A 72,089-nucleotide genomic window follows, 5' to 3' on the forward strand; every position below is an offset into this window, starting at 1 on the left:
CTCTCAGTCTTCTCTTTTCCAGACTAAACAAATCCAATTTTTTCAATCTTCCCTCATAGGTCCTGTTTTCTAGACCTTTAATCATTATTGTCACTCTTCTCTGGACTTTCTCCAATTTATCCACATCTTTCCTGAAATGTGATGCCCAGAACTGGACACTACTCCAGTTGAGGCCTAATCAGCGTGGAGTAGAGCGGAAGAATTACTTCTCGTGTCTTGCTTACAACACTCTTGCTAATACATCCCAGAATGATATTTGCTGTTTTTGCAACAGTGTTGCACTGTTGACTCATATTTAGCTTCTGGTCCACTATGATCTCCAGATCCCTTTCTGCAGTACTCCTTCATAGGAAGTCATTTCCCATTTTGTATGTGTGCAACTGATTGTTCCTTCCTAAGTGGAGTACTTTGCATTTGTCCTTATTGAATTTCATCCTATTTACTTCAGATCATTTCTCCAGTTTGTCCAGATCATTTTGAATTATAATCCTATCCTCCAAAGCACTTGCAACCCCTCCCAGCTTGGTATCATCCACAAACTTTATAAGTATACTCTCTATGCCATTATCTAAATAATTGATGAAGATATTGAACAGAACTGGACCTAGAACTGATCCCTGCAGGACCCCACTTGTTATGCCCTTCCAGCATGACTGTGAACTACTGATAACTACTCTCTGGGAATGGTTTTCCAACCAGTTATGCACCCACCTTATAGTAGCTCCATCTAGGTTGTATTTCCCTAATTTGTTTATGAGAAGGTCATATGAGACAGTATCAAAAGCTTTGCTAAAATCAAGATATACCACGTCTACTGCTTCCCCCCATCCACGAGGCTTATTATCCTGTCAAAGAAAGCTATCAGGTTGGTTTGACCTGATTTGTTCTTGACAAATCCATGATGACTGTTACTTATCACTTTATTATCTTCTAGATGTTTGCAAATGGATTGCTTAATTATTTGCTCCATTATCTTTCCGGATACAGAAGTTAAACTGACTGGTCTGTAATTCCCCGGGTTGTCCTTACTTCCCTTTTTATAGATGGGCACTATATTTGCCAATGTTAATATAAATGTTAATCACTATTAGTTATTAACTCGCCTCTCATAGGTGGCACAGCAGATGTGATTAAACAGTAGCAAAATTGTTGATTTAAGGTACTTGTATGTCCCCCATCACTGTGATGTCTGAGCACCTCATAATCTTTACAGGTATTTAGCTTTATAACACCACTCCTGTGATTATTGTCATCTTATAGAGGGGGAACTGAGGCACAGAGAGAGACTAAGTGACTTGCCCAAGGGCAAATTGGAAGCATGTGGCAAAGCAGGGAATTGAAACAAGGTCTTCTAAGTCCTAGGCTAGGGCCTTAACCACTGAACTATCCTTTCTGTCTGGATGAGCATCATGCTAGTTTTCCCTGCATTTCTGGAGCAAAAACAGTTTGTCCTTATGGGCAGCAGGGAGATCAGCCTCCGGAAATATGTATAGAACTGTAATTACAGTATTTGCCCAGAAAGATCCTGTCAACTCACCATGATAAAAATGACCAGTACACGATATTAGATCAGTGTGTTCCAAAACATTCACTATTGGCCGGACTCTCGAACTATTATTTTTATTATAACAAGCACTTCGATCCAACCAAGACCCCTCTCTATTTATTTAAAAGACAAGGGCCCAGATCCACAAAGGGATTGCAAAGAGTTGCAGCACTGAGTGTTACAGCACCTACAAAGCTACAGGGACAATACTGCAACCCGGAAAGCCTGAATTAAGTGTGTAGGCTCCCTATATATTGAGGTAAACACCTAAGGATGCAATCCACAAAAGCCAGCATGCTAGGAGGTTGCTGCCTAAGCTAGTCAGTGGGAAATGCTGAGGAGAGGGGTATGTCCTAAGCCCATGGCCCCCACCCCTCTCATAGATGTGTAGAGCTTTCCCTGCAGCCCAGACTTAGGCATATATGTCTGCTACTGGTCCACAGCTGGGAACCCCTTCCCTGGAGTTAAGCAGCTTGGACTCCTAAGCAGCAGCCACCACCTTATAACTTTTAACCCAATTGTTAGGGCACTTATCTGGGACATGGGAGACCAAAGTTCTGTTCCCTTCTGTGTCCGAGGAGAGGGAGAGGATTTGATCAGGGGTCTCTCACACCTCTCAGGTACGTGCTCTAAGCCACTGAGATGTGAGATATTCTGATGTGCGGCTCCCTCATTCTCCCCTGTTGAAGCTGTTCCACTTTGGCTAAATTATTAAGGAGTCATTGGGCCAGAGAGCAGGAGACTCTGTAGGCCAGTGGTTAGAGCACCCATCTAGGAGATGGGAGACACAGTTCTCCGGCTCCCATGGCTCTTTAATTATGTGTACACAGTGAAACAGCTTCAATAGCAAAGAATGAAGAGCCCCACATCAGAATATCCCATGTCTCCTGAGAGATGTGGGCGCTCCGTGTTAAAATGAAGCTGTGAATGCTCTAACCCTTGGGATAAAAGTTAGAAGGACATCACCTCCTCCAGCCAGCTTTTGAAAGGGACTGATCCAGCAAGCAGCCTCTAAGCACACCTATGGATCAGGCCCCACACAAGAGTTAGGTAGGTGAACACCTGTCTTCCCCGGTTTGTGGATCAGTCTGGGGCTTAGACAGGAGATAGATCTCTGGACACCTACAGGCTAGGGAGGCTACAATGTACATACCAGGAACTTAGACACCTAGGGAACTTTTACTGAAAGTAAAAGCACCTACAGGGTTTGGCTATAGTTGAGGGGGGTGTTTGTGGCTTGCAGCAGAGCCTACAACTGGGACTTAGGTGCCTGAATCTGGGGGTTAGGTGCCCATGTATGTCTGTGTGATCTAGGCCAAGGGGTCAAGTTCATCTCTCATGTAACTCCAAGTAGGTATTAAGTGAGACCATGACTGTTTGCTCATGTACTGTTGATGAGTCTTGGAGATTTCCTCCCAATCCCTAGGACACTGGAGAATGACAGGCCCAAACACACAGCTTCTAGAACACAACGAGTGAGACTGATTCAGGCTGCCTTAGATTTCAATAAGAGTTTGCAAAAGGAAAAGGAGTACTTGTGGCACCTTAGAGACTAACACATTTATTTGAGCATAAGCTTTCATGAGCTACAGCTCACTTCATCAGATGCATGCAGTGGAAAATACAGTGGGGAGATTTTATATAAACAGAGAACATGAAACAATGGGTGTTACCATACACACTGTAACGAGAGTGATCAGGTAAGGTGAGCTATTACCAGCAGGAGAGCTGGTGTGGGGGAACCTTTTGTAGTGATAATCAAGGTGGGCCATTTCCAGCAGTTGACAAGAACATCTGAGGAACAGTGCGGGGGCGGGAGGGGGGAGGGAATAAACATGGGGAAATAGTTTTACTTTGTGTAATGACACATCCACTCCTAGTCTTTATTCAAGCCTAAGTTAATTGTATCCAGTTTGCAAATTAATTCCAATTTAGCAGTCTCTCGTTGAAGTCTGTTTTTGAAGATTTTTGTTGAAGAATTGCCACTTTTAGGTCTGTGATCGAGTGACCAAAGAGATTGAAGTGTTCTCCAACTGGTTTTTGAATGTTATAATTCTTGATGTCTGATTTGTGTCCATTTATTCTTTTATGTAGAGACTGTCCAGTTTGACCAATGTAAAACTTCAAAAACAGACTCCAACGAGAGATTGCTGAATTGGAATTAATTTGCAAACTGGATACAATTAACTTAGGCTTGAATAAAGACTAGGAGTGGATGTGTCATTACAAAAGTAAAACTATTTCCCCACGTTTATTCTCCCACCTCCCCCCCTGCCCCCCTACTGTTCTCGCACTTTTTTGTCAACTGCTGGAAATGGCCCACCTTGATTATCACTACAAAAGGTTCCCCCACCCCAGCTCTCCTGCTGGTAATAGCTCACCTTACCTGATCACTCTCATTACAGTGTGTATGGTAACACCCATTGTTTCATGTTCTCTGTGTATATAAAATCTCCCCACTGTACTTTCCACTGCATGCATCTGATGAATTGAGCTGTACCTCACGGAAGTTTATGCTCAAATAAATTTGTTAGTCTCTAAGGTGACACAAGTACTTCTTTTCTTTTTGCGGATACAGACTAACACAGCTGGTACTCTGAAATAAGAGTTTGCTGACTCAGGATCAAGCTCTATATGTCAGGCACAAGAAGCAGAGGGAATTTATTTTGTTTACCAGTCTATCTGATTTACTGTACCCTAAGACTTGAAGGCAGTGAATCAAGACGCCGTACCAGTCCAGACAACTGGTGTGGGTGGGTGTTTGCGTCGCAACATATTACAATGTGATGAGAGGCAGCGACAAGATGTACAATACGTTTTTAACATATGCTTCACAAACAGATGGTGAAACAAAAGCTTTTTATAAAGCAGTTAGGTTGCTTTGGTATTGAAACCAATATGAATATGGCCATGCTAATTTATTACCCCCATCACAAGAGTACTAGTGTTTTACTTAGAAGCTGGCAAACCATCCCGTGTCTCTGCATACAACTCAAATTTTCACTTTGAATTCTGAATAAACAAATCATAAATATTTCACAGGGCTATCTGGATCTGAAGTGCAAATTCAGGTTAGCCACTGCAATTAGGGAACAGTTACTTAGTTACTGAACTAACTACAAATAAACCTGGATTGTTGAGACCTTATTGACACAACAACACTAGTGTGCTTGTTTAGCATTGTGTCCCATACCTGGAAAACAAATGGATCATTATATATTGTATATACATTGAAGCCGGTGGCCTTAACAAGTTTTTCCATTGAACAGGATCTGTGCTGCCAAGGCTATTTCAAGCTTGTTTAGAGAGTTTTCAACTCAAAGAACCTATCAGAGAAAAGAAATGTTCATTTAAGAGTAATGTTGCAGTTAATAAATATTTCTTGTGTTATGATGATCATATGATGATCTGGTTGCACCCTTAATTTGTTATATGGTCTCACATAGGAAGGCACCGTCTGTGCCATAAAGAGCTAACAGTCTAACTAGCATAACCAAGAAGGAAACAATACAATCCAAATATATAACTTTGTATATATTTATTATTAATAATTATTTGTATTATGGAAGCACCCAGAAGCCCCAATTAAGGTCGGGGCCCATTGTGTTTGGCTCTGTAAAACACATGGTTGCAAACAGTCCCAAATGTAAATAGGCAAGACATACAAAGAGTAAGAGGGGAAACAGAGACAGGAAGTGATTTGCCTAAGGCCAGAAGTAGGTTAGTGGTGGAGCAGGGAAATAACCTAGGTCTCCTGGCTCCCACTGCAGGGTCCTGTCTACTAGACCATGCTATTTCCCCTACACTTGCAATGTACGTAATCTCTTTTTTGAAATGTACAAATGCACATCAGCTGTCCATGACTCCCCTCCTACTATCTATTCTTTGTTGGCCAATTTTGGTAGATATTTGAGATGATGTGGTTTTGAGGAAAGGCTTTAATGCCCACACTTTTCTTTTTAAAGGCTTTGTAGCAGCACTAATATTCTCACTAATGGTTGGAAACTGGCATACACAGCCCTGGGAATATAAGAGATGGGGCAGCTGGCAGGGCATTCTCATTGAGGGCTGCGGGACTCAGGAATTTGCTCTCTCCCTTGGCCCAAAATTAGACTTAGTAACTTTACAGACGTGCTGCAAAAGACGCCGGTTTAATTGGGTTTCTGGAGAGAGCTGAGGGTGTGCTTGCCAGACTGATGAAAAGGTAGAAAGGAGATTGTGTAGGTGTCTGGCTGGCTGGCTGACAGCCTCTTGAAATGATTATTTTAAAACCGATGGGATTTTACTGTATTATTAATGCTGCGTTAAGGCACCTAGAGCCTTCAATAGGCATCTTGCTTATGATTTAAATCTAAATAAATAATTAATTTGATATCCAGCCCTTCCTGGTACAAGGTGAGATATTATTATACCTACTGTACTTCTTAGCTCCTGATGTATTGAGGGAGGACTTGAGTTATTAGTTTTCAGGTAGCAGTTTGTATAATTTTATTAAGGCCCCAAATCCAACCCACTCAGCACAGTAATATCACCATACGTTCAAGCAACCAGTAGAATGGGAAGATGCAATATCATTTTCTCTTCTCATCCTGATTCCTCAAGATGGGTTCATGATGCCATGACGTCACGGTATGATGCTCTAAATTTATACAAGGTTTTCTATTTCTTTTGCAAGTCAAATCTGGCAAGTGTGGAATAAACCCATCAAAGAGATTGTGCCATTAATTTCAAGATGGATGGCAATGCGGCAGTATTACTGCAGGCCAGTCATGTCTGTGGGTACTGTACAGGACAAAAGCCATCTGGGCATGGAAATGGAAACATATCCCTCTGAGCAACTTTAACAACTAAAGGAAAAGCAAAATCTGTCTTGTATTGGTTTAATACTGAAGAATTCTCTATCTTCAGATCAAAACTGAAGCAAAACAAATACTCCACCTGGTTCTCTCTAGTTCCCACCACATGTTATATGCATTCTGATAGTATATGGAGGAAACATTGGTTAGTTAATTCATATATGATCATATCGTTCATGATAGCGCGGCTGAAGTCTATTCTATGAATTTATGGACAGAATAGGTAATTCTTAGCTGATGCTTGGATTAATATATTTAAATAAATTTGAATGACTGTGAGAGTGTCTTAAGTAGAGCTAGCTGACATTTTCTGAATTTCAAGTTTTAGACATTTTCATCAAAAAAATGATGTTTTTATTAAAAAATAACAACTAAAACTTTTGAGTGTAGTTATAGTCATGTCGGTTTCTGGTTATTCTCTCTCACAAAACTCTGGAGACATGCTCATATTTTTTAAAAAACAGTTGTATTTATAAGCCATTTTCATAGGCCATATATAGCACGGGGTTTGGAAACACTTCCATGTTTATAACTCTACTGGATTTCTGCATGGCTTCAGTAAGTTTTTTTTTATGCGAGTGTAAGTAAGAGTAATAAGATGTTTGACATCAGGTATAATAATTGCTCGCCTCCATTTATTTTCTTGACCATGTTAGTTTGTCACCATGAGGCCCATGCTGAAAATGGCTTTTGCAAAGTGTAAAACCAGCCATTGCTTAGAACTGCACCTCTGAGTTGGCCTGAAAGGTTGCACTATGTGGTTGACACTTAACTGTTATAACTCTCTCTTCTCTCTCATTCAATCCTATACAACTCAGAGCTGAAAACAGCAGCATGGCCAGCAACAGTAAGCTGGTAATAATGTACGAGGGAAAGTTGAACTGGTGTCACTTATGACTACCTTACTTCCAGGAAGGATGGCATCCTCACAGCTTTTCTTTCAGTTATACAAGCAATTTCTTTGCTAGTCAAGTCAGTGATCCTTATCCTCACTGTTGTCAGTATTGGTGCTTCAAATAACAAGGATCTCTGGGGTGTTGCACTTTTGTCCTGGCAATATCTTTTGCATGCAGATTTAAAAACTCACGTTTTGCATCAAAGTGAAGGATTTTTTATTCATTTTATGCAACAATGTTTGTTAGCAGTTAATATCATGCGTCAGGTTGTGCAAAGGTCAAATCAGGAACAGGAAAAACATCTGAGGGTCCCTCCTCATTATCATTCATTTGTACCATTTTAAAAATCCTTTTCTGCGCTCTTTCACAGAACCCCACATAATTTCGGCATGGGAGAGTGCTAAGTAAAGATGAATGTTTCTGAATCTGATATCATGAGGATGTATAAAATAATAGTCTTGCTCCATAGGAGAATTTCAAAGGGTTTCCACAAACAAATCTAAATAATTATTTTGGTAATTTTAAAATGTAAGTGGTGGAATTCTGACTGCACTGAAGTCAATGGCAAAACTTCCATTGACTTCACTGGGGCCAGGATTTCACCTAAAGTATTTTTTAAGTATGCAAAGTACTCATAGAACTCATAGCAAAAAAGATTATCCTGGACAACTGGAGTGATACTTGTATTTCTATAATACAGTGTAGAATGGAAACACAAATGTTTCTCAATTATAAGGGTGCTAGCGGTTGATGCTATAATATCATCCTAGGATGCACAGATGAGCACTAATAAAACCTTTGTTTCCTTTTCTTATGGTTTGTTACTGTAGATGCCCTGCTGCAAGCTATTGCACAAACAAATTGAGAACATTCTTAATATTTCCAGTTCTGAAAGCTACAGTAAGATGACACATGACAGGTAAAATTTCAGACTAGGAGTCTTGGCCAGGTGCACTATAGGATTTTTCATCTTTTGAAACATAAGGCATTGGCCACTCAGAGAGACAAAATAGTGTACTGCAGGGATCAATGCTTTGGTGGAGAGACAGTTAATATGATCTGTATTAATGTTTCAGGTAAGATAGGAAATAATTACAATTTAAAACATAGATTAAAGATTAAACTAATTTTAGTGGTTATTTCTCACAATAATGAAAACCTATAAAATTCTAGTATACAATGGTATTGTAGTCATGTTGGCCCACCTTAGGGAGACAAGGTGAGTGAGGTAATATCTTTTATTGAACCAACTTCTGTTGGGTAGAGAGACAAGCTTTTGAGCCTGCAGGGAATCCCACTTATATTATAGTAAAATGTTAAAATGGTCAGTTGTGTCTGCAACTGTACACTTATTACATATGGGGCGTACCAAAGGCAGGGATGCCAGTTGGGGACAGGGCCATCTGGTGGGAGGGGCAAAAGGGGCAGTTTTCCCCAAGCACCCCGTTTGAGAGGTCCCCCAAATGGAATGGCCATGGAGTGCCACTCAAGTCATGACAGAAGGGCTACAGGGCCAAATTGCAGTGAGTGGTATTACAACTCAGTGCCAGGCCAAACCTGAGTGGCACTGTGACGCCACACATGAGCACTCAGAGCTAGGCGTTGGGACTAGCCCCATGGGACAGGAGCCAAGTCACCACTGTGGGGTGAGTGTGGTTGTGTGTACCAGCTGAAAAATTTCTGGGGGATCCCTAAAAATGGTGCCAAGTATCGGAGGGGTAGCCATGTTAGTCTGTATCCACAAAAACAATGAGGAGTCCAGTGGCACCTTAAAGACTAACAGATTTATTTAGGCATAAGATTTCATGGATAAAAAAACCCACTTCTTCAGATGCATGGAGTGAAAATTACAGATGCAGACATAAATATACTGACACATGAAGAGAAGGGAGTTACCTCACAAGTGGAGAACCAGTGTGAACAAGGCCAATTCTGTCAGGGTGGATGTAGTCCACTCCCAATAATTGATGAGGGGTGTCAATACCCAGAGAGGGAAAATTGCTTTTGTAGTGAGCCAGCCACTCTCAGTCACTGTTCAAGCCCAAATTAATGGTGTTAAATTTGCAAATGAACTGTAGCTCTGCAGTTTCTCTTTGAAGTCTGTTTTTGAAACTGCAGAGCTACAATCTTTAAGGTCTTCATTCTAAAAATGGTGGTAACATTTGAGGCCTGACATAGAAGAAGGATAATAGATGAGAAGACAGCTAGCTATCTAGATTAAATCTATGTTATATAATGTCTTTATACTATCATAGCATCTGCAATCTAAGATTTTCAACATACTTTACAAATATCAATTAATTTAACTCCACAGCTCTGTATGTTAGGCGAGTATTTTTTCATCCCTATATTTTACTGAGCTATCTGAGGCATAGAGAGATTAACACCTCTAATTATGCTTGCCTTGACTTCTGGGTGTCTAACTCTGATTTTCAGAGTGCTGAGAACCCACAACTCGAACTTCCCCCATCCTTTGGGGAAATTTGGATTTGCTTCTGAAACTTGGGCCACAGTTGTCTGAACCAGACCCAGAAAGTGCCTGAACTTTTTGGAAAATTCAGATTCCCATCCAAACTTTGCAAACTGGGTCCATATCTGCAAAGGCTCAATCCTTTGCCCACTAAACAGTGGAAGTGGGATCAGCCTCCAAATAAGCAGTTCTGCTTCTTCACAAAACACATTTTCGAGAGGCAAGCTTATAACAATCTAATTAGCCAAAAGATAACCAAAAAAAAGAAAATGACCAGCAGCAAGTGACAAGTGACTTTAAATTAAAATGTTATTTTTTAAAAGATTTCTAGAGTTATAGCATCTGGGCTAAAAGCCAGCAACATATTGCTAAAAATTAACTTTAAAAGACTGTTCAAGTCATATTGTCAAATTAACACTGTGCACTTCACACACAAGGCACTTCTTTTGCCTATTACATTGAAGGATCAGGGTCTGACAAGAAGCTGAACTGCTTAATTAAGATGCTCTACTAATTGTTCTTCCATTCTTGGTGCAGAATGGTGCAGTTAGGAATTGCATAACCCTAATAGAGAGCAATTTGTTTCTCTGAACACATTTCCATGCTAAGAAGGAAAGTGGGGTGTGTGTGTGTAATCTGAATTAATGCCTTTTGAAGATAATGGATGTCTTTCCATTCACTTCAGAAGGCATTTGATTAGACCCTTTGCTTCTGTTCCTTTTACTCCATGTTTCTTTTGTTGCAGTTTAGTTGCAACCAATTTGTTAAAAAATCTTACTGCAAAACGTGTGCTGCTTTGATGTATTAGAATGATGTACTGATTAGATGGATGGTGGGGCAAAGGGTGATAGTAGCATGCAATGGAAGATGTAACACAAAGGGTAAAATTCATTAAAGAATTAAGCAGGCACAGCTCTATTAAATACACCCATTTTCACAATTTAATTGGACAATATCCAGAAAGGAAGGAGCCCCTGTTGGGAAACTTCTATTTAAGTAGAGCAAGGGGCACGCATGCACACACACACACACACACACAATCACAATCACAATCACAATCAACCTTCCTTACAAGTTTCTGACTGAGAAAGAAAATCAGAATATTTGTGATTCATCTATTTTGACATGTCAAGCTCTCTTGTGTAAGCTGCTAAGTTTCAAAGACTGAAGGCTGGGTCCTTGGCTTCTGTTGTAACTGCTCTGTACTGTTGGTGCTGTACAACACAGCCAGAAAATGGCTCCAAAGGGTCAGGATTCCCTTTTGTAGGGGAATTTTCTAGTGGAGTAAAAACAGTGTCATCAGCCCAATACCACCAGCTCCTCTCCTCTCCCTGCTCTGTGTAGGGATCAGATCCAGAACACACACCATTATGTCTGATCTTTGGCTGTCTCAACTGTTATAATTTAGGGCAGCTCCTAGAGGAACCAACGGCTAATAGTATTTTTTAGCTATTCCAGGGCAATGGACATCTTTTAGTATCTTTTCAGGGTATATGTTGGGAAAGGAGGTTGGGTAAACAAAAGAAAGCAGAATTTCAGGATCTATATAATTAGAAATATCTCATATCGTGAATAACTTGAAACAAAGGTACACATCACCCTCCAGGCAGGGAAGGTAGTGGAATAGCCATGTTTTTACCTATGCATAGAAGCACCACTTAGTCACTGTTTGTGACCCATGGACCTCTTGATGCAGAGGACACAGGAAGCCCCAGTGTTCTCCAAAAGAATGACATGGAAGGTCTCTAAGGAAAGCCAATGTCACACTGGTCATCATAATAATTGCCTGTACAGAAAATGTCAGGAGTTATGTGTATATACTGAAAATTATGTTCTCTAGGCCTTGTAGTTAAAGGTCGGTCACTCAAAGGTAGCACGTCTTGAGACAAACTTCCCTAGACAGGAGGTGGGAGACGCTTATTTCGCTGATAGAGCATTGTGTATCTTACAATAGAAGTCTATTAGCATACTGAGTGTCAAATACTAATGAAGAGTTTGTGGTGACTTCAGAAGGAAAGTAACTGGAAGAGATAAACAGCCAGGGGTGGAGAATCTTATTTTCAGGTGAAGATCAAAGGTCTGGTCTGGTGTTTCTAGGGGCACAGAGAGACACTGTGGCATCCTTCAGTCTGTGAAGACAAGTTGTCAGTGGGCTCGCTCTTATGAAAGGGGGAATTTCAGCGATCCAAGCTGAAGACTCTGGGAAAATGACTTGGGGTGAACTATCCTGAAGGAGCTAGCAGAATGTATTGTGAATAAAGTTCAAACTCTAGAAAGCAAGTTATGGTTTTGTTTTATATGCAACCATTTGTTTCCAATATTCTTACATATTATCATTTGACTCTCTGTCCTTTGATGATAAACTCCTCTTTGTTTTCATACACAGTAGGAACATGCCCCTGCCCATATGCTGCTAGTTTGTGGGCAGATTCCACTAGGCCTTGTTTTAGGTGTGGCCCCTTAAATGTTTCTCATACTATCACTAAGGGAAGAACGCATTGAGTAGAGGCTGCCCAATCTCAGAGGTTTGTGATCCAAGCTGTCATCGGCGCCTTTTAAAATAACATTCCCCATTTTAGCTCTGCCCATTGTCCTGATGGTGCCCAAAATGGTTATGCCCCAGATGACCCATTCCAAACAGAAAGAAAATAAACTGTTTAAACAAATTACAAATGACGGAAAGTTAACTATGTATATATGTACAGTGTCTCAGCATATTTGGATATCACCAACCTAACTTGATTTGTATTCCTACCTGAACCACTGTGAGATTTGAACTAGCTATTCTGAAGCTAGCTCAAGTAACAGTAGCAGTGAAGCTGCAGCAGTGGACAGGCGATGGCTGCTGGGGTATATGCCCCGGGCCCTGGGTGGGCAGGGCTAAGCTATGCGGCTGCCCATGCTGCTGCAGCTTCACCAATATTGTCACTAGAGCTAGCTTTGATTGAGTATGTCAAAAGTGCTGTTATCACTCCCAGTTACAGTGTGGGCATACCATAAGTCAAAAATTATTTTCATATGACCCCTTCTTATGGCCACGGACATCTGACTTTTAAAAATTCATGGGTCTGTGAAAACTGGGGACTGCAGAGACTGGGTACATCAGCCGTTCACCTATGGGCACTTCAGCTCCTAACTCCACTTAGACACATGTTCTAAAATTAACTGTACCGTTCAGCATGAATGGCAGCTTCTACTCAAGACAGGTCCAATAGTACAACTGAAAGAGTTTTGCAGCTGCACAGGAGTAAGATACACTATCACAGCTACACGGAAAAGGCACACACAGCTCCTACCTGCATTGCATTTGGCTCAAGCCCCTGCTGCCGTCACTAATTCTATAAATGTTCAACCTCCAACGTTTCACAAAGAAAAACTGCATCATGCACGTAGCATCGGCTTGTACTGGGAAAGCGCTGCTATGAGAACTCAAGGGCTATAGAACAGCATGTTACGCTATAATACTAATTATTACTACCCAGGGCTAAGAGATCAAAAGGAGAAAAGGATGTGGAGGTCAATGTGGTGGCGGGGGTGGGGGGGGGGTGGGAGAGAGGGAGACATTTTTGCTATATTTTTATTAGATACAACATTTTTCATGCATTATTAACGTGTTTTCCTGGGATAAAGGACACAAATGTAGACAGGTAAAGTCTAGGTAGCATGTTTATACTCACTTGCAGCGGTGTTTGATTTTGTCATATCAAAAAGCTTGAGAAATTGGCTCAGAGTCAAATAAGTAGTACACACAGAAGAAAAGCAGTTGGAACCACTGGATATGAGTCAGGCTGAATCAGTTAATCAGCAGGCCTGGGAAGAGGGAAATGATTTGTAGTATAAAACAGGAGACCTCAAGTCAGTGGAGCAAAGCACTATGGTATGAGTAAATGTTAAGAATTCCTGTAATTTCAAGTGTTTTGTTGTGTGAAGACTATTTTGAACATGAAATAATACCAGGAAAGGATTTCAGGGCAAGACAGAGAGAATACCATCAGAGACTAGAGTGTAATGAATATTGCATTCTCATATTGTTAGAAAATGACAGGGTAAATCAGATCCACTTGCAACAACCTATGTTTTGGAGACAAAAATGTTTATGCATTATACAAAGCCTCAAACAAAACAAGTTCAGTGAACATCCATGTGACAAACTAAAATTCTGGACTAATCAGCCAGTCTAATGAATACAACATAATATTGAGAGAGATTATTTTATGGCTAAAAGTACCCTGCAATGTGAAAGCTATACACAAACACACACACAGAGTAGCTGAAAATATTAATATAGGGCTAGTACAGTCAGTCTTACTCTTGTGTAGCAGCACTTTACTTCACAATTTGTCCTTTTATGATCAATAGGATATTCATGGAGTAAGGTACTCGCTAATGGGAGTAAGATCGGCAGAATACAATAAACATTGAAGTACTAACTTCAACTCTAGAAATAGCTGTTTCAGAAATACAGAGTTGTTCTAAAAGGCAATTATTGATGCTTCACTTAGAATGCTGTAGAAATGTGGATGGATACCTAATGGACTGATCTGTTATGATTAAGCATTCAAATCAATGTATTGAAACACTGTATCTTGAAAGCATTTGTCACATGATGTGCTTTCAAAGGACAGTGAATAATACAATGTGGTTTGCAGTAAATGCTGTGATAAGGTAATACAATCAGCATGTTAAGTTTCATATTGGTGGCAGTGTGACTCTTAATGCTACATTAATGCTTTTAGTTTACATACTATATCTCAAGATAAACTACTTGTAAGTCATAGTATTGCTAATAAGCTAGAACTGGGCAATCTTGGAATCATTCTGAATCTCCTTCAGGTCAATTTAGCCTTTAGATCAGTGCCAGGTTACTACCAGATCTGTAGTAACATATTCAACAAAGCAGCAGCCAGCTTAAAACAAATACCTTCAAGGTTAATTTGACAACTGTCAGTATCTGTTGCTTGTATGATAGGTTTGTTCTTCATCATGAACTTGAATATAACTATAAACAGTGGCCTGAAAAGAGGGGAAACAACCACAGTAAACTGTGCTACTCAGTGAAAGGAGAACCCAAACTTCTCCAATAAATGGACCAATAGAGCCAGCCAGAGCTGGTAAAAAGAAAGGTAAATCTACATGATGTAATCACTGCAACAGAAGAGTGTGATTTTTACTGGTGTTTGTAAAGTAATTCCAGGCCAGACTGCAGACAAAAGAGGAGAATAAGGGGGAGAAATTGATCACATTAGTGATGAGTGAATGAATCTGTGCCATATAGAAGTGGATCCAATCCTTTCCTCCAAATTCCAACTAAGCCTGGACTGAAACCTTCCTTAAAGTACAAACAAGTTCTCTTAAGCTCAAAAAATATATTTTATTTTCATATGCCTGAGTTATCTGGTTCAAGCATTATTTATTTAAGTGGATCCTGCAACTGCCACTCATGCTGAGTGGCATGTACATGTGTAAATTGTCCCATTAAGCTAAATGGTGTTGCTTATATGAGCAAATACTGCTCAATGTGAGTAAGGATTACAGAATCAGGTGTTCATTTATTTCAATTTTCATCAATTACAAGGCCAAAAGAGATCATCTACTGGAGGCATGTCAAACTCATTTTATATGGCAGGCCTGATTCAATACTTGGCCACATGTCATGGGCCATATTCAGTAAAAGTTATTAAAATAGAAATAAAAATAAACCTTGCTGGTTATTACTTACATATATTTTATATTTTAGTAACTGCTACTGATGCTTCCCAATACCTGGCATCACTTAGGCCATGTCTACACTACCGGCTAAATTGACTCTGCTGCGATCAATGCAGCAGTGTCGATTTAGTGGGTCTGGTGAAGACACACTAAGATGATGGGAGAACGCGCTTCTGTTGACATCTGTACTCCACCTTCCCAAGAGGTGGAAGCTATTTTGACGGGAGACACTGTCCCGTCGACATAGCTTGGTGTTGACACCACTTTAAGTTGACCTAAGTTATGTTGACTTCAGTTACGTAACGTACGTAACTTATGTAACTGAACTAGCATAGATCGTCTTACAGCACTAGTGTAGACCAGCCCTTAGCCTCAGCACAGTCATTTGCTCCTAATGTTGATGCAATGGTTCAAGCAGTCTTGACTACTGAGTTCAGGTTGAAAATGTACTTTAGATTTGTTGATATTTGTGATGGAGAATATTTATTCAAACATGTGAATGCTCCCAAACATGAAAAGAATTCTTGACTTCAATTTGGGATAATTTGATCCTAGACACTGATAAAACTTGAGAAAATCACTATCAGAAAATTTGCCCTTTGAGTGTTGCACTGCAGTTCACTAAGTTCCATTTGGAGCACTTCTGGTACATCATGCATGAGAAATGGGTGTGCTGAAAATTTCAAACTCTCCTACATGGTTCCTGAAGTCAGAAAATCGTTCTTGAAATTCCTTTCTCAGTTCAGCAATTTTGCCCACATACCTTTTTGTGACATCATCACACTGAGTCCCAACAGTGATTTCAAGTTGGGAAAATGTACCAAGTTACACTGGGAAAGTTGCTTCTCCCACAGCTGAAAATTTATTTCAAAGACACAAATGTTGCCATAGTATTCTGCACTACTTGATTGCACCCTTGCATTCTTGTGTTGAATGGGGACAGGTGTTCTTTAATATCTGCCATGAAAGGCAGGGCTTGAAGCCATTTATTGTCCCATAATTCAGAGAGATGTTTTCCTTTCTAATCTATGAAAAAATTGATCTTACTCCACAATTCAAAAAAGTGCTTCCACACAGCTCCCTGACTTAGCCACTGAACCTCAGTGTGATATGGCAGTCCACAATGAATGTCAAAAAGCTTTCCATTTATTTGACTTGTTAGGTTGGGGAATGTACTCTTCTGTTGGCAGGTATGTGCCCTTCAGTACTATTTTCCTTGCCCAGACCCATACCAGCTTCCATCAGGCATGTACCTTATACCCCGTGCCTTTTAAACATGATTATGTGGTTCTACACATGTACGAGAGGTTTTGCTGGATTGCTGAGCCAGAGTCTGGACCGGAGGGGTCTGATTTGTAGCATGCACCAGTGTGTAGTACTCTACCTTCCTTTGTGGACCTTGCTGGTATGCACAAAATGTTCCTTGTGTACAGTGATGTCATCCTGTTTCAAACAGGACAACATCAGTGTGCACTAGCAGGGTCAACATGGGAGATTTAGAGTGAAACACACTGGTGCGCTCTAAAAATTATACCCCCATAATGCGGTATTGGGAGTTGTGTAGACAAGCCTGAAGATTCACGGGCAGTGCACGGGCTGGATCCAGTTCACAGGCTGCATGTTTGTCACCCCAATCTAGTCTGATTTCCTACATAACCTAGGCCATGGGATATCCTTGAATTAATTCCTGTTTGAGCTAGAGTCCTTTAGAAAAACATCCAGTCTTGATTTAAAATTAAATTTATCAAAAAGCACCTGTTTAAAGAAAATTCATATAGCAAAACCTACATTTGATCAGGACTCTCTCAACTTAACTAAACATAAAATAAATAAATAATCCAGTCAACTCACATGTTGTGGGAAAGCATGGGAAAAATAGAGCTGGCAGAGTGCCCTGAAACTCAATATAGTTGGGCTCTATCAGAATGGAGGGTGGGAAGGGAGTTCCTAAAACAAGAAATGCCAAAATACTGTTCTTTTATGCTCTTTACCATGAAATTAGTTCAAATGAACATGACACTTGTACTTTCAGTCTTTCTTCTGTGCAAAATACCTAGTTTCTACTGCATCTACTGGGGCAACTTTTTTTCTCTGTCATGGTTCTTCCACAACATTTTTGGGGTATTTCTTTCTCCTCGATGCTCCTCAGAGTAGAGGATGAGATTCAAAACCAAAGCACTCAATTAAGGGTCATACTCTGCCCTTACACTATGTGCAACCCTATTAGAGTCAAGGCCCTAACTGATTAAAATACCTCTCTCTCTATTTTATCTTTCTCCCCATCAGACAAAGCTCTTCATCTGAGACCTTGGACAAGTCACTTCAGCTCTCTGTGTCTGTTTTTCCATCTTTAAAATGAAGATAATGATCTTTACTCTCCTTTTGTAAACTGCTTTAAGGTCTACAGATAAAAAGAATCACTCTAGATGCGTATTATTATTGCTCTCTTTATTGTCTGCTTCTCTTAAAGGTGCATTACAAAAATGTTAAACAATTTGTAATGTTGTCTTGGCCACTTTGACAATAGAAAAAGCTATGGAAGGAGCGGGGAGGAACGTACATTTTTTAGCTTGCACAACAGCAATGCTTAGCAATGCAGTGATTGCTATCCTAGATCAGACCAGTTTTCAGAATAGCAGCCTTGTTAGTCTGTATTCGCAAAAAGAAAAGGTGTACTTGTGGCACCTTAGAGACTAACCAATTTATTTGAGCATAAGCTTTCATGAGCTGCAGCTCACTTCATCGGATGCATAAAAGTGGAAAATGCAGTGAGGATGTTTTTATACACACAGATCATGAAAAAATGGGTGTTTATTACGTCAAAAGGTTTTCTCTTCCCCCACCCCACACTCCTGCTGGTAATAGCTTATCTAAAGTGATCACTCTCCTTACAATGTGTATGATAATCAAGGTGGGCCATTTCCAGCACAAATCCAGGGTTTAACAAGAACGTCTGAGGAACAGAGGGGCTGTGGGGGTAGGAAAAAACAAGGAAATAGGTTACCTTGCATAATGACTTAGCCACTCCCAGTCTCTATTCAAGCCTAAGTTAATTGTATCCAATTTGCAAATGAATTCCAATTCAGCAGTCTCTCACTGGAGTCTGGTTTTGAAGTTTTTCTGTTGTAATATCGCAACTTTCGTGTCTGTAATCGCGTGACCAGAGAGATTGAAGTGTTCTCCGACTGGTTTATGAATGTTATAATTCTTGACATCTGATTTGTGTCCATTTATTCTTTTATAAAAGTCCACCTAGTCCACTGTTCTGTTTGTAACAGTGGCAAGTAACAGATGCGTCAGAGGAAAGCGCAAAAATTCCTGTAATGGACAAATATGGAGAAGCTGAACATCAAGGAAGTTTCTTCTTTGCACAGGCAAAGAGTGGGGCATGCGGGTTGATATCCCATATCTTATTTATACTATCACATCTAAATGAGAATTTTCTCTTTAGGCAGCTTCAAATCCTGAATGCAAGTGCTCTTTCAGAATGAATCTAAAGATACACCCACATGGTAGTGTGTGTAGGCATATCTGCACTAGCTTTAAGCTGTCTAGCACAGCTAACACTAATAGCGAAAACATGGTGGCGCAGGCTTCTGTGCAGGCTAGCTACCCCAGTGCAAGTCCGCTGGGAAGCCTGCATATGTACTCATGTTGCTAGCCTGTACTGAAGTCTCTGCTGCTGTGTCTTCATTACTGTTATCTATGCTAGCTAGATAAAGAGCTAGCACAGTTGTGCCTACCTGAGCTATAATCACACCTTGACTTGCAGTGTAGCTATATCCAAGAGGCCAATAGAGCAGGGAAAAGAGGAGCCCAAGGTCTCCATTCCCAAAACATCAGGGAGTTTGAAGGAACAGGGATTGTTGTCTACAACAGACTGTTTAAATTTTAAGGTGGTTGTAAAAGGGTGACCTACCCCTTTAAGGGCCAGGAGGCCTAAGGCCAATTAGCCCTGTTCACCTACATCTGTGCAGGGTGCTGGACTGAAGAGGGGGAAAGCCCAGCGGATAAGGCCTAACAACGTTTTTTTTTTTTAATGGAAGTTGATATTCTGGCGCACAAGATAGCACCTTGAAAAAGGCAGGATGGCAGGTCATACTACTGTGTACCACCCCATATGGAGCCTGTTCCAATTCTGTTTTTTGATACCTAGGTGCAACCCCCATTGAGATAATACAGGCTAGAGCTTGCACATACTGTTTCCATTGAACTCAGTATTACCTAGCTATTTCCTACTGAACTCAAAGGGTATTGAGGGCACAATTAGGCTCCATGGGTGAAATCGTAACCCCATGGAAGTCAATAGCAAATCTCTCCATTGAGTTAAGAGGGTCCAGGACTTCATAGCATGTGTTTTCTTTTATCCTTTTAATAATATCCTAGAAGACTCTTTTATAGTATTTTATGTATTGCTGCTCAAACTATATGCTTACATTGCTACAGGAGAGAGAAACAGATTTGAGAAATAGCCTCAGTCATTGATCACACACAAGGCCCAACTTTGCTTTCTTTCTGAGATTCTCAGATCATCCATCATGAAATGACCCTTTCTCTTTAAACACTATCATTAGGAGGGACATGAATTTTCATTCCCATGTTCTGTAAGACCTTCTAGCCTCCAATTTATTATCTGTCCTGAACTCCCTTAGGGTCATCTCAAGTGATCTCTTCCCACCCATCTTTCTGAATACGGCCTCTTTGTTGTGATCAACAGCCTCCTTGCTACTTTCCATTATGCCATCCATGACTTTGCTTCCAGTGACTTCCTTGATGAATAAAATCATACTCCTCCCTACACGTAGCAGCCTACAGATCTCATGTTTTCAATGACCCTTTCAAATATTCTCAATTGACCTTTCCTTCTCTGACATCAATATATAGTACTTGCAAGTAATGGCTTTAATCAGCTGTGAAGATTTATATTCTTCTGAATACATGATACTAAACAAAAATAAACCACACTGTAGGGTATAGTTGTATTCTTTGCTTTGAAAAAAAGGACAACATTTTGATCTTAAGTTTGGGCCTTGGCCGCTGGTTAGCTGATTTTGTTTGCAACTGAACGCTGTAACTGTGGTTACACTTTTATTGTCAGCGGATGTTGTGAGAGACTTTAACCATCACGGCAGGAGCTGAATGCAGCACAGCTATTTATACAGAGATGCCAATTAAGGATGGTTCTGCTGCTTCCTCAGATTCACACTAGAACACGCTTGGTTAAAAAACATTTATAGAAATAAAATTTCCCTTGGGCAGTATTTTTCCATGGAGCTTTTGTTCTATTTGAGGCCCAGATTGTGCCACTGAGCCACAGGTCTATGTTGAGGATGGTGCTAAATCACCCTGGCCCAGGGGAAGTTCTGGAAGGCACATGGGAAGTTGTCCCATTGCTTTACCTCTTAGGAGACTGTATTGTGCATTCTCGTGCCCAGACAGCACCTCTGCATGGGGCTCATCTCCTCCTCACTTCTCCCTAACTTGGTACTGCCTGTGGCTGGCCTGCCACCTCCTCACCTCTTTTAGGGTGACTAGTGACCCAGTAGGTTCTAGCAGGAGACAGTCTCTGCACTCAAGTGAGCACAGACTAAAGTTGTAGCTAGCCTCTTGGTGAGGTGTGCAAGGAGTGGGGAGGGGAAATGTGATGGGGTATATGAATCCCACACTCGCCAAGAAAGAGTTAAAAAGCTGCTGTGGGCTCAGTCAGTCCCATCCTGCTGCGCCTGGAGTAGGTGCCAGACTTGGTGAGAGGGATTTAAAGGGGAGTGCACAGATCAGTTGGGGTTCGATTGGGAAGGAAAGCAGATCTCCAGCTCTTAGGCCTGATTTACACCTAAAACTTAGGTTGACCTGTCTACATCACTCTGGAGTATGAACAATTCACACCCCTGAGAGGCAAAGTTAAACCAACCTAGGCCCCTGTATAGACACCTCTGGCTCAACAGAAGAGTTCTTCCATCAACCTAGCTACCACCTCTCAAGGGGGGAGATTTGCTGCAGTGATGGGGGAAAAACCCTTCTGACACTGTAGGAAGTGTCTATAATACAGTGCTACACTGGCAAAGCTGCAGTGCGGCAGCTGTGCCGCTGTAGCGCTTGTAGGGTAGACTTACCCTCCTCTGTGAGAGAAGCCTGGCTGGGTGCAGGAAAGGCTTGGAGACTGTTGCCTGCCAGAGCCTCTCCGAGGGAAGGTTGGCCTGTTGTGGGACTATTGTTTGATTTGTCACCAATGACACACCTGCTGGTGCTGAGTGCGTCCGCTGCAGCCAGTGCCCTGCTGAACGAACCAATAGTTTAATAAAAGACCTTTTTGTCTCCTTACATCCAACTGGCAGTGGTTGGTTCTTAACACAGATGTGACCTGGTTCTCTGCAGTTCCTGTTGTGCTTGTATACACTGCAGGGCTAGTAACAGTTTGGTCTTTAAGAGAACTCTCCCTCACAGCCCAGTTTGATACTGCAGCTAAGGCACAATGGGTCAGACTCAGGCTGACCATTCCATTGAAGTGACTGGAGTTATGAGGGCTGAATTTGCCCCAGTGGGAGATGGACTGTAAGAGAGGTGCTTTAAATACCAGTAACTAGGAATGCACAAGTAAAGTAGTAAACATGTTGAAAAACACAGGAAAAATAACTAGGAAAGGAAGCTTTCAGTCAGATTCTCCTACTAGAAGTTTTCACCACTGGGATCAGCTCCCCCGTCACAACTTCTCAATGCATAGCTGAGTCTTGAAAATACTTGAGTCTTCAATAGATACTGAACAAAATAGGATACCTAACCAAATTTGGGAGCCCGATCTTATACCTGTTGATGGGGATGGATTGAAGAATATGCTTAAGTGCTTTCCTAAAGTAGAGTCTAAAGCTGGTGTAATTCTAATTCCAGGAGGCCTGCTAGGGGTGAAAGCTTTACTGCAGTTATGACTGTAGAAATATCAGCCCATCAGCCACGCAGCACATTGATTTTTTTTTTTTTTAGTACCAAATAAGTGAAAATAAATAAATTCCAGTCTGGAGGTCAAATGTGGGTTATTTTGTTTTTATACATTTACAACATTTTGTAAAGATCTTCAGCTACATCCAAACACAGATACCGTTATGGTCACCTAAATTGTTATAGCCCAAGGCGGTGAGTATTGCTCATCATCTTTTATTCCCCAAACAGGCCTCTTGTTCCAGCAGTTCCAGTAATTCACTCAGTAAAGAGAATTAATAAACAGTTGTGCAGACCTAATACAGTTTCTTTCCAGAATATTAAGACAGTGATGAATATACGAACAAGTCAGTCTATCACAATGACCCTGGACATCTGGGAAAGGTTTCAGCTCATCTTTTTTTAACAAAAATTATAAGACAGAGCTCTCATATTTCACTAATAGATTTTAACCCAAAATTAAAGTGCACCTTTGTGAAATGATAAAGTCTTCAGATTCTTTCATTTTTTTATGTCACTGTTACCTCTTTTCTGCAAGCCTCCTGTTTAACCCTGTGTTCCTGTCTAGTCAAAGTAAACAGGAAAGTTATTTAATCTCCTTTTTGAAGCTCTGGATTGGTCCAGCGGAACATTTCATTCCCTGTGCCCCTTGCCCTTCTGAATTGAATTCAGCTAGCTGTGTCACCCACGCAGTTCATGGGTCTTAATAAGAAACCTTTGGAAAATGGGTTACTTGAAACAAAATGCCTTCTTCGTTATATTAAAGCCATATCTCAGTTTGAGAAGTACTCAGTATTGTTTTATCGTTCTAAAGTGTAAAGGCTTTGGCTATGATTCGAATAGACATCCGGACCATTTTAGGTACAACAGTTACTCTTGGGGTGGATCTAAGTTTAAATCTTACAAACCATGAATCTTCCACTCCAATGTTGTTTCCATCTTAAGGTGTAGTTGGGAAGTATACCAGAGGTACAGACAGACCACTAAATGCCTTCAAAAATACTAAGTATATACACATACATGGACATACATTAGCCAGCAGAGCACCTTATTAATTCCTGCAGCTCTACTTGTTGTTGGTGCAGTAGTCCCACCTACAATATCTTAATAATGTTCTTGGACATGAAGAAGAATCTTATGAATTGGGATGCTCAGGTGGATGCTCTTTTGGTCATGTCTACAGTACAGCCATAAGTTGGCCTAATTACTGTGGTGGCTGATTTCTACACTGTCCTCCTTCTGTCGGTGGAGTGCGTCCTCACCAGGAGTGTTTCCACTGACTGAAGAGGGGCAGTGTGGGGGGCTGAGAGCCAGGGCTCTCAGCTCTGTGCAGCTCCCTGCTGGGAGCCCAGCTGCCTCCCTATGCTCTCGGCTCCCCATTCCTAGTCAGGAGTTGGGGGGGCAGCTGCCTGGGGTTCTTGGCTCTTTGAGTGGGAAATGGAGAGCAGGGAGCCTCCCTGCAGCAGCCCAGCTGGAAGTAGGGAGCTGGAGCAGCTGGGCTCTAGCTGCCTGGCTTTCTTGTCAATTTCAATGCTGGAGCTGTGAAATTGACAAGACAGCCAACAGCAGATGTAAGTAATGCATTGTCTCCAGGGATACTGCATCACCCTAACGACACCGACATAAGTGCTACGCATCTCACGGAGGAGGAATTATTATGTCAGTTTAGTAGGGCACTTACATTGGCAGGACAAGGTTGTATTGTGTACACTGACATAATTAGGTTGAAATAAGCTGCTTTATGTTGACCTAACTGTGTAGTGTAGACCAGGCCTTTGTCTCCAATATGAGGAATTCCTGATTAACAGAAGATTCATTTTCAGTGTCAGTTAAGCAGTGGCATTGGAACAATTTGTGTAATGGGGGTGCTGAAAGCCATTGAACCAAACTGTAAACCCTGTATATGATGGAAACCACTTCAATTCAGGGGATGTGACAGCAGCCCACTGCCCTTAGTTTCCTCACTCATGCAATTAAGCTCAATATGCCGGAAAACAAGATGAAGAACTTGGAAGGAGGTGCATTCTATCTCAGGATATTGGCTGAATGGCTGCTTGCCAGGGGAAAGATGCGAAACACATGCGGTGCTCGCTGAGCATGTGTAGCTGGTGTAAAAAAAAAAAAAAAAAAAGAAGAAGAAATTGTCTGTCAGGAACAGAACAGTGAAGCAGTTCCTATGCTTTCTGCATGTAGTACAGCTAGACCAGGGATTAAAGCAATTTGTCAAAGGAGCAGAGAAAACTAACGTGAGAGACACAGCCTGATTTCTCTTGTCCTGGTCACATAGAAACGCCAGGAGAGATTTTTGAGTCACTTTGTGTCAGCAGTGTGTCAGCTCTACATCACCTTCACATTGAGGGCAAACAGCACCTCTTCAAATCTCTCCAACGGCATGGCCAAGATCACCAAGTGGATGAAAACTATGGAATTCACTTCCCAGAGAGATTAGACTAACTATGAACCTCAGGACCTTCTGAGCAAAATCCACCTTTTAATCCAACCTTTCCTCTATAACCGAACCCCAGTCACAATCCTCTTCCCCTCCCAAAAAATCCTACAGAATGGGGGAAGAAAGAGAAACCTTCTTGTGTGTCCTTCAGTAAGGATACTAAATGAGGCAGCAAGACACTTCAGTGGTGAGTGTGTTAGAAGAACCTAGATGGAGAGTTGGATGCACAGAAGATATAAGCACCACTAAATCACCTGCAGCTGGCCATATTAATTAGAGTTAACATCCCTATTAAGTAACAGTCATCAAAGCTTAATTCATTTGATGTCATTAAATGAGCTGTTCACTGAAAATGATCCCAATTAAGTGGAATGTACAAGACCCTTACATAGTGTGTTCATAAAAGTATGCATGATACATCACCATAAGGGTAAGTACTGTATAAGGTATGATGCTTTCTATAATAAGTCAAAACTGAAGTCTGTCCAATGCATTGCTTTTTGTGCCCAGCAATTCTGTGAAGAGTGAGTTCTCATGTCCACCTTTGAGATTTTGATTATTCCCTTTGTTTTAGGACCAGCACAGTGAGTTCTGATTGTGAAATTTACTGTCCTAATAGTATGTCAAAGTCTTTATTCTTGATCATGTGCCTGTGAGTTGAAATGAAGTGTTCCTCTGCTACAATGTCTGAGCAGAGAGGATGCATGAAACCATAATAGAGAAGAAGGCTGCAGCTGTTAAAGATAGACATTTTTTAATAGGCAGGTCCAGATAACTTGTATCCAAGAGTTATTTTAAAAAGCTGTCCTAGGAGCTCTCTGGATCACTAATGTTGATTTTTCAATAAGTCTTGGAACACTGGTGACGTTCCAGAGGACTGGAAGCATTAAAATATTGACACAACATTTTCTAAGGGTAAATGGGATGACTTGGGTAATTATCAGCCTGTCATCCTGATATCTATCCTGGGCAAAATAACAGAATAGCTAATAAAGAACTACAGGAGAGTAATATAATGCCAGTCACCATGGGTTATGGAAAATAGAACTTGTCAAACAAAAAATTATCTTTTTTCCCCTTGATATTACAAGTTTTTATTGGTAAAAGAAACAGTGTTGATGTAATATACTTAGACTTCTGTGAGAAGTTTGACTTACTACTGCATAACATTTTCATTAAGAAACTAGAATGATAAAAAAAATCAACGTCTTGACATGAAATGGATTAAAAACTGACTGATAGGTCTGAAAATGTAATTTTGTATGGGAGTGGTTCCAGTGTGATCATGCTGGGACTGGTTCTACACTTATTTAATATTTTTAGCAATGACCTGAAGGAAAACATACTCATTACTGATAAAGTTTACAGATCAGACAAAGATAGAGGGAGTGATAAATAAGGAAACGGACAGGTCCCTCATACAGGGTGATTTGGATTGCTTGGTAAGCTAGGTGTAAGCAAACAGCATGTGTTTTCATATGGGCCAAATGAAAATTTAGGATTCAAGAGGGTAGGTCATACTTACAGGATGGGGGATTCTATCCTGGGAAGCAACAACTCTGAAAAGGACTTAGGGGTCATGGTGGATAATCGTTTGAACATGAGCTCCCAGTGTAACACCATAGCCAAAAGGGCTAATGCAGTCCTTAGATGTATAAACATGGGACTCTCGAGTAGAAGTGAGGAGATATTCTCTCTGCATTTGTCTCTGGTGTGACTGCTAGTGGAATGTCCAGTTCTGGTGTCAAGAGTTGTGCTTTTCAAGAAGGCTCCTGATAAATTGCACAGGGTTCAGAGAAGAGCCACGGGAATTAAAGGATTAGAAAACATGCCTTATAGTGATAGACTCAAACAGCTCAAAATATTTAGTTTAACAAAGATAAGGTTAAGGGGTGATTTTATCACAGGTTATAAGTATCTGTTTCAGAAACAGAAATTCGGTAATAATGGATCTTTAAGGTATAACATGATCCAATGGCCGGAAGTTGAAGCTGGATAAATTCAGACTAGAAATAAAGCACAATTTTTTAACAGTGGGAATAAATAACCAACCACTGGAATATTTTACTAATGGTTGTGGTGGATTCTCTGTCACAGGAAATGTTTAAATCAAGACTGGATATTTTTCTAACATACGCTCTAGATCAAATAGGAATTAATTCAGGGAAGTCCCATGGGCCATATAATACAAGAGGCCGGACTAGATGATCACAGCAGCCCCTTCTGGCCTAATCTATGAATTAAACCAGTGGACTGGGACTTCCTCTTTCACAGTCTTACTGTGTGATCTTGGGCAAATCACACACACTATCTCTTTGCCTCTGTCCCTAATCTATAAAACAAGAATACCTGCCTCCTGCCCTTTGTCTGTGTTTGTTTAGACTGTAAGTTCTTTGAGGCGGGGTCTGCGTGTGTGTATGTGTGTGTGTGTACAGGTTTATAGTACCTAGCATAATGGGCCTTTAATCTTGATTGGGGTCTTTCAATGCTACCATTCTACATTAATAATAATAATTCTAGCTACATTTTATAGATATTTTGAGATGTCTTTGCTATTTGCTTTACCTTAAAGTGTTTCAAAATTGGATATATGTAAGATATTGTTTTTATAGCTACTGTAGTATCCAGAAAACTGGATCACTTGCAAAGTTTAGTACAATAAGTTATGTACAATTTAACGTTATTAATCCCTTTTCACATGTATATAACATAAGAATGTCCATATTTGGTCAGACCAATGTTCCATCTAGCCCAGCATCTTGTATTCCGGCAGTGGCCAGTGCCAAATACTTCAGAGGGAATGAACACAACAGTGCAATTATCAAGTGATCTATCCCCTGTCATCCAGTCGCAGATTCTGGCAGTCAGAATTTATGGACACCCAGAGCATGGGGTTGCATTCCTGACCATCTTGACTAATAGCCATTGTTGGACCTAACCTCCATGAACTTATCTAATTCTTTTTTGAACTCATTTATACTTTTGGAGTTCACAACATACCCTGGCAATGAGTTCCACAGGTTGACAGTGTGTTGTATGAAGAAGTACTTTATGTTTGTATTCAGTCTGCTGCCTATTAATTGCATTGGGTGAATCCTAATTCTTGTATTATGTGAAGGGGTAAATAACACTTCTCTATTCACTTTCTCCACATCATTCATTATTGTATAGACCTCTCTCATATCCCCCCCCCCCCCAGTCATCTCTTTTCTAAGCAGGACAGTCCCAGTCTTTTTAATCTCTCCTCATATGGAAACTGTTCCATTATCTCCGAACAGACAAGAAATGTAATTTATAAGTAGAAGAAAGGCCAGTTAAACTCTTAAAACCTTATTAATTTCAGATCTCTTACTATGGCAGAATTATTTATATTATGATCACCAACTTTAAAATTGGCCCTGTGTCATGGGACAACCATGAGAAATTCCAAACTGGGTTTACTTTAAACAATGGATGTCACTGTTCCATAACACACCTGAAACAGCATTTATCTGGCAGTATAAAACAAAAAATGTATTTTAAAGAAAGCAGCTTAAGAATCAAAGTCACAAGTAGTTCACTCTCTCTCTCTACAGAGAATGACAATGAAATGTTTTAAGAAGAGGGCTTAGAACATTTGAGCACATCTGGCAGGTAGTTGCTTATGGCTTGTTTAAAAGAGCCTCTGTACCATAGTACACAAGATGAAGAGAAGGCTTGAGTAAAACTCAAGCAATTTAATATAAAGTTACATTATTTTAATTGTATTAAAGATTCACACATTTCACAGATGATTGTAGTGCTGAGGAAAAGAGACAATACAAATACATTAAACTAGGTTCTATTAGTAACGGCACAAATATTTAAATAGGATGAGCCTGAATATTGTGCTCTTAGTAACAGTTTCTAATTCCAAGTTGTTCAAAACATTTCATTCCATTCAGCCTCACTTCCCAGCTGTTTATGAACACTTCAGATGCTTCCCGTTCTCATACTGCAACCAGGTTCTGGTGAGTTTCCTCCTTTGCTCTGTCAGACTAAGAAATTTGGCAGCCTCCCTTCCTAAATCCATCCTTAAGCTCATAAGTGCCTCAATTTTCAGAGCTGCTGAGCACAAGAAACTCCCATTTAGTCAATGATTTTAAGTTGACAAGAAGTCTCTTAGTGAAAGTGATTGGGCCAGATCCACAGCTGGTGTTAAACAGTGTAGCTCCATTGAAGTCAATGAAGCTGAGCCAATTTAATCAGTGAGGATCTGGCCCATTTTCTGTATTTGCCTTTAAAAATGTGACTTATAGCAAACATGGGCACAGTCATTATATATTAACTCCTTTTCAGGCATTTAAGCAGACTTTGATCCTGGATCTTGAGTACACTTTGCACCATCCATCAGTTCAAAGCACCTTCAACCTGGTGGATCAAACCCCTGAGGGTTTCCTTTTGTATAGGAGGAGCCTCAGGTGATATAGAGCCATCCAAGCAGCTCCTAACACCCTCCTCTTTGCCCTCCCCCACTCAGGTCTAGTGGTCCCTTAGGACTGTTGGTAGTTGGTGCAGCTGCTCTCACTTGTGTATGGGGACTGACCCCACACAATAGCCTCAATATTAGGGGAGCATGAAAGGCACCTTTGCACCACTCTTTGCTCTTCTGGGCTGAGTATTACCAAGTTGCAGCCAAGGATTTGGCCCTTAGTGCTTCTTGTCTCATCTATGTCTGCTATACCAGCAGAGATGATAGTATCCTATTCATTGGATTCATGCTACAAGACCTTTAAGAATGGGACCCACTACTGTACAGTTCTGTATCTAAATACCCTTTTGTGAAGTTTTCCATTATGTTTGAGTCTGAAATAGCTTGTTGCAGGTTAGTGGTTTATTGCTGTTGCTTAGGAGATGAGACTTCCTTGAGCTTACGGATGATACATAAAAGAAAAGAGTGTGAAGACAAATAACGTGAAATGGTTGCACTGGCCATTGTTTTTATTTATCATTAGAGCACCTTTGTTAGCACAGTGCCCCATAGCATCATGCTGTGGCATTGGGTTTGTACTGACTCTGTGCAAGGAAGCTGCCTATTGAATCACCAACATCACATTTTCCCTGGAGACCTTCTTACAAGTGCTGATCCAGCCAGAACATGCAGAGCGGAGATAAACGAACACAATTGTTCTATAGCTCAAAGTGGTTTCATGAAATACTGAGAAGTCATAAACAACTCTTATGTAAATGATTTCTTAGAAAATGGGAAGCCTTTGGCTATGTTAGATTCCTATAGGACTGATCTGGGCTGGTAATTCTATACCATGCTGTTGGCACAGAATTTAGAAAAACAGAAAAAAATTAACTCTAGGTATAGTGGGTGGTGTACACATCAGATATTTGTATATACCCAAGGGTAAAGATGATAGTTCCATTCATTTTACACATGGCCACATTTTGATTCAGTGTGATATCTAATAAAATCGTCATAATACTGACCTCTTGAAATGCTAAACGTGAAAAGCCAAGTATTACTATCCCCATTTTACATCAAGCAAACTAAGGCATAAAGAGTTTTAAGAACTTGCTCAAGGTCATAGCCAGACCCAAGAATAGAACCTAGATCTCCTGATGCAGTTCGCTACTAGCTAAAACACTGTAATCTTGGAAATACTTAAGTAGGTTTTAAATGTTTAGCTGATGGTCAGACATACTCCCAGAGAACAGAAAGATATCATTTGCATTTGAAAAAAACCTCCCTCCTCCTATGTTATGTCAGGTTAAACCATAAAGTAATCTCACTCTGGGTTCTTTGAATGGAAAAAGAATCTGCTCTGACGTAGCCAGGTAACCAGCTGCAGTGAGATGCAATTTGTTGCTAGTAAGTCACACAATGTCTTGAGAAGCCCATGTTCTCTCCTTCTAGAGACATTTCAGAACCCTTGGGTATATCTCTACTTCTGAGTCGTCACTGCTAAGGTGACTTATACTGTGAATCGCATTCTGTTGCTTGTTAGTGATATGGGGCAGGTGCCTTTCATGGACTCATGTATGGAAGTGAAAATAGCTTTGAAGGTGGATTTTAGAAGTGTTGCATTGCTCATTTGCAAGAATGGTGAGAACTCAAACAATATTTTGTAGAAAGAAGATTAGAAAAATAATTTAATTTCCCCTCTTCCTCTCCATGTAGGAGCCACCTAAGAGACTTGTGGTGTCTTAGTGGTGGCCTAGATTCTACAGGGAGTCTCTCCGAAATAAAATAAATTATTTTATATAAGTTATATTGCTATTTCCTTTTCTGCCTGGGACAGCAGCATGTGTTTCCTTTAGAGAAATCAGAATAGTATCAGAGAACTTGATGGTGCCTCTGTTGCACTGTCATTAGAAATGAGAAAACCTATTCAAATGTTGACGTTATTTTTGATTCTCCTTTTTAAATATTTTTAATTTTGTTCCAAAAGCACATGGTAACTGGCCTAGGCAGAAGCACACTGTAGGGCTTTTCAGTCAGCAAGTCAACCTATTATACTTAGGGCTTGTCTACACAACAAAATGAAGTCGACTTTATCTAATTGGACCTCGAGCCTCTGAATTAATTAAGTCGATTGTGTGTGGTGACACCATGCTCATTGGCTTGATGGAGTGCGTCCTCACTAGTAGTGCCTGCATTGATGCACAAAGCCGTGCATCATGGGTAGCTATCCCAAAGTGCAACTTGCTGCATTGTGTTTTGGGAAGTTTGTGCAATGCCTCATGGGACCAAAGCATTGCAGGGGATAATGGGAACATTGCACTGGGCATCCCATGACACTGTTCTCCCTCCCTCATATCAACGGCAAACAACCCAGTGGTTTTCATGCCTTAAAACCGCCACACGTATGCCATAACCCCAGAAGCATGGAGCCTGCTCAGTTGTGCACTCTTGCTGTGAGCATCCCAAACACCTTGCACCTTCTCCTGCAGTATTTCCAGAGCCAAAGTAGGGTCTGCCGCATGGAATATAGTGATGTCCTGCAAGCAGCCCTCCTGCAAGTCATTGAAAAGAACAATTCATAGTTGCTGGACCATTTCTGGTCCCATGAAACAAGCAGTGACTGGTGCGACCGCATTGTTTTGCGGGTATGGGATGATGAGCAGTGGCTGCAGAACTTTCGAATGCAGAAGGCTACTTTACAGAAACTTTGTGCAGAGCTTTTCCCTGCCCTTCAGTTCAGCAACACAAAAATAAGAGCTTCTCTGACAGTGGAAAAGTGAGTGGTAATCACTATTTGGAAATTTGCAATGCCAGTTACCGGTCACTGGGAATTCATTTGGAGTAGGTAAATCAACCATGGGAGCTACTGTGCTCCAAGTGTGCAGGGCCATTAATCGACTTCTGCTACAAAGCTGAGTGAGTCTGGGAAATGTGCAGGACATAGTGGATGGTTTTGCTGGGATGGGGTTCCCTAATTGCGGTGGGGCGATAGATAGAACACATATTCCCATCTTGGCAACAGACCACCTTGCCAAAAGTACATAAACTGAAAGGGATACTTTTTAGTGGTGTTGCAAGTGCTGGTGGATCATGGGGCATTTCACCGACATCAACGTAGGATGGTCTGGAAAGGTTCATGACATGCACATCTTTAGGAACTTGGGTCTGTTCAAAAAGCTGCAATCAGGGACTTTCTTTCCAGACCACAAAATGAACATTGATGATGTTGAGATGCCAATCATTATTGTGGAAGACTCAGCCTACCCCTTGCTCCCATGGCGCATGAAGCCATACACTGGCCATCTGCACAGCAGTAAGGAACGGTTCGATTTTAGGCTCAGCAAGTGCAGAATGGTGGTTGAATGTGCCTTTAAAAGGGTGCTGGAGAAGTTTACTAACAAGGTTGGACCTTAGTGAAAAGAACATCACCATGGTTATAGCTGTCTGCTGTGTGCTCCATAATATCTGTGGGGAAAAAAGGTGGAAAATTTTCCACAGGGGTGGACAGTTGAGGCAGATCCCATGCAGCCATTTTTGAGCTGCCAGACACCAGGGCAATAAGAAGAGCACAGGAAGAGGCACTGTGTATCTGCGAGGCTTTGAAAAGCCATTTCAATAATGAGTCTGTGAGCTGCTTGTCTGCATTATGCTTTCCCAAACCTTCACCTGGCTTGTATCACTGTCCCTGTAAAGCTAACCCCCCACCCCAGCCCACTGCTTCTACTCAATAAAGAACATTTATTTCTCAAATCCATTTATTTTATTTAAAAAACATAAGTAAAGAGGGAGAACAGAAAAAAAAAGTTAGCCTTGGGGAAAAGGGGTTGTAAACTTGGAAGGGGATAAACATTTTCAACTGTGTAACATAACACTGCATTCTTGACCATCAAAGGTCTGTGAATGGGTGCCTTCTGTTCCTTGTACCCTCCCCCTGAGTTAAGTGAAAGGGATAATGGACTTTTCTCCCACGCTTCATGGAATGCTTTGGGGGGAGGGTTATTCTGCGCCCAGCAATGCTGGCTGGCTGTCCACCAGGGTCTGCAGAGGGACTCTACCCTCCTGCTTCTGTTCCTGCAGTTCAGCCAGACACCTCAACGTGTCTACTTGGTTTCTCACAATCTGAAGCATCTCATCCTGAGCCGCATGCTCATGCTCATGGGAAGCTTTTCTGCTCTCCATGTCCATGTCTAACTTCTCAGACAGTGAAATCCACCATGCTCTCAGTTTTGTGTCAGCTATCCCGGAGCCATTCATTATCTTGGTGAACATGTCCTCTCCCATTCTCTTTCTCCTCCTTCTAATCAGCAAAGGTCTCCTTTCAGATGTTGATGACATGCTGAAGGACACATTTCCAGCTGTCAGTCATGGGGAAAAAAGAAAGGAACCATTGCAAATGCATAAAATGTTTCCAAAGCAAGGCCGTTTTCATAAAAAAACCCCTCTTATTACACTAGGTGCAAACCATAACATAATCAGAATCTGTAACCGTCCACTGTGCCGTTTTGCTGCTCCAGCCATGATGAGTAGACACACCTCACACCCCCGCCCCTCCTCGAGTCATGGGTGACTGCACTTTTAATGAAGTTTATGGCAGGCTCATGTTGGTAGCTAGTCGAACAATCACCCTTGCCCACAATCACGGGAAGCCATTTACGAATGGGGCGTGGGGAACATTTTCACTCCCAAATTGCAGAATCTCAAATTTGTGGCCCCAGTCCTCTATCAGCCACTTGAATGACTTGCCGACCCATGCCGAGCACAGTAAAGGCACATTAGTGGCTGTACGCTTTGGCGAGCCAGAATGTGTGTGTGGGGAGGTGTCTATATTCTCTTTTTCTTGTAAGAACACTTTTAATGAGAACTTCCCCCATTTCCCCTAGGCGACCCTATGTAATATTAGTCTCCGGAGGGTAACAGGCGGCAAGGGAGCAAATGCTGCAAGCATCTGGGTTTAGACCTGGTCCTTATGCTACTATGGTGTGTACTGCAATGATGACAGCAGAATTAATTCAGGAGTTGTGTGGGAAAGGGTCCTACCATGGTGGAAGAAATAAGACTGCCCTGCCCACAAACCTTCTGCAAAGGATTGCAGAGTACCTCCGTGAAAGTTTCCTAGAGATATCCATGGAGGATTCCCGGGCTATCCCAGTCCACATAAATAGTCTTTACCAGGGGCCACCCTCTGCGTAGCTGGAGCGACCTCTTGTAAGCAGAGAACAACAGCTCCTCACTTTTTCTTCACAGTAAACATGCAATACCACCGAATGTGTGTGCCTGCTGAAGTTTAACTGGACTTTGATTGTAACTGTATAATCACCAGAGTTTCCTTCCTCGGCATCACGGTTGGCCACTGTGATGTCCTGTGACCCACAGGGCTCCACGGTTAAAAATATTTCCTTGCTCTCAGGGAGAATGGATCCACTGCTCACTCGTCTCCCATTCTCCTCCTCCTTCTCTTCCTCATTCACCATACCATCCTTCTTGTTGTCCCTAGACTCACACACCTGAAAGGTGTCCACGTTGCTTGTGGGGGTACTGTTAGGGTCACCCCCGAGAATCGCATGCAGCTCATTGTAGAACCGGCATGTGTGGGGTTCAGCACCAGAACAACTGTTTGCCTCCCTTGCCTTCTGGTATGCTTGGCGAAGTTTTTATTTTCACACAGCACTGCTGTGTGTCCCTCGTGTAGCCCTTTTCCCCCATTCTACAAGCAATCTTTGCATAGATGTCAGCGTTTCTTCTGCTGGATTGAAGCTTTGCGTACACAGACTCGTCTCCCCACACAGCGATGAGATCCACCACCTCCTGTGCAGATGAGGCTGGAGGCCATTTGGGGCTTGTAGTCTCCATGATCACCGGTGCTCAAGCTGGCATGCTCCCAATGCTGATCAAACAGGAAATGGGAATTCAGACATTTCTGGGGCTTCAGCAGGGGAGAGGCTGTTTCCTGTGTACCTGGCTGCAGTGTAGCAGAATTGAGAATGATCTCGAGAGCAGTCACAGATGAGCATTGTGGGACACCATCTGGAGGCCAATTAAGTTGAATTAAGTGGTTTGGGACTATTTAGAAAAACTGGATGTGCACAAGTCCATGGGGCCAGATGCATTGCATCCGAGAATGCTAAAGGAATTGGCGGATGTGATTGCAGAGCCATTGGCTATTATCTTTGAAAACTCATGGCGATCGGGGGAAGTCCTGGAAGACTGGAAAAAGGCTAATGTAGTGCCAATCTTTAAAAAAGGGAAGAAGGAGGATCCTGGGAATTACAGGCCAGTCAGCCTCACCTCAGTCCCCGGAAAAATCATGGAGCATGTCCTCAAGGAATCAATTCTGAAGCACTTAGAGGAGAGGAAAGTGATCAGGAACAGTAAGCATGGATTCACCAAGGGCAAGTCATGCCTGACTAATCTAATTGCCTTCTATGACGAGATAACTGGCTCTGTGGATGAGGGGAAAGCAGTGGATGTGTTGTTCCTTGACTTTAGCAAAGCTTTTGACACGGTCTCCCACAGTATTCTTGTCAGCAAGTTAAAGAAGTATGGGCTGGATGAATGCACTACAAGGTGGGTAGAAAGTTGGCTAGATTGTCGGGCTCAACGGGTAGTGATCAATGGCTCCATGTCTAGTTGGCAGCTGGTATCTAGCGGAGTGTCCCAAGGGTCGGTCCTGGGGCCGGTTTTGTTCAATATCTTCATTAATGATCTGGAGGATGGTGTGGATTGCATCCTCAGCAAGTTTGCGGATGACACTAAACTGGGAGGAGTGGTAGATACGCTGGAGGGTAGGGATAGGATACAGAGGGCCCTAGACAAATTAGAGGATTGGGCCAAAAGAAATCTGATGAGGTTCAACAAGGACAAGTGCAGATTCCTGCACTTAGGACGGAAGAATCCAATGCACCGCTACAGACCAGGGACCGAATGGCTTGGCAGCAGTTCTGCAGAGAAGGACCTAGGGGTGACAGTGGATGAGAAGCTCGATATGAGTCAACAGTGTGCCCTTGTTGCCAAGAAGACCAATGGCATTTTGGGATGTATAAGGAGGGGCATTGCCAGCAGATCGAGGGATGTGATCGTTCCCCTCTATTCGACATTGGTGAGGCCTCATCTGGAGTACTGTGTCCAGTTTTGGGCCCCACGCTACAAGAAGGATGTGGAGAAATTGGAGAGAGTCCAGCGGAGGGCAACAAAAATGATTAGGGGTCTGGAACACATGACTTATGAGGAGAGGCTGAGGGAACTGGGATTGTTTGGTCTACGGAAGAGAAGAATGAGGGGGGATTTGATAGCTGCTTTTAATAACCTGAAAGGTGGATCCAAAGAGGATGGATCTAGACTATTTTCAGTGATAGCATATGACAGGACAAGGAGTAACGGTCTCAAGTTGCAGTGGGGGAGATTTAAGTTGGATATTAGGAAAAACTTTTTCACTAGGAGTGTGGTGAAACACTGGAATGCATTACCTAGGGAGGTGGTGGAATCTCCTTCCTTGGAAGTTTTTAAGGTCAGGCTTGACAAAGCCCTGGCTGGGATGATTTAGTTGGGATTGGTCCTGCTCTGGGCAGGGGGTTGGACTAGATGGCCTCCAGAGGTCCCTTCAAACTCTGTTGTTCTATGATTCTATGAATTACACAACGCTGGATCTGCACTACCTTGCAGTTGACCTATGAAAATCGAATTAAGCGCTACGCCTCTTGCAGAGGTGGAGTACAGAAGTCAACATTAGAGGTAGTGTAGACACATATGGTAACAGCTCAACTTAAGGCAGCTTCCATCAACCTAACTCTGTAGTGTAGACCGGGCCTTAGCAAAGTAGAGAAGGAAGTTTTTCTCTTCTTTGTAAAACAGTTTTCTGTGGGACCTAATCTGTCAATCTCCTTAACCACCTTCTCTTATACAGGCACCAATAGAGGTGACTGCAGGGGAGGGGATTTAAATTACAGTAGAAAAGAATCACTTTGAGTGATGCTAAGAAAGAGTAGTGATATCTGAGGATTTATCAGGGGTGTTGCTAATACTGAGAAACTTGTACTCAACTGGCTGATTCAGTCACACACTGGCCATTCATTGCTTTAGTATGCCCCTTCTGAGTATTCTTTAGCTAAACAGAAGAGTAACGCCCATCAGCTAAGCTGAGTCCTCATCTGATGCTTGGACTCACTGGGCTTCATTCTCTGCTGCCTTGTCCCTCAGGCAGTCATTTACAAAGTGGGTGTGAAAAGGGGATAGAAATTGCTACCATTCAGAGGTGCAAACATTTCATGCCCACTTTGCACAGGTGCAGATCGGTAGAGAACCTGATCCTATATTTGTGCACCTTGCCTTGTCTTTGCTAAGAAAAAAGTTGTGTTTTAATATGTATTACATTTTTTCTCCCTTCCACTCCCTTCCTTTTCTCAGTCTCCATTTCACTCTGTCTAAACTCTGCTCCTTTTTCCCGCTCTATTATTTCTTCTGGCTCTTTTTTCTGTGTGCCCCTCTTTTGCAATCTCACCTCTGTGAAATGCCAACCCAATTTTTATGCCTGAGTAGAACTTTTGATCCAGTGTTCACCTACTGCTTTCAGCAACAGTTTTTACTATGTCGCAATAGAGAATCTTAATATGTCTTAAACAAGAACATTTATTAAAGAAAATAACTACAGAGAAAACAGCCTTCTAAAACAGTTTGAGTTCCAACTTTGTCTTCTTAACTTGACCATGGACCGCACCATGTCTGGAATTATATATACTGAGACATCTAGTGGCTGAATACCATACTGTAATCCAACATATTACACTACCTATGCTGTTTAGAGGTCTATGTAAAAGTAATGGGTGATCTCAGTCTTCTTCCTGTTGGGTTATAGTTAGCTCTCTAACACAGTTACAATTGGTACCATCTGACAAACTGTTATATCAGGAAGGCCAAAGACCTGAACTGTTCTGTTGCTGTCAAGGGTTCTTCCCCCACTCTGAACTCTAGGGTACAGATGTGGGGACCTGCATGAAAACCTCCTAAGCTTACTTTTACCAGCTTAGGTTAAAACTTCCCCAAGGTACAAATTAATTTTATCCTTTGTCCTTGGAATAACCACTGCCACCACCAAACTCTAACTGGGTTTACTGGGAAACATAGTTTGGACATGTCTTTCCCCCCAAAATCCTCCCAACCCTTGCACCCCACTTCCTGGAGAAGGTTTGGTAAAAATCCTCACCAATTTGCATAGATGATCACAGACCCAAACCCTTGGATCTGAGAACAATGAAAAAGCATTCAGTTTTCTTACAAGAAGACTTTTAATAGAAATAGAAGTAAATAGGAGTAAAGGAATCACCCCTGTAAAATCAGGATGGTAGGTACCTTACCGGGTAATTAGATTCAAAACATAGAGAACCCCTCTAGGCAAAACCTTAAGTTACAAAAAAGACACACAGACTGAAATAGTCATTCTATTCAGCACAATTCTTTTCTCAGCCATTTAAAGAAATCATAATCTAATGCCTACCTAGCTAGATTACTTACTAAAAGTTCTAAGACTCCATTCCTGTTCTATCCCCGGCAAAGCAGCATACCAACAGACACAGACCCTTTGTTTCTCTCCCTCCTCCCAGCTTTTGAAAGTATCTTGTCTCCTCATTGGTCATTTTGGTCAGGTGCCAGCGAGGTTACCTTTAGCTTCTTAACCCTTTACAGGTGAGAGGATTTTTCCTCTGGCCAGGAGGGATTTTAAAGGGGTTTACCCTTCCCTTTACATTTATGACAGTTGCCATAAAAATGGTCTCACCACACCAGAGTTTAGGCACATTAGCAGATGCTAGCACATTGGTGGGAAACTTACACTACTGAGTCCTGTGTTATATCTGTTTTAACAGATGCCTTCACAGGCCAGTACAGACAATCCGTTACCTCTGAGCAAAAATTCATTTAAAAAGATCAAATGGCATCTAACTCACTCAAGCATATAGAGCTAAATTCGTTTATGATGTAATTCCATAGACTTCAGGGTGTTTTTTTTTTTAAATGGGATGAATTTGGCCTGTAAGATTTGGCATTCTGGAAATGATCACCTGACTTGGGCAAAACTGGGACATCAATTAACAAGCATTCCATAAAGCAGGTTTTCTAGAAGACCTATGGATTGACGTGATTATCCATTCCACTGAGAAATCAGCTACACAAGATATTGAAAATTCAGTCAGGTGGAAACCTTTCAAATGTCTGGAACAATTTCTACCTAAAAATGGCATTCCTAGATGAGCAGCAGCACGTTCTAAATCTCAGACCTAGTCCAGAAGCAGAAATGTATATACTTCCAAGATTTATGCCATAATTCACATCTTGATGATGACTTGAGACCCAGATGTGAGTGCCTCCAAGATTATTTTTGTACCTTTTCCCAAATACCTGGTGAAACGAACTCCATTCACTGTGGAATCTGGGCACCTTTAAAGCCAGTGCAAACTATCAGTTTTTCCTCTAGTTCTGTCCATCCTGTGCCATGTGGTAAGATTATTTTTGTCCCACAGCATAATCTATTATTTTAGTATGTTTCTTTTCTATATCTTGCCTCACATCAGAAAGTTTGCCAGTTTCATTGTCACTCTCATCTCTTGTGGCAGGGTATTTCTATAGACATAGGCCAACTGCCAAGAAACCTCTTTCTCAACCCTTACACTCATCACTGACCACCCCGTTGTCCCTCATGAACAGAATTGCTATAGTAGCTTCTGGTCCTGAAGAAAGTGTTGTTCCCTTATATATTTGCACAGAAACTTTGACTGTAATCTGGAATTTGAGCTAATCAGATGTCAGGAGCACTGGAGTGATGTGTTTTATCTGTAAAAAGATATTACACATAGAGACTGATTTCAGTGAGACACTGATTTCTATTTCCTAGCTCCATGAATGAGGCTTACAAAGGGTTAATACATCTGTCACTTGGTAGGTGTCAGTATCCATTGACTTCAGTGGCTGTTACACCATCAACATTTACTGTTTATCAGGCAGGCCACTGCAGACTGTGCCAACTATAAGTTTTGGAGGCTACCATATTCATTCTCACATTACAGTTATTTTAGCAGCTCTTTTTATGATTTTGAATGAAAACAAACAAGTAATTTTTTATAATAAGCAAAATATTAATTTTTTAGGTCTTACTGATGGAAAATGTATTTTCACACTTTTAATGTGAACACAAAGCCATTTATTTTAAAAAGAAGCCTATGGTCAAAACACAAATGGCTAGTTAGGTGCCTGTCTAGCATTTGGGTGTATAGTTATTGCAACTGTGTGCATAAGTGTAGCCATGTAATTGACAGCATTTTTAAGCACAATCCTCAGGTGTCCTATAAAAATGTAGTCCAAAAAGATGAACAGTATGAGAGTAAGTTTTCTTGTTGTTCATAAATGAAGGACCCAATACTGGAAGGCTCAGAATACTCAATTCCCATTTAAATCAATGGATCCTAGATTAATAGATGCAAGTTAATAGATTTCAAGGTCAGAAAGGATCATTATAACCATCTAGTCAGACCTCCTACATAACACAGGCCAAATAGTTTCACCTGGTTATTCCTACATCAAACCTCAATAACTTGTGGTGGAATTAAAGCACATCTTTTAGAAATGAAGGTTTTCAGCATGCTAGGAAGTGCTCAGAATGTTGATGGGTCAGGCCCCCAACAATACATATACTTTCTCAGGCCCTTCATAATAGAGACTACCAGGCAGTAATTATAAATCCTTGATTTGTGGTTGTCACATGCTAAGGTGCAATCCAGACCAGTGAGGGGTTGTGTCCATACTTGCCCTGTAAACCTGGGTGCCTTAAATGCTCCGCTGCTGTGGCTCACAGCCTGGACATCAACAGCCAGCAGACAGGCACTCAGTGAGTATCTGTGTGTAAGCAGCTCTGACTCAGCACTCTGATTCCAGCAGCCTGCTTGTTACATCCCAGTCACACTCTGGTATATACCAGCTCAGGTTACAATGGCAAGATGACCCCCACACTGCTTAGTTCTGAATTTGTCCACAACCATGCGCTCTGAGATGCCCGACCCTTTCCTGGCCTATTTAGAGGAATAATAAGGCTTGTTCGATCCTCTAGACACACAAAATGAGCAGCTTATCACTTTAGCTGGAATTAGACCCACATCCATTTAAATGCAGCACCAGGTTGATGTAGACTAAAAGTAAAACGAGTTTATGAACAAAAGGAGCTAGGATTTTCAGTGAGCTCAAGTATAAAGGACAGTCTTAGAGATGGTTACAAGCAAATAAAAGAGAAAAACACTTTCTAGAGGCCGATTTAACAAAATGAGCAAGAGCCTTTGTTCAGTGTAGTTTCTTTACCAATCTACCTTCCACCAAAATGGCTGACCACCCTTCTGGTCACAATCTCCCACAAAGTCCAAAGTGTTCAGGTCACTTGTCTTCCTAGATGAAAGATCGTTTGAGGTTCTTTGCCCCTCTCTTTGATAGTCCAGTGAACTTTTGAAATGGATTCTTCTGAAGGTTATTCTCCCCAAAGTAAAGTTTATTCAAGCTGTGAGGAAGGAGCCCTAGCGTCTTGTGATGAGCGAAGTTTCAGGCGGGTTTCTTTCTCCGCTGGTGTTTGCTAAAATGGAATCGATCTGTTTCCTGCAATCTCCTCCCCTTGTTGCCTTGATGGTTCTGTTATCCTTCTGTGTTATTTGTATTCCCATTGTCTCAATGTACCTTGGAAGTACTTTCAAAGTGGCAGAACCACATTTGTTTGTCCAGGGTGGTGTAACTTCATCCCTGCCTAGCACACATACTTTAAGAACATGATTCCCAATGTTTGTGATTTTGAATTTGTCCTCGCTACATACCTCACACAATAGTACTAATAAGTATGTTATTAGCTTTCTATTGACATCTTACATGACACCTTTTAGATATAGGTTCTGATGTCAGTGAGTTGGGGTACACTGAACTGGTCAGGCCAGCTGAAACTCATTACCAGATGCTAGTTAGACCCCTGCTGTCTTGCATTGGGATGCTATTAGTGACACAATATTACTAAACTACCCTGATTAACTTTATATTAAAGTTACCACGAGACAAGGAATTTAAATGAGGCATGATTGCTTAAGAAGCCTATACCACAACCATCCATAAAATTCCTCAACCCACATTTTCAGTTTTCTATTCCCAAAGAACTATCCTGTGGTTTTCCACATGATTTTCTTCAATTTCATGCAAATTATACAGAGTTAAAGGTTAGAGACACCAAAAACTTAGTCTTGCCAAGGATTGTTTTTTTCAAATGTTCTGTATGGATATTGTACATTGAAAGTTGGCCTAGTGCCATATGATCTATCAAAATATTTAATGTTTTGGATGTAAGAGATAATTCTGCTATAATTTCAAAACGCAAACACCAGCAACATTTCTGCCATGTTAAGTTGTATATCAGTTAGCTGGGCATGGCTTAGTGGTCTGTGTATCAGGTATGAAATACCGATGTCTCCTTGAAGTACAGTGGAGCAACTTAAAATTTCATTTCTGAGTGGCAGATAAACCAAGTATTATGCAACATAGTATGAGTGTGTGAGAGACTGGTTTCCAGTTCACCCTTAAACTGAGGGCCTGTCTGAGCTGGCTTGATGTTAAAACTCCTATGTCAGTTTTTATTATATTGTCCTGGTATCTTGGTCAAAATTTCCCCACACTGTTTGCTAATTCTTATTGCTATCCATCTCAGATGGGACTGCATTTCAGTGATGTCACGTATTGTAGGCCGGGCTGGTAGCAAAATGGTTAAGGATTCCTGACAATTCTCATTACAAGACCATGTTTTCAGTTGCTTATAACTTTGCCAAACTTTAACTATTTGGGCTATTTTCCATGTTGGGTGTCTGCCTGAGCACAAATATTTTTTTTGAAAGTTTCACAAAAATAAGAGTTTCTGAGAATGAGGTTGGGGAAGTGAAAAGAAAACCTCAACAAACCAAAGCAGAAAAAACACACCCGTGTTTTTGCCCATGGTAACCTTTTCTTTGAGGAGCTCCAGCACCCCCATGCTTTGGTGCAGGGAGTTGAAATCTGGCAGCGATGTGCCTTTTGCTGTTCCTGTGAAAATCTTTGACTAAATTATAACCCTTTGGGGGGGGGGGGGGGGGGAGGAAATCACAATTCACAAATGCTCAGTAGAGACTTAAAATTTAGCAGCTAAAAAAACAAAACAAAAACCCTCACAAAAACTCTATCCTCACGAACCATGGTCTAGCCCCTTACTGCTCCCAGTGCTGGCCAAATGGCAAATACACCATCCTCACATACCAACTGAGTATGTTCCTTCCTCTCATTGCTTTTACATGTCCTGAGACTGCACATGCACCATCCCTGGGCTGCAGAGAAAAACTGGACTTTCCCTGTAATTGCTGCTCCAGGCAGAGTGGGGCCAGTCAGTAGAACTGAGGGAAGAGAGTGTGTCTCTTCCATTTACTCCAAGATCCCCCTGTTGGCACCTGTATCATGGAGGAGGAAGCCACCATACTCTAATACAGAGGGGACAAGAGCAAGACTGGCAGTGAGGGGGCAGGAAAGGAGCAGAGTGGGAAAAGGAGCCTCGTGAGACTGGAACTGGAGGAAGTTAGGGGGAGAGAAACTGTGGCAGGGGTTTGGAGGACGGGAGGCTGGAAGTGGGAGCAGGAAAAAAGGAGGCTGTGCCTGGCTGGGCAAGGAGGCTGGAACTGGGAGGAGGGGGAAGGGGAGGCAGTGAGGGAAATGGGGGGCGTAGAGCAGAAGCTATGAAGTTAAATGAGAAGCTGGGAAGGGGAGAGACTGGGACTGGATGGGCAAGGAGACGGGACGGGGAACCAGTGCGGGAGGAGAGACAGATCTGACAAGGAGCTGGGGAGTGGGGGGAGAATTGGGACTAGCTGGGCAGAGAGACTGGGAAAAGGAGACAGGGTCAAGAAATCAGGGAGGAGATCCAGATTACCTGAGAAGCCTGGGAAGGGAAACTGGGAGTGGGACCGGGGAAATGGAGCCTGTCTATGGCATTGACTGCAGGCCCAGGGCGCAGGGTAGAAAGATCAGATGATGACAGGGAGAAACTGAGACTTGCTGGGCAAGGACTCTTGGGACAAGGAATTGGAGCAGGAGAGACTGGGATTAGGTTGGCCACAGCGATTTGGACATGGATGGGAAGCTTGGAGTGTGAGACTATAACTGGATGGGCAAGGAGACTGAGATTGGGACAAGGAGCCAGCAGTGGGGAAGAGACCGGTCTGGGGCCGGTTGGAGAGGATGAGGCAGAAAAGGTCAAGTTTCAAGGAAAGGGGCAGAAAGCACACTCCCCTCCACCCTGTCCAAACAAAACAAAAAGACAGTATCTGCCCCAAAGAGCTTGCAATGCAAATGTCTTTGTAATAGATTCCAAAGTAAATACTAGAACTGCTTGAAAATTTTCGTTTAAAACGTTGTGTTAAAGACCAAAAAGACAGTTTTGTAAATGAGTATTTTTGTGGGAAAATAATCATTGTCCAGATGTTCTGTTTTTTCATTAAAATGAAATGTTTTCTTCATTTATGGTCTGCCTCTTCTTTCCCCTCCCTTTTCAGGGGCAAAGGGAAAAAGGGAGGGGAAAAAAGGGGAAGTTAAGAAGAAAAGGGGAGGAAAATACAGAAAACAAATGGGAAAATAATCAGTTTGTAGATTTTCAAAAATAAATTTTATTTTCATTTAAAAAAATGAAAACTGCAAAATTGTTCCTTTAGAACAAAACCCATCAAATGCAAATTTTGCAATTTTCACGTTTTTGGAAAAATTAACATTTTTCAATCAGTTCTAGAAGATTCTCTACTGTTAACACAGGAATGCTGATGATGCACAGTACAATAAGAACGTGCATACATATTGTCTAAAAATACTAAAAACAGGATTTTTTTTAAGTTAAAAAGTCAGAGGTTCCTGATGGGGGAAACCAAGCAATTTTGTGTCCTTTCCAATCTCTAAATTTGGATCAGGATCCAGATTTTTCCAAAATTCAGAGTTGTTTGGATCTGAAGCTTTGGTTTAGGCTCATCTTTACTTTCCCTGACAAAGATAGCTAGAGAAGGAGATGGGTTATTTTCCTTTTAACTTTAGATATAAATTCATTTGTTTGATTCTTGGGAATTTAAGTCATGAAACATCCATTCCCTTAATGAACACAATTAAAGAACATTCTGTACCAACTTCTACCTTCAGATGCATATGGCTCTCTTTGACTTCCTTTACATATCCTTGATAACAATTTGGCATGGTTAGGAGACAAATGTATGAAAGCCATGAATTTCACAGCTAAAATTCCACTATCTAAATCCAACAGATCATAGTAAGCAAATATGAAGACAGTGTCCTGTTATTTGGATTAGACAGTCAGCAGTTCAATTTTTTTGTTTAATTATGTTCATATATTTTACATTCTTGTGTGATTTGTCTCCACTTTTAAAACATTGAGTCAATGATTGCATATTTATATATAATTATCCTAACTACATCTAATCCACTGAGTTGTGTAAACATGTATAATTATATAACTGAGGTACACAGTGACTTCAACATAATTTTTCTTTTGTCTATATCAAAAGTCTCTCTCTTTGTGCAAAGTATCTATAGATATATATATTCTTGCAGTGCTGTTTCATATTCTCTTGCTTATCTGCACACTTAGTCCCTTGTTCTTTAGGGACAAGAATAAATCTGAAAGATGCATTTTCCCTCACCTTGGTCTAAATCTTAATCCTGTAGCCAAGAATTTGAGCTGGAACAGCACAGACTTGTCAAGTATTCAGCATCTCAGACAGCATGACAGAACATCTTTCAAAATCTTTAGATAGCTACTCCATGTAAGCATGTTAGTGGAATTGTGTCCTGACAGGTTTCATTTTGATCATGAAAGGTTTTTTACCACTTTTAAAATGAAGGCTGTTAGCAAATAAAACAGCAGATTCTCAGATGGGTAGTCAAGCACCTCTAAGCTTTGGATCTATGGGTTTGTTTGAAATTTCAGACGTGCACATCAGCATCACCCAAATATCTCATTCTTCTGAGCAGGTAAGGCACTTGATAAAAATCCTGTGTAAGGGCTTGATCCTGTCATGCACCAAATGCTCTCTGGCCCAAGTGTTCCGTCATATTCTGACCATGTTAATTGGTTGTGAGTTACACCACACACCAGTGTAAGTTCCACTGTAGACTCTTCACTGTCAAACCGCATGCCTTCTCTGTAGCACCCCCTTTTGGGCAAGTGTGGCTCTCCTGAGGTCTGCCTCAGTTTTCCTTAACCCAGAGTCCACACAGGAGAGATATTTAAAACATTGTCCCTTCTGGCATCCAATTTATTACATCCGCAAAAAATCTTCTGAAAGAAAACCCAGATCTTTAAAGTTTTCCTGCCAGTTTCAGGTGGGTCCAGCCCATCCTCCCTGAGGGTCTGTATTCTTCTCTCCCAACACCTCTTGCCTGGAGTTTGGCTCTCTCCACAAGCCTTCCCCCTACTGACTGTGGCTCCTGCAGGACCCCTTTCTCCCTGCAATGTCTGCAAGCAGCTACCAACCACCTGCAGCTATGTCCCCTTTTATAAGGCCCTGGTCCCTTCCCGTGGGCCCAATTGGAAAGTGGCTAATCCGTCCATGTGCATTGGACCCTTCACCCTTTCTTGCAGGGGCCAGTGAACCTGTGCTAGACACCAGAGTTTGTTCTTAGGGTACGTATGCATTTCCAACTGGGAGTGCGATTCCCAGCTCCAGGAGACATACCCATGCTAGCTCTGATCAAGCTAGCTCTCTAAAACTAGAATGTAACCATGGTGATGCAGGGGGGGAGCTAGCCACCTTGAGTATATGCCAAGAGCCTTGGATGGGTACATACTTGGGGTGGCAAGCCCCTCCTGTGATATTTAGACCCAACAGCAAAGGAGATAGACACAGGGAAAGCTGACTGTGACACAGCTATTTGCTGTTGGCGACTTTATTGTTCTGGCAATAAATGGGAATGAACTAAAGTGAGGCTCTGCACTGGATGAGTACAGCGCTCCTGTCAAGGTTCCTCCCCCACTCTGAACTCTAGGGTACAGATGTGGGGACCGGCATGAAAAACCTCCTAAGCTTATCTTTACCAGCTTAGGTCAAAACTTCCCCAAGGTACAAAATATTCCACCCGTTGTCCTTGGACTGGCCGCTACCACCACCAAACTAATACTGGTTACTGGGGAAGAGCTGTTTGGACGCGTCCTTCCCCCCAAAATACTTCCCAAAACCTTGTACCCCACTTCCTGGACAAGGTTTGGTAAAAAAGCCTCACCAATTTGCCTAGGTGACTACAGACCCAGACCCTTGGATCTTAAGAACAATGAACAATCCTCCCAACACTTGCACCCCCCGTTTCCTGGGAAATGTTGGATAAAAAGCCTCACCAATTTGCATAGGTGACCACAGACCCAAACCCTTGGATCTGAGAACAATGAAAAAGCATTCAGTTTTTTACAAGAAGACTTTTAATAAAAAATAGAAGTAAATAGAAATAAAGAAATCCCCTCTGTAAAATCAGGATGGTAGATATCTTACAGGGTAATTAGATTCAAAAACATAGAGAACCCCTCTAGGCAAAACCTTAAGTTACAAAAAAGATACACAGACAGAAATAGTTATTCTATTCAGCACAATTCTTTTCTCAGCCATTTAAAGAAATCATAATCTAACACATACCTAGCTAGATTACTTACTAAAAGTTCTACGACTCCATTCCTGGTCTATCCCCAGCAAAGACCCAGCATACAGACAGACCCAGACCCTTTGTTTCTCTCCCTCCTCCCAGCTTTTGAAAGTATCTTGTCTCCTCATTGGTCATTTTGGTCAGGTGCCAGCGAGGTTACCTTTAGCTTCTTAACCCTATACAGGTGAGAGGAGCTTTCCCCTGGCCAGGAGGGATTTCAAAGGGGTTTACCCTTCCCTTTATATTTATGACAGCTCCCAACCATTTAAAGGAGCAAAACATCACAGCTCCCACCGCCTGTGGATACATTCTATTTTTAACATGCGAGCTTGATCAGAACTAAGGTGGCTCTGTCTCCTCAAGCTGGAATTACACTCCTAGCTGGAATTACAGAAATACTCTTGGTCATGTTGCAACATGTCACAGGATCAGGCTCTTTCATATTAATCAGTGCAGGGTAGGGACTATGGGCCTGCTTTGGGCAAATGTGTGTTGTGCAGCTCCGAGAGCACAGCTGCAGCTTAGCAAATAAATAATAATAAAAATGTTAAAATACTCAAATTGTCACAGGCAGCGAGTCCCTTTTAGTTTTTAATAAGGAATCAATTAAATGGGAATCTACATTCATTATTAGTTAGATGTTGGAGTAACATAGTAAATACATCCTTAAAAGTAGATGGGAATGCACACCCATTGGAAGTGTCTCCCAAGGTTAGATTTATTCTCATTATGAGAAAAATACCAGTCAAGATGAAAAAAAATACTTCAATAAATGCACAATCATTTATCATTTCTTGGCAGAAGATAAGACTGCCAGTTGCTCAAAAACTGGGGTCAAAGTGAAAAGCTTGGTCCCTCGAGAATAGATTAACTATGGTTGGTTCCCAGGATAGTTTTGCAAGGTTTTCCAGTCTAAGAAATTGGCACAAAATATTATCTACGTCCACAAACCCCACTCCACCCCCCAAAAAACAGACATAGATGTTCTCATATGGGCAGAATTCAATGAATTATGCAATGTCTTCTTTGTACACTTTGGAGTCCATGGATAATAATTGTAATTTGTAACCAATAAATTATTCTATTAATTTTACTATTTTTTTGTCTGTGAACAGGTTGTGAAACTCTCACATGAATTTATTGTTGAAATTATTTGTAAATGTCTCCAATGAATAATTGTTGCTCTGCAGGTCTTTATGGCTGAGGAATGTCTCCGTTCTCAACCTTCACCGTCTATTACAACAAGCACAAAGCTAGATAGGGTTCCAGTGAGAACTTGTCATCCACCAAGCATGTGTGGTATTGTCTTGAAGTGCAAATGAATTGCCTTTTTGGCATTTCAGATAGTATGAGCTAAATCTTGGCAGTGGTGAGCACCAAACACAGATTATGGGGATCTGGCAGAGGGTGAGCACCAAGCACAGCCTATGAAGCTCAGGAAGGGGAACTTGAGGAGCGCAGGCCTCCTGGCCTAAGGAGTGGGAGTACTGCTACCCCAGGGATGGCAAAGGTAGGGGGACATGGGCCCACCCAACTCCACCACATCCCAGCCCAGGGTCCTAACAGTGGCAGAGTGGTCTGTCACTGGGTCAGCAGGGAATCCACCCACAAATGATCATGTTTCTGGCAGCACCATAGCCAGATAGTAGACTGGTTTCTCTGGGCTTCTTTCTACTCTCCCCCTTGGATGTACCTGTGTCCAGGGGTCATCATCAGTCTCCCGGGGATACACTGCCAAGGGTAACAGTAGCAGCTCCTCAGCGTCGGGGTGGCAGGCCTCTCTAGAAGCTTGTGCAGGTCCTCGGCAGTTCTCCTTGGCATCCTGCTCTGGGGAAGAAGTGTCTGTCTCCCTCAGCAGCTCTTCCTCAAATGAGCTCCTGGGCCAGCCTTTTATACTTCCTCTTCCCTATTCCGCCCCTCTGCTTCTGGCATGTGGGGCGTGGCCCTCCTGGTTCTGCCCACCAGGTGGCTTGCAGCGTTCCCTCTGCATCCGCCTATGAGGGAGGCCGTGCCTCCTTGCTACACTGGCCTTGCTCTTTTGCAGCCTGGTATGAATCTTGTAATGAGTGCTGTGTGCGTAGGAATATAACATTGCCAATGCACCTATTAATATTGTTTGTGAATGATATTATGGATTCTGTGACAAAATGAAGTAATAGGAAATTGGTGGGTGTCAGACGTGGCTCAGCACTAGATAACATACATTGTGAACTAATAAAGATGAGTTTTTGTTCCAGAAAATAGAATTCTGTTCTGTAACATGAGCCAGAATATCAATTAATTAAAATATATGAAATATATTAAAAACTTAACAAATTAAAGAAGCATAACTTGTGGTGGGGAAAGAATAGCCCTTTTCATTTCAGGTACATGCACGCTAACCTGTGGAAGACACTGTTGGTGTTTGTGAAGCTGTTATTTTCTTTAATGTCTTATGGGGCGGAGTGGTAGGGGTAGTTCATCGACTCCCAATGCCACATGGAATGTTGAGGGGGGTGTCAGGAGGTCCCAATGTGCAATTCTCTATGGGATGCAAAGGGAGGCAAATACGGGATTGTTGAACCTACAGGTCCACCAGAGTCTGCAGCATCTCTGTTTGCCGTCAGAGAAGTGCAAGCATCTCCTGTTGCATGTCCCTCTCCTTTTCCTGTGCCTTTCTCCTCTCCACTCTATCCTTGTCCATGCTATCTGCAAGGGCGATCCTCCAAGCTCTGTGCTCATTCTCTGATACAGCATTGGCTTGCAGGATCTCCGAGAATATGTCATTCATCGATGGACCTATCCTCCATGAACTTCAGTGGCTATTAGCCAATGGACAGGGATGCAAATCCATGCTCTGGAGTCTCCCAAGCCCTGTTTGCCAGAAGTTGGGAATGGGCAATGGAGGATGGATCACTGGATGATCACTGTTTTGTTTATTCCCTCTGAAGCATCTGGTATTGGCCACTGTCGGAAGACAGGATACTGGGCTAGATGGACCATTGGTCTGACCCAGTATGGCTGTTCTTATGTTTATATAGATTCAGCAATTGGAACTTTGTAAATAATTCTACTGATGATGCATGAGTCAGAATGGAATCAAGATCACTCTTCCATAGTGATATTTAGTATTTCAGAAGCAGGAAGCCTGCCAGTCAGTGGGGTCACTGGACAATGGTGGGGGGAACAACCAGAGGCAGCACATAATTGTTGATAGTGTAGGGGGGGAACAATTTAAAGGTTCGGGGCGGGGGGCATGTGACCACCCCACAGAGGTTTTCAAATTGTGGTGCACAGCCCCCTTGGGTGCAGAGGAACGTTCAGGGGTGCGAACGGTGATGCCAGGTGGCTCAAGCTTGGTTGGGCCAGCCCCACATGGTGGGGCTTGGGGAGGGAGTGCCACCTCCATGCCCTGACTCACCTCAGTGGGCCACCCCGCCTGTCTGGGTTGCGGGGGTGCAACCAAAAAATCGGGGGGGGGGCAAGTACCCCGCCTGTCCCCCATCACCTCTGGCTACATCAATTGAATCTAAAGTACCATATAACTGATTTAAAAAGTAAGTATTTGCCAACCATCTCCACACAGTTACTGCAGATATCGCCCATTTTAAGGACAGGATAGAGAGATTCAGGTAATCTTAGATTTCAAATGCTGATTTTTCATGATGGCAACTGTTGAACTGAGCTCTGCAACTGCGATACACTTTAGCTGGGCCAAGATTACTGGAGACAAGCCAGAAATAACACTACTTGGCTTTTAGGAATAAGATTGAGCTTCCAGGAGCATCAATTGGACAAGCTAATCTTGTAAATTGAGAAAGTGTGATCAGGAAGTGTGAAGGACAAACTGAAGCCTATAGGTGGGATTGTCTAGGGCAGTGATACTCCGACTGAGGTTCGCGAACCACAGCTGGCTCTGCAATGTGTCTCCTGCAGCTCTTTGCAGCACGTGCTATTAAAACACTGTGTGATTTAATTATTAACCAATCTAAGTTATTAACCAATCAGGATGTTTTTACTATGTTATTAACCAATTTTAGTTGATAATAATACTTTGTCAGTGATTTTGCTGTAAGAGTATATATATATACTCACAGCCAAATGACTGACAAAGTATTCAGAGTAGCAGCCGTGTTAGTCTGTATTCGCAAAAAGAAAAGGAGTACTTGTGGCACCTTAGAGAATAAATTGGTTAGTCTCTAAGGTGCCACAAGTACTCCTTTTCTTTTTGACAAAGTATTATTATATAAACTAAATATTTATCCTGTCATACTGTTTAAATATAACTATGCAGTACTATAGTAAATGAAACAATGAATTTACACTATTGTGGCTCTTTTGGGTAACGTTGATTGATAATTTGGCTCCTGAACCACTGAGGTCTGAGTATCACTGGTCTAGGGTGTAATGAAGGAGGCCATGGCACACGTTAGGGCTGGGCTACATAAACAGGAAGAAGAAGAATCTGAGTTAGGGAGAATGGAAGCTATGCAGGTGCAGTGGATGATGGTTTCTCTCATCCATGGTTCCAGGAGACCAGTGTATTTGGACTTGGAGTTAAGTCTGAGCACTCTGAACAGGGTCCTGAGATGAGGACCTTGTGAGCTGTTTGTTAAAATTGTTCCTGTTCTGAATCTTATTAAAAAGGCGACATTCTGTTTTGTTAATGTGTGTTGGCTTCTCCTTGCCTTGGGCTGTTAACATTGCTGCCAATTAAGGGAAAGCCCCATACTGGACTGTAAGGGGGTGTGTGGGGACCACCCCATCTTTACAGGAAGGAAATGGGAAATACTATTTTTTAAAACTTACTTTTCAGAGTAAGATCTCACTTTGGGCTTTATCTTTCTCCACCTCCAGTTGGAGTCAATGGCAAAATTACAACCGACTTTATTTGAAGCAAAATACAGCCTGTAACTATGCACAGACTTCTTGCATAGCCCCTTGGGAAGAGAGTGTCCAGTAAACTTCTGAAGCAGGGTTAAACCAACAAATGTTGTCCATGCCAATAATGTAACTTCGGGGATTTAAGTATTCTGCTGAGAAGAGAAGTGCGCATTAAAACTCATGCTGGTGCCCTGGCTTTTGGCTGCTGTCCATAGGCTATGCTGGCCAAGAGTAACAGTATTTTGTATCTGTGATCCAGCATTATCCTGCCTGACAGAAAATAGATTGTTTTAGGTGGGAGAATGACTCGCTTCAAAGGTTTGAATCTAGATTTCCAGGTCATAGTTAAGCTTCATGTTATGATTTAGATAAAATTGTGGAAAAACTGCTACATATCCAGAGCGACCAGTGCCTAAAGCAATTGTATGTGCTTAAAGCAGTCTTCATGGCTTATTTTTCACTGCGTATTTTCTATTAGTAGAGTGTTGTGACTTATGTGCTTTAGTATCATTTTGGATTTCAGTTTTTCCTTTGTCTTTATTACTACTACCATGGAAAGACTACAGATGGTACAGAATATTCTGGATAAGATTGTGCTTACCATGTCATTTTATCAAGAATGGCATTTTCAAAAGCACTGAGTGTTGACCTAACTCTGCGTCTATTGAAACCAACGGTAAAACCCCATATCCCAAATAGATACTAGTCCCACCTGGAAGTATTTTTAAAGCTTATGTAGCTGTCCTATTGTTTCATGACAAATCTAACAAATCAGCTGTTTAAGAACATGCATATACTTTTGATGCTTGAACCTTTCTAATATTTCCATTATTATTTTACCAGAAAATATCTCTACATTGCAGTGTGGTTATCAAAGAAAGATCCAATAAACAGAACTGTGGAATCAATACATATAGGGAAACTCTTGCCAGTTCTGCACAACTCAGCTGCATGCGTTTCCGCTGCAACGAGTAATACAAATGCAAACAATCTTCACCCCACATTGTTGGCTAGTTTATAGGTTATCTAACTAGTGCTGAGTGAACCTCCAAAGAAGGGGGCGCCGCTTTAAGCTCTCTAACGTGGCTGCTTTAAACTGATGGCTCAACTAATCCAACGGGAGAGCAAGCGGCTCTCCCGCTGACATAGCGCTGTCAACACCGGCGCTTATGTTGGTGTAACTAATGTCGCTCAGTGGGGTGATTTATTCACTAAGCGACTGAGGTATGCCAACGTAAGCTGTGGTGTAGACATGACCTCAGTTAAACTGCTGTCACTACAAGCTCTCCTGTGAACAATATGTCTTTTACTGTATCTGTCATGTCAAGGTTAAAAATATATCTTGGGTAAATAAATGTATTGTTAGTTTTGAAGTCTGCAGCTGAACAGTTAATCTACAGTAAAGCTGACTTATGTGTTCAGAGTTTTAAGACACTGGCAATGATCAAGGCTATGCACTGCCATACTTATATTGCATGTAAGTGATGCTCTTGAGCTGTTAGGGTAAAGGATGGGAATTTCCCTATCCATCTATGTATAAACACCTAAATATTGGCTGGTTAATTATCAACATTACATCAATTGACATAATGGGCCACATCCACCCAGGGTTTAATGCTGTTGAAGTCAAGGGTGTTATACCAGGTATGAATGTGGCCCAATATATTTATTCCTAGCAAACAGTTCACTGTAGCTTTGTTTGACATATTTTATTTTAAAGACAAGGGAGAAGATGGTTCTTTGAAAACTTACAGTATGTTATGTGAAATTTTTTACGAAGTTAGGCCTTGATCCAACTCCCACTTAAATCAGTGGGAGCCTTTCACATGGGGAGTTGGATCAGGCCTTCAGTGAATTCACCTGTTATACTAAGAAGTTTATTGCCCTAAGCCCATGGATTTTTATGGGGGGGAGAGGTTGTGTGTGTGTGTGTGGGGGGGAGAATGCAGACTGTGACAATAGGCAAGATTTTTTTCTACTTTGAAAAAGTCTTTACATCCTCACATTACATTTAATTTCTTCTGTCCCTGAGGTTATTTTTAAATGTAATATCTAACACCATTGACAATGAGTGAAACTCTCACAGCTTAATCGCTTTTGCATTTCTCTATGAAAAATATATACATCTCTCTCTCACACACACTCTCTTGCATTCACACAGGAAAATGTACTCCCTTTAATTTATCAATGCAATCTAAGGTACCACCCAGTTTTGTTGAAAATCTGCTCAGTGGTTCAATGTACTGTGGATGCAGTGTACAATTTCACAATGTCTTCAAAGAATCATAAAGCTAAAGACAAACAAACCCAGTTGCCTGACTCAGTAGCCAGGATCATGCAGAAATATTTGAAAGAAAGCCCAAAGAAAATTTATGATAAACAGAATATTTTATAGTTTTAATGTTCAGAATGATTCTTAACCTCATAAGATCACGGGTGTGAACAAGCTCAAGTTTTGTGGGTGAATTTGTTTCTCATGAAGCTAAGAGACTTAGAGAGAGGTACTGTATGGGATGTGCACTCTGGGTCTGAGCCTGCGCTCCCAATTCAGGCTACTGTCCCATTCACTTAAGTGGGAGTTACACCTGAGTAAGCAGTGCAAAAGCAGGTCCTGTGCTTCCTTGGCCTACATCATTTTGCCAGCCCCAGTCCTGACTTGCCATATACCTGATATTTTTATCCCTGGACTTTTCTTAAGCAGAGAAGCTTAATTGTGCCAGACTGTGTGTCAATGACGTGATGTGAACAAATGACCACAGGTAATTTGGATGAACCTGCAAAAACTATGTCACTTGTGCTTCACAAGTGGACAAGACAGCATGGTCTAGTGGACAACACACTGGCCTGGGACATGGGAGACCTGGGTCCTAATTTCTGTCTTTATCACTGGGTTGCTGTGTGTCCTTCAGCTACTCCTTTAATCTCTCTGTAGCTCTGTTTCCCCTCCCACCAGTTCTCTGCCTTGTCAATTTAGACTGCAAGCTCCTCTGGGCAGGGACTGTCTCTTAGCGTGTTTTTGTACAGTGGGACACTGATCTTGGTTGTGGCCTCTAAGTACTATTGTAATACAAATCATTAATAACAATCAGGATCCAAATTTAGGTCTGTAGCAGGGGCAGTTCAGTGCAGTAATCCATTTTATGGTATCTCTTAGTATCTATTATTTGTTTCTAAAGTTTCTGGGCACAGGCACAACTTTAATTAAAATGCACAGCAAAATCTCCAAGAAGAAAAGGCTATTCCCATGTTAACAAATAATTGGATCCTCTTCTAATTACAGTCTTGTCCCCTACTGTCAATCACATCTACAAACAAATGCATCTTTAGCAACCCTCTCCAAAGAACACTGCTGGACTGAATTTAATTGGAAAACAGCTTACACATATAAGAGCTGCTTACTGACATGAGTAGGAAAGCAGAAAGCTGTAATGATTCAGAAAACTTTAAAGTGGCATTTTCATTAGCCTGGGCAACAGGGCTGGAGACAGTATGAAGTATAAACATCTCACAGCTAGGAAGTCACCCCAACATTTGGAGTTATGCTAGTCTATGTGCTCTTTTAATTCTCCCCTCAACCTATATATAAAACACTACTTGGAGCCCCTTATGTGCAAGAGGCTGAGAGTACTGAATTATTAGTTTCCTATACTATACTTAATTCAGCAGCAGGTAAGTATATTGCCAAAGGCAAATTAAGTGTGCACATCATTAGATGAGATTCAGCTTTAAAGATGGGAGTGAGCAAAGAAGTGCTGTGGCTGCCCTCTCCCTTCATTCACATGACAAACGCTATTTCATTCTTTTGTTTTTCTGGAAGAGGAAATAGTTTGTCATCATTTCACTTGCTGACAAGTTGCAGCTGGAGTTGAAATGTTGTGTACCATGCCAATCAGCAGATCATTACTTGATCATTTACTAGAAGGTATATTCATCGTGTACACAAAGGGCTTGTCTACACAATGAGTTACTGCACGACAAGCCAGGGTGTGAATCTGCAGTGCATCAGCTTGCTGTGCAATAACTCGCCATGTGGACTCTGTCCCAGCGCAATGAAAATCCTGGAGCGTGGCTTGGCATACAGGGATTTGAAAGCATAGCATGCAAACAGCACTCCAGGACTTTCATTGTGCTGTAGCAGTGTCCACACTGAGTTACTGTGTGGAAAACTGGGGTGCCACAGTTTCACACCCTGGCTTGCTACCCAATAACTTGCCATGTAGACAAGTCCAAAAAGAAGCTTTATTAAACCTGGCATTACAATTATCAACAGTAGCTTTCCTTGACCTCTTAGACCTTGTCTGTGCTAGAGAAATCAATGAGTTATATATCAATTTATTGTTTGCCATTATACCCGTGTTAGGGCTTCCTTACAAACTTCTGCTGTGATGGCTGCTGCCCCTGACAGCTATCATTTTTAATATTAGTATTTGTATTACATTAGCACGTAGCATCCAAGATCAAGGCATCTTTGTGACAGTCCCAGCCCTGAAGTGCTTACAAACTAAACTGACAGAATGAGAGGAGAGAAGGGACTTACCCAAAGTCCCACACCTAGTTGGTGGCAGAGCTGGGAATAGAACTGTGGTCTCCTGCTTCTGCATTTAGTAGACCACACTGTCTGTCACCTTGACAGCTCCCACAGCCGGTGAATCTCCTTTTTAAGCTGGCTAAAGGTCTTCTGTCTGCCCCCACCATGCCACCAACAGAAATACCCCCTTTATGAAGACCTCACCCCACCTATGCACCCCTCTGTACTTCCCTAGTCCCATTCTGTGGCTCCTCTGCTGGTGATCCAGAATGGTGTAAGAGTCCCCTCCTTTTTAATCTTCCTTTTGCTGTTCAGATACTGGATTCACACACTGTCTCTGCCAGGATCTCCTGTTTATCAGCATATTGAACTAATTATACAATGGGATAGGGTTGAAGTAGGGGCCTTCAGCTGACTCTCATTCTATCCCATCTTTCTTTAAACAAAATCTAGATAATAAATTATCAGCTTGTTTTCTGGGCCTGTGATTAGATCTCACAAAGACATCAACCAATTGCAAGCATAGAAACTGATCTTTTTTCCAAGCTCTAGCTATTTTTTTGGCTGGGAAAGAATAATTAGGCATGTTGCAAGCTGTTGTTACAGAGCTAAATATTTAGGATGGCAGCTGGAAGATAAAATCTTGACAGATAGCAACTTTGCCGTGGGAGAGATAGTCAAATGGTAAAGGCAAAACCCATAACATCCAGGTTTAAAAGAAAAAAAAGAAGAGTCCGGTGGCACCTTAAAGACTAACAGATTGATTTGGGCAAAAGCTTTTGTGGGTAAAAAACCCTACTTCTTCAGATGCGTGGAGTGAAAATTACAGATACAAGCATAACTATACTGGCCCATGAAGAGAAGAGAGTTACCTTACAGATGGAGAACCAGTGATGACAAGGCCAATTCAGTCAGGGTGGATGCAGTCCACTCCCAACAATAGATGAGGAGGTGTCAATTCCAGGAGAGACAAAGCTGCTTTTGTAATGAGCCAGCCAATCCCAGTCCTTATTCAAGCCCAAATTAATGGTGTTAAGTTTGCAAATGAATTGCAGCTCTGCAGTTTCTCCTTGAAGTCTGTGTTTGAAGTTTTTTTGTTGCAGGATGGCTACTTTTAAATCTGTTACTGAGTGTCCAGGGAGACTGAAGTGTTCTCCTACTGGCTTTTGTATGTTACCATTCCTGATGTCTGATTTGTGTCCATTTATCCTTTTACGTAGAGACTGTCCAGTTTGGCCAATGTACATGGCAGAGGGGCATTGCTGGCACATGATGGCATATATCACATTGGTAGATGTGCAGGTGAATGAGCCCCTGATGGTGTGGCTGATGTGGTTGTGTCCTCTAATGGTGTCACTAGAGTAGATATTGGGACAGAATAGGCAACGGGGTTTATTACAAGGATTGGTTCCTGGGTTAGTGTTTCTGTGGTGTGTAGTTGCTGGTGAGTATTTGCTTCAGGTTTCGAGGCTGTCTGTAAGTGAGGACTGGCCTGTCTCCCAGATTTTAAAAGTGTCCCTTTGGTTACAGTGATGACATGTTAATGTATCCATTAGGAAAAGGTAACATGATACTGTAACATTAAACAACTCATGTGTAATAGTGTCATCAGCTGGCAGAAATCCCACAACATTACATGATAGTGGCATGTAAAAGTTTCAGGGCTATTTTCTGGGCCCATCCTACTATCCTATAATGAAAGCATCTAGCTGGCAACATTTTTTCCATCTGAAATCCAAGACATGGCACTATATTCACAGCACTTATACTTGCAATGCCCAGTCCCTACCTAGTGCCAGACTAGGCTCCTCTATTGTGCTTTAATTAAGAAAAAGAAAGATGACATGGTTCATTGAAATCTGTGGTTCAGAAACAGGAATTTCCATAAAAGTGCTTTCATAGAACACACATATTTTAGAGAAAGCTTTAAAATGTTATTTATATGCCTACCACTGGCCTACTTTTGGGTACAAATCAACACATTACTTAGTAAGATGTGGGTACAATGGGTCCAGAACAACTTTTATTAATGCATCCCAGTTGTGAATTTCTATTATACAGAGAAGAATGGCTTCTCAGCAAATGGCTTTTTGGAGTTCAGGCTCAGGTTCATCCAAGGTTCAGACGCTGCATTAACTCCAGGCAGGAAATGAGCAAATTATGCTTCAGTCCAATATTATCCTGAAGTATAGCAGGAGAATTTGCTGAGTCATATCTGAAATCTGTGATTCATCATTTATAATTAGCTAGGTGCTCCTGATAGACTGCTACAGAACTGTAAATAGCAGCCGTAAATATTTCAGTCATAGGGTATAGATACCTCACTCAGGTACACAGTGCGAGCAAAGGTACAGATAGGGAGAGATGGGGAGGCAGTGAAAACTAGAGGTCATTCATAAGTCACATAATAATGAATAATTTTGTATTATCTCAGCTGTTATTATATACCGTTATTACATGTTTACATTATGGTGGTGCCATGAGACCCAGTCAGGACTGAGATCCAACTGTGCTGGGTGCTGTACACAACTCATGTTGACAGGGTCCCTGCCTCAGAGAGATTACTTACAAACACAACTGAACAGCTGAGTTTTCTTAACACCTGACTCATGATGTAATCTCTAACCATTCAGCACCTTACCTTTCACTAAATTTGAACTCGATGACTATGTGGTTTCTGGCCTAATCTGATTAAAGTAACATCAGAAGGACAGGAGATAGAATCATAATTTTCAAAGGTGCTAGTAATAAGCAAGAGATCGGTATTAAGTTGTTTTTACCATGGGGAGTGGACAAAGATTGACTTGGCTGTTGATTTATCCTTTGGTCTGTAAAATTAGTTGAGCCAGTTTATGTTTGTCCATGGCCTGTTACGTAGCACTATACACAAAATTCGTTTTGAAAATCTGGACACTTCATTGGTGAATATCTAAACTCATTCATAAGCCACAGTTTATTATTGAACAAAATACTATGCAATTAAGAATAGGTAGTACTTTATTCATTTCTTATTCCTATACCTTCTACAATATGATACAGATTTTTTTAAAGATAAATACTTATCTACAGTAAGTCATCTTTATTCTATATTCATTGGCCTGGAACAAATTCTAGTTGTGTTAAATGTTCCACGTCTTTCAAGGTATTGTGTATTTTGATTGCATTCATTCATGTAGTCTATCATCTGTTTCTAACTGTTAAATTACCTTTGCTCTTTGAGATGAGTTCAGTCTTAACTAAAGCTTTCAGCCTGTGCCTTCATTCATGGGAGTGGGGATTTATTTAGTTAGTTAGTTATTGAAGATTACAAGTTTGGTTGACAAAGGTAGTAGTGTTGAAGTAATATACTTAGACTTCCGTAAGGTGTTTGACTTGTTACCACGTGACATTTTGATTTTAAAAAGTAGAACAATATAAAATACACGTTAAATAGATTAAAGTTTGGCTAACTGATAGGTCTCAAAATATAATTGTAAACAGGGAATAGTTATCAAGTGGGTGTGTTTCCAGCGTAATCCCATAGACATCTGTTCTTGGCTCTACACTATTTAACATTTATATCATTGTCCGGAGGCAGGAGGGGAATCACACAGATAAAATAGTCACTAATAATGTTTGCAGATGACAGAAAAATTGGGAGACTGGTAAATGATAAAAAGGACAGGTCACTGATACAGAGCGATCTGAAACACTTAAACTGGGGGCAAACAGACAATATGTGTTTTAATACAGATAAAGGTATACATCTAGGAAAGAAGAATGAAGGCCATGCTTCCAGGCTGGGGCACTATCTTGGGAAGCAGTTTCTCTGAAAAAGATTTGGGGATCATAGTGAATAACCAGCTGAGCATGATCTCCCAGTGTGATGCTGTAGCCTAAAGAGCTTGTGAGATCCTGGGAAGCATAAACAGGGGAATCTCAAGTATCGGTAGAGGGTTTGTTTTACCCGGTATTTGGTGCAAGTGCCACCCCTGCTGGAATTACTGATAAGTTGGAGAGGAGTCAGAGAAGAGTCGTGAGAATAGTTAAAACACTGGAAAGCATGACTGATCGTAACAGACGCAAGGAGCACAATCCATTTAGCTTAACAAATAAAAGGTTAAGAGGCGACTTGATTACAGTATATAAATACCTACGTGGGGAACAAGTATATAAATATGGGATCTTCAATCTATCAGAGAAAAGTATAACACAATTCAATGGCTGGAAGTTGGAACTTGACAAATTCAGACTGGAAATAAGGCACAGATTTGACCGTGAGAGTAATTAACCAAGGGAACAATTTACCCAGGGTCGTGGTGGATTCTCCATCACTGACAATATTTAAGTCAAGTTTGGATGGTTGAATTATTTGGAGAAAGTTCTATGGAATCAGACCACATGATCACAAAGATACCAAGAGTCAATGAGATCAGTGGGGCCATGCACAGGTAAAGGGATCCATCCTGGCAGGTGCAGAACTGGGACTTAAGTCAACTGAGTTTTACTTGCTTATATCAAGTTGGAATTTGCCTGAAGTCCCAATTAGTCAGATCAGTACCACAGGGACGGTATAAAAACTAAGAGAGAAAAAATTAGAGTACACATAGCTGTGGAAGAATAATCATATTGTTCTATCCAAGAATAATATACATAATTTATTCTGCATTATTTTTACTAAGACTGGGCTTAACCTACCTTTGGATCTAGATCTGGTTTTGAACATCCTGAATCTGGAGTTCTTAGGATCTTGGGTTGGACCCATATCCATTTATAATCCCAATCAAAAGGGGCTTGAATGGTAATTATTAATGAGGAGCAACTCTGGCTTTTATGCAGCTGTAAAATCATGCTCCTTATAAACTTGCTTGCCTGAAGATATATTCTGCCTAATACCTCAAGTGCTGCAAGTGACCTATGTGGATCCCTAAACCACAGTGGAGCCAGAAGGATCTCTTCATGTTAAATAGCTTGCAGGATCTTGGTCTAAAAGAGCAAGTGTAACAGCTCACTTCCTGGTTTGATAGTTGGTGTTGGTCCTGCTTTGAGCAGGGGATTGGACTAGACTTCCTGAGGTCTCTTCCAGCCCTAATATTCTATGATAGAAATATATTCCCCCTCCAACATGCAACTTCCTTTCATGCACAGTTTGATAGCATCAGAGGTGACCGCATTTCAGTGCTGAGCAAAGTGGTTCATATACTCATATGCACAAAAAATCTACAATGAGGTAGCAAAGTTTATAAATTATTTTGGTTCCATTTTATTCCATATGTATTATATAAATGCAAGTTCCTGTCATTCTTATTGCATGATGCTCGTCAATGCAATAACTAACTAGTAACATTACTGGAAATATAGGAGGAACATAAATTCCCTCCACAAACTGTAGCAGGATGTGGTTTGAGTTATTACCAAGCAACACGCTCAGGAAAGTGCTGAAAGCTGGCAGTCAACATGTAGTTAATTACTGGTTGTTAAAGCAGGGCTCACTCTTTATTGTTTCTCTAGCTTCATTCTGCATAGCATCAGAATGAAACACTAGTAGGAAGTACACATTGCTGGGGGGGGGACGGGCAGAGAAAGCACGCTGTGAAAAGATGCCAAAATGCAATCCACCACAAGCTTTAGATTTTAGTTAGCCTGGGAACTGGCATGACTGGAAGCAGCACTTCATTTCCAGGCCTGCTGGAGTTTGGAGAATGTTCCGGGAAGAGAATTACAAAGATATTTAATGACAGGTTTCAGAGTAGCAGCCGTGTTAGTCTGTATTCGCAAAGAGAACAGGAGTACTAGTGGCACCTTAGAGACTAACCAATTTATTTGAGCATAAGCTTTCGATGAAGTGAGCTGTAGCTCACGAAAGCTTATGCTCAAATAAATTGGTTAGTCTCTAAGGTGCCACTAGTACTCCTTTTCTTTTTAAAGATATTTAAACCTTCCTCATTTGAAAGTGAAGGTGAAGGAAATTATAAAATAGTCATAGAAAAGCTGGATGAATATTTTATTCCCATGAAAAACAAAGTTCAAGAGAGAGTCTGTTTCTGCCAGAGAAATATTAGACGCATTTATATAGTTAGGGCCTGATTATACTCCTACTGTACTCTGTGGGAAGTCTCCCAACAGTTTCAGTGGAACGGCATCAAATCTTCAATTCTGTAGTTAAATGGATTTGTAAAAATGGATCTAATCAGTGCTCTGGGTACATAGAGAGTGGTGAGTTCTGAGAGTCAGTGCGGTCCTACGTAACACACTCACCTAGCTGCCACAGTTAGCGTCTGGCCTGATTTTGGAGAGCGTTCAGGCAGCATGTATTTTTCACATAAAATCCATGTGAATAATCAAGGAGCCAGGAAAAGCTGATGTGAGGCAGCATAGACATTACAATTTTTTTGGGAAAAATCATCACAATTTCAAAAGCCAAGTCCTAAGTACATTAAACCTGGTACAAGGTGCTGATTGACCAAATGCTAAAAGTGCAAGAAGGCTGGTCATTTCACTGTTGTGTTTCACAAGGGCAGCAAGAGAAGTTAAGACAGAGGCGGGCAGGGAGGGAAATCACAGTGCACCACTATTGTTGAGCCATAGGGGGTGAATGCTGATCTCTCTGTTGTTCCTGTTAAGATTCAAGTTGACAAAGAGACAGGCACATGTGTAAACTCTGAATCAGTACATTAGAATCCAAACAACCCTCCTCAATAAATGATATCATCTTTCTTAAACAGTCCAAAAGGGAAATGTCTCTGTAATTTTTCCAACAAAAATTAAATACCCAAGTACCAACTGCCAGTTTGATAGGTATGTCATCAGTGGTCTTTTATTGACAAGGTTAAGCTGTAGGCAGGCTGGCAGGAACAGATTCATAACAATTTATGAGGAGAAGTAAGACTGTTGCAGTGTGCCCAGTGAAGAGTAAACTAAAAGGTGCCGACAGTGCGCACACTGGGAAGTGGTTACAATCTAATGCTCCCTAAAACAAAGTGGGAAATTGGGACTCGATAAAAAAAGTTTGCTGTGCTCCCTGAGTCGTGTACACTTGGGGCTACAGAGCCCAAGCATAACAATTGGCATGTGAGTTGCAATAACTAAAGGAAGCAGTTCAAAGGAAGTAGTAATTCTGATCCACATTGAACGGCACCCTTTTCAAAGCCAGGGGTTTTTGTCAGATTCCCCTTTATACTGACAGTGCTAAAGTGGCTATTTTTAATCACATTATTTGGATGATGATATTTTCAAACATTTCTCTTTTCAATTACTAGTGTACCCAAGAATTGCAGCAGCACCTGAAAAAGGTAGTTGATCATATATAGAGGCCATCCTGGCATAAGAGATGGAAGTCTTTTTCTTTTTTTTTCAATCGTGTCCTAGCTGGTGTATTGGAAACAATCAAATCTGCTGACTTGCAAACAAGCAGGGCTACTGCTTAATAAGATAGAAGGCCCATGCCACACAGCCTTCCCCACCCAACACCCCCCAACTCCCTATACCCAGCATCCCTCGGACCCGCTATGCCAAGCGCCCCCCCCTGCCCACAGCCCCACCACAACTGTCCAGCACCCTGCACAACACCATCCCTGCCCAGCACCCCAACACACACTGGCCGCCCCCACTGCCCAACACCCTCCAACAATCCCCGCCACTGCCTAGCATTCCAACATACAAACCTCCTCCACTGCCCAGACTCCCCTTTCCCCTCACAGCCCAGCACCCCCACACGGACACCCCCCCCCCCCGGAGACCCACTCCTCCATGCTCTGCCTGCTGGCCACCAGCCCTGCTGAGCCAGCACAGAGCAGGGATCCCCCTCCCAGCACAGTCCTAGGGAGCAGAACAGCTGAAGCTTGGGAGCACAGAGCGGTCCCATCCCCTGACTGCAGCCACCGCTACCACAGTGGCCAGCCTGCCCCCCGTGCCCTTTAAAATTGCCCCGGCCCCTGGGCAATTGCCCCCTTTGTTCCCCACCCTCCCCATCGGCGAGTCTGGGCAGGAGAAAGTAAAAGCCATTAAGAAAATGAAACCTGATTCCATTATACAATTGTAAAGAATCTGAGGCATAGTATAATCCACTTCTAAACCAACTAGTAAGAAATATTATGTGCTAGGAAGGAACTCCTGAAAAGTGAAAGCAGCTGGTATTGGAATAGGCATTCAATGTGATGTAACAGTTTCTCTCTGAAGCACCAATTCATCTTCTACAATGCCGGTAGGCCAACCATTAGGCATGTGAATGCAGTAACTGGATTACAAGGAGTGTTATTGGCTAAAGAATGGTTTAGTGGAAAGGACTGAGGTTGGAGGCTAAGTTATTCTTTTCAAGTGCCAGGTGGGACAAGTCCCACTTTTGTAACATTGTTTTGTCATTCCTCCCAGAAATACCAACCAAGAACAGGTATGCTCAGCAGCTGTATTGTCTGGAAGATGGGATGCGTTTATTCACCTTATATTTTCCCTCATTACTTTCTTATCTTTTACATCTCATCTCTAGCATCAGTAATAACTTGGTTCAGGCATGCCTAGCTTCTACAGGACCATTTTCAAGAAATAATTGTGTTTTATGTTATTCCTTCCTGTTCTGTTTTTTCTAAGTTATAAATTCTTCATCACTAGCGCTGAGAAAGTTTAATTAAAATTTTTGTTTTTAAATGTAAGCATGGTGTTTGTGTAGCATTTCCAGGTATTCAAAAACCATGTGGCACTGGAGTTTCCTGAATAAAAGACAGGGCATGAAAATGAGTCATCTCAAGTACCTGAAATCATAAAAGGTCTGTCAAAACCAAAACATTTCTGATAAAGAGGTTTTTCGGAAAGTCCCTTCCACAAACTGTGTTTTAGTGAAGTAATTCAAGTAATTCAAGAAGAAAATGCTCCATGCAACTGAATTGCCTTGATGTTTAAGCAACACCAAAATAGTTTGTATGTTTGGAAACATCAAGAGGTTCATGGTCTAGGATCTGGAAACTATCAGTGCAGATTAGAGAAGTACACAGAAAGCCTAGTCCTCTGCACCACTTCCTATGCTTGGACCAACTGACCTGTGCAGAAGCAGTGTGCTTGCACGTCTCATGCAAAGTAGTTGCAGGAGAAAGCATGTAGGTGGGGAGGTTGGGGAAAGAAGGAAGTTCTTGGCACCCTCTGGCCTAGCTATATAAGACTGGTCATAATTAAGTTCCAAGTTAGGTGAAGATATTAGGCTACATTTCAAACTCAGTTATACTACTGTAAAACCAAGGTAACTCTATTGATCCCAATGGGGTTACTTTTTCCCCCACCAAAGTAGCAGAGTGCAGAATTTAGCTTGTTGGCTGCAAGACCTACAAAACAAAGCTTCATTAAAAGTGTGCATAGTCTGTCTGTCATTTTCAGCTGCTTATCATTTTGATTAGCAAACCAATTTCCATCAAATGTGAGGGAGAAGTTGCCCTCATTGAGAACTAGGACCATGCCATGCCTGAAATTCACAAGCTAAGGGCCTAGTCCTTACGTATAAAATAAGATTCAAGGATTGTAACCCTGAAGCCAAAAGGCCAGTTGGGTCAGTGTAAAACACTGAAACAGCTACAAGCATGGCTGAGAGCACATTTTGTTTGGAATATCACCAGGTGCAATCATTACTGGGTTTTGCAGTCTGTTAACATCTAATTTTTATGTTTTCAGATGTTTTGTCTTTCCAAATGTCACCCGTGTGTTGTAGCCATGTATCTTTGCCAGGCCAAGAGTCTTAGACCATTGTGATATCACCACTCTTACTTTACAGCTAATTTTCATTCAACAGTCTCATTGGTTGTATGAGAGAGACTGCACAGATGGTAGATTTCTTGGCCCAACTGCCACACCCATGTATGCAGCTGCCACCTGTGCAAATCAACACACATCCCTCAGCACAATCCCTGGAGATATAAATCAACACAGCTACCCATGCAATTTCAAGTACACATAGCCCTTCACTGCAGCACACCCACCTTCATTTTCCATCCCCATAATTCTCACTGCGCAACACAACCCACAACTATCAACACAACTCCAAAGACACATAGGAAAGGAAGAAGTGAGAGCAATAAAAAGCCATTCAGTATAGCTGCTAGTTGCTCAAAGAGTTTGCAGTTGTGCCCTTTAATATTGTAATATAATACCTCAATGCAAAGGAAAGATAGGAAGAATAGCAAGAGAGCAGTATGGCTCCCTTAACAGCTGTTTAGCGGTCTGAACATAAAAAAAAATTCCTAAAAATTGGAACCATGGACAAATTACAAAAAATGAGCACAAAAGAATAGCATAAGCATGTAGGGACAAAATCAGAAAGGCTAAAGCACAAAATGAGTTGCATCTAGCAACAGACAGGAAAGGCAACAAGAAGAGGATCTATATATACAGTATGAGCAAGAGAAAGACAAAGATAAATGTAGGTCCACTATGTAACGGGGAAGGAGAACTAATAATTGATGGCATCAAGGAGGCTGAGTGTTTAATACCTATTTTACTTCAGCCTTCACTAAAAAGGCTGTGACCAGATTGTGACCAGATGCTTAACAGTTAATATCAGCAGGCAGGAAGGAACTCAAGCCAGAATAAAGAAGAGCAGGTTAAATAATATTTAGATGTATTGAAGACAGCAGGGCCAATGAAATTCACCCTATGGTGCTTAAGGAACTAGCTGAAGCAATACTGGAACCATTAGCTATGATCTTTGAGAACTCTTGGAGGATGGGTGAGGTCACACAGGACTGGAGAAGGGCAAACATAGCATCTATCGTTAAAGAGGTGAACAAAGAGGACCCAGGAAATTATAGACCAGTCAGCTGCACTTTGATACCTGGAAAGATTCTGGAACATATTATTAAACACTCAATTTTTAAACACTAGAGGGCAATAGGGTAATAAGTAATAGCCAGCATGGATTTATCAAGAAGAAAACTTGTGACACAAACCTAGTTTCCTTCTTTAACAGAGTGACTGTCCTAGTGAATAGGGGGGAAGCTGTAGATGTGATATCTAGATTACAGTAAGGCTTTTGACACAGTCAGATGAGACATTCTCATAATGAAACTAGGGAAATGTGGTCTAGCTGAAACTATGGTAAGGTGAGTGCAAAACTGGTTGAAAGATCATAATCAAAGAATAAAGAAAAGGAGTACTTGTGGCAGCTTAGAGACTAACAAATTTATTTGAGCATAAGCTTTCGTGAGCTACAGCTCACTTCATCAGATGCATAAGCTTTCGTGAGCTACAGCTCACTGCATTGGACGCATTGGAATGCATCCGATGAAGTGAGCTGTAGCTCACGAAAGCTCATGCTCAAATAAATTTGTTAGTCTCTAAGGTGCCACAAGTACTCCTTTTCTTTTTGTGAATACAGACTAACATGGGTGCTACTCTGAAACCAATCAAAGAATAGTTATCAGTGATTCACTGTCAAACTGAGGGGATGTACCTAGTGAGGTCCTGATCCAGAAATATTCAATATTTTTATTAATGACATAATAGAGTGGAAAATATGGTTATAAAATTTGTGGATTACACCAGTCTAGAAGGGGTTGCAAGCACTTTGGAGGACAGGATTAGAATTCAAAATGGCCTTGATAAATTGGTCTGAAATCAATAAAGTATATTCAGTGAAGACAAGTGCAAAGTACTTTACTTAGGAAAGAAAAAAAATCAAATGCACAAATACAAAATGGGGAAAACTGGTTATGCAGTAGTACTTTTCTGCAGAAAAGGATCACAAATTGAATGTGAGCCAAAAATGTTATGAAAAAGGCTAATATTGTTCTGGATTGTATTAACTGGAATAGTGTATGTAAGACATGGGAGGTGATTGTTTTGCTCTACCTAGCACTGGTGAGGCCTCAGCTGGAGTACTGTGTCCAGTTTTGTCTCCACATCTTAGGAAAAGTGTGCATGAATTGGAGAGTGTCCAGAGGAGAGCAATAAAAATGATAAAAGGTTTAGAAAACCTGACCTATGAGGAAAGGTTAAAAAAACCTGTACATGTTTATCCCTCACTGAGTCTTCTGGGTCTCAGCCCACTGGCCAAATCATGCAACAGTTCACTTTCCTTCTAGGGGTCAGCTCTAAACCAGAGGCCCTTTACCCCCCACGTGCAACTCCACAAACAAAAAGTCTTTCACCCCTCTAGGCTCAACTTCAATTCCCGCCCCTTGGAGTCTTCAACTCCAGGCTTCTCCATGGGAGAAGACCCTGTGGGTCTCTCAGCCTGATTTCTTTAGGCTCTTCCCAGAGGACAATTCCCCTTGTTCTTCCTTTCAGGGTCTCTCTCCCTCTCCTAAGTCCCCAGCTATGTTTAAATAGCGCTTCACCACCACAGGTGGGGTCAATCTTTCTAATTAAGCCATGGTATGTGAAGCTGGGAGGTCACTAATTAGCCCAGAGATCTCAAACTCAAATCACCACGAGGGCCACATGAGGACGAGTACATTGGCCCAAGGGCCGCATCACTGACACACCCCTCCCACTGCCCCCGGCCCTGCCCCCACTCCACCCCTTCCATGAGGCCCCACCCCGCCCCACCTCTTCCTACCCCTTCTTGACCCCATTCCAACTCCTTTCCCAAAGTCCCCGCCCCAATACCATCCTCTCCCTGCCGCTATTCCAACCCCCGCCCCTGCCCCATCTCTTCTCCGCCTCCTCCCCTGAGCGCACGGCTCCCTGCTCCCTCCTCCCCCCCCCGGAAAGCGCTAAGTGCCTCCAAACAGCTGTTTGGCGGCGGGAAGCGCCTGGAGGTAGGCAGAGGAGCAGGGACACGGCGTGCTGGGGGGAGGGGAGTTTGGTGGCCTGCAGAAAATAACTCCGGGGGTGCGGGGGAGGAGGGGTGGGGAGCTTGGCAGGCCACAGGAAATAACCCCACAGGCTGCATGTTTGAGAACCCTGAATTAGCCCTTATATTGCCAGCTCATCAGTGAGATTGAGGGATAGCTGCTAAACCATGGGCAAGGCTGAGCCCAGCTTACCTCATACAATGAGCCAGCCCGCAACAACAGATTTTCTGGTACTAGTTAAATCAGTAAAGTTCATAGGCAGAATTCAGAAGTGATGTGTTAAATGGTATACATTGCAAGACTTTTTTTGCAGAAGCAAAGCCTGATTAGCTTTTTCACTCAGGATACCAATTCAGCCATTCTCATGACAGATTCTACCTGTTTGTCTGGCATTCAAAGAGGGACAGGGGATTATAGTTACAGGAATGCTCTATAAAAGAGAGATGTGTGTGTGTATATATATGTAAATAGTTAATTAATAGTAAAGGTGCCAGTAGTTGGCACTCAAGATTATGCAGCATTGTTCCTGGGTTTTGTAGGACTAATAAAACATCTTCTTGTTGTGTACTGCCAGTGGCTTCTGCACTCAGCTCTTTACATGTCTCTCTCTTAACAATTATGATCTCAAATATATAACAAGGACGAGTTACATTTCACTTCCCTATTACAGATTCTGTCTAAAGGGTATTAATTCAATTTCATTTTTCTATATACTATTACAGTTCATAACATGCTGCATTATTTTGACATTCTCAGTACTCTCCCCTTTGGCTGACTGATCCCTTTACCACTGATTTGGGATGTGAGAAAAAGAATGAAATGGAGACCATCTAGCCAAAGGTTATAGAAGATAGAAATGATGAGAGCTACATTACATTTTATTATTTTCAGATATAATGAAGCAATAAAACATGAATTTCATGCCTCATCCTTCTCAGGTAGCAACACCAAGAAAGTAAAAGACTTGATCAGGTAAATCTAAACCTTTGCCCGACTGGTATTTGCAGACTTTTGAATTTTGTAGCACAATAATAAAATGCAAATATTGTGCATTAATCATAACTTACATTTTATTGCCTGCACAGGGCAAAAGTCCTGAGGCCCTTGATCAGTTCTCACCTGGTCAAACTCCCTCTGCTGGGTAAAAACTAAGTAAGGACCTCAAGATTTGGTGTGTCATGAGAGAAATGTACATGACACAGTACCAAGAGAGATCCTTTAAACCAGTGGTTTTTCAACCTTTTTACACTTGCAGACCCCTAAAAAATTTCAAATGGAGGTGTGGACCCTTTTGGAAACCACTTGTCTATGGTAACAACAACCTTTCCTAGACCCCTTAGACATAGTCTGCGAACGCCCAGGAGTCTATAGACCATAGCTTGAAAATCACTGCTTTAAACCAACAGCAGAATACAGTGCCTCAAAAACTTCTGAGCAAAGTAGAGATATTATTATTTTAATTAAGGCATACTTTGTGTTTAGGTAAGCGAAAGACTTTGGTGAAATGATTCAGAAATATTTGTTTAGAGATAAACGTCTGATGTGAGCACCAACCTTTAACGCATGTGAGGCAAGAGTACTGATATGTATATAAGTGATGAGAATGAATTGGAAATAGAATAGGACTGCTCATAGAGTAGCTTAGAGAAAGGCTGGAGTGCACTATTATCCATTGCCAAAGTTGGCATATTCTGCCACAGCCAGCGACTGGGGACAAATTAAAGCAGAATATTTCTGACAGTACCAGATACAACATGAATTATGGGCTTAATCCTACTGCCACTGAACTCAATGGCAAGACCTCCACTGTCTCCAAGGAGAGCAGTAAAGTGTTATCATTTTGGAGAAAAATCACTCTGAAGACCTCTTCTTATTTCTTAATACCCTCGTTCTAGATCCACTATCCATCAATAGAAGTGGGTATTTTGTTTTCTTTACTCTTAGGTT

Source organism: Eretmochelys imbricata, chromosome 5 (genome assembly GCF_965152235.1).
Source record: "Eretmochelys imbricata isolate rEreImb1 chromosome 5, rEreImb1.hap1, whole genome shotgun sequence".
NCBI classification, from domain to species: Eukaryota; Metazoa; Chordata; order Testudines; family Cheloniidae; genus Eretmochelys; species Eretmochelys imbricata.